Below are 72,089 nucleotides of genomic sequence, written 5' to 3'. Positions count from 1 at the left end.
AAAGTTACAACTGTTCACGACCTGTTTGTTTCCAACGCTTTTAACCTTTTAGCAATTACTGAAACCTGGCTATCTTCCTCTGACACTGCTTCCATAGCTGCTCTCACTCATGGTGGTCTTCACTTTAGCCACGGTGTTGTCATCTTACTCTCCCCCTCCTGCTCCTATCAGTACCTATCTGCATTTCCATTTCTCTCCTTTTCTTCCTTTGAAGTCCACTGCATCCGCCTGTTCTCCCCCCACTCTCTTAGAGTGGCAGTTATCTATCGCCCCCCTGGACCAACCTCCCAATTCCTTGACAACTTTGCTGCCTGGCTTCCTCACTTTCTCTCTACAAATACACCTACCCTAATTCTGGGGGACTTCAATATCCCTATTGACAACCCATCTGCCCATGCTGCCTCTAAACTTCTCTCACTCACTAACTCCTTTGGCCTCTCACAATCCACCCTATTCCCTACCCACCGTGATGGACACTCAATTGATCTGGTATTCTATCTCTGCTCTCTCTCTGATGTTGCCTGTCGACCATTTCCCATCTGAGACCACCATCTGCTCACCTTTAATCCCAATATAGATGCTAAACCTACTTCCCCCTCTCGCCCCTGCACCAGTAGAAATCTGCACACTGTGGACCCTCCCCAACTCTCCAATCTTATTCATATACGCCTCTCCCACACTTCCACGATATCTTGCCCTGACCTTGCTATAACCCACTATAACAATACTCTCTCCACTGCACTTGACACTCTCGCTCCGCCCCAACTTCGCAAAGCCCCACGTCGTCAGCTCCAGCCCTGGCACTCCCAACAAACACGCCACCTACAAAAATGCTCACGCACTGCTGAACGTGCCTGGAGGAAATCCCGCTCTGAACCTGATTTCCTGCACTATAAGTTCATTCTTTACTCTTACACCTCTGCCCTCTGCTTAGCTAAGCAAACATACTTCTCTTCTCTTATATTCACTCACTCTTCAAAGCCTAAAAGACTCTTCTCCATTTTCAACTCTCTCCTCTACCCACCTGCACCTGCCCCCTCATCTGCATTCAGTGCTCAAGACCTTGCTGACTATTTTTTCAATAAAACATTTGCCATCCGAAGAAACATCCCAACACAAACCTGCAATCTCCCAACTTCGCTCCCAGTCACCCCCTCTGCCACTCTCTGCACCCTCCTCCCAACCACTGAGAGTGAAGTGGCTTCCCTTTTGTCTTCCTCACACCTCACTACCTGTCCACTTGACCCTATTCCTTCACATCTAATTCCCCCTCTGTCTCCCACCCTCACTCAGGCTCTTACTCACATAATCAACCTATCCTCAAAAAATCCTCCCTTGACCTTAACTCCCGTGCAAACTACCGCCCCATATCACTGCTCCCGCTAGCTTCAAAATTCCTTGAAAAACTAGTTTTCGATCGCCTAACCCTATTCCTGTCCTCCAACTCATTGCTCAACCCCCTGCAGTCTGGCTTCCGTCCCCAACACTCAACTGAGACTGCCCTCACCAAGGTTACTAACGATCTCCTTTCTGCTAAAAACAAAGGCTACTACTCTATACTCATCTTACTTGACCTCTCTGCTGCCTTTGACACTGTTTACCATCCCCTACTCCTACGGACTTTCGGCTCTCTTGGGGTCTGTGACACTGCCCTCTCCTGGATTCACTCTTATCTCTCTAACAGATCCTTCTCCATCTCTTTTGCTGGTGACTCCTCCTCTCTTTTGCCTCTGTCTGTTGGAGTACCTCAAGGCTCTGTCCTGGGTCCTCTACTGTTCTCTATTTACACTTCTTCACTGGGTAAACTTATTAACAGCTATGGCTTCAGCTATCATCTCTATGCTGATGATACCCAGATCTACCTTTCCATCCCTGCACTCTCTCCTTCTGTCAATTCTCACATCAGCGACTGCTTATCTGGCATTTCCTCCTGGATGGCTTCTCACCACCTAAGAATAAACATGTCCAAGACGGAACTACTTTTTCCCCCCCCCTCTAACTCTACTCCAGTTTCTAATTTTTCTATCACTGTTGGTGGCACCACTATCTCCCCATCACCCAAGTCCGCTGTCTCGGAGTCACGCTTGACTCAAATCTGTCCTTCATTCCCCACATCCAATTGCTCTCTTCATCCTGACACAACCACCTACGCAATATTTTCAAAATGTGTCCGTTTCTAAGTGCTGAAACTACCAAACAGCTAATCCACTCCCTGGTAATTTCCCGACTTGACTACTGTAACAACTTACTAACTGGCCTCCCTCTCTCCCGCCTCTCTCCCCTCCAATCCATCCTAAATGCATCTGCCAGGCTAATCCACCTCTCTCGATGCTCTGTTTCTGCTGCACCTCTCTGTGAGTCCCTTCACTGGCTCCCCATTAACAACAGAGTTAAATTCAAAATTCTCACCCTGACCTACAAAGCCCTCACCAATGCTGCCCCACCATACCTGTCCTCACTTATCAACAAATATACTCCTGCCCGCCCCCTAAGATCCAACAATGACCTGCTTCTTGCGTCCTCTACCATTACCTCCTCTCATGCTAGACTACAGGACTTCTCTCGTGCGGCACCAACCCTCTGGAACGCACTTTCTCGTGCTGTCAGACTTGCCCCTAACCTCTCCTCCTTTAAACGTTCCCTAAAGACCTTTCTGTTCAGGGAAGCTTATCACCCGACTTATTAACAAACTAACTTCACTTAACTAACAGTTGCCCTCTATCTCCTCACTAATATCATTCTCACCTTTGCAGTCCCCACCCTCTGTTTCCCATCCTCCTACCCATCTAGATTGTAAGTTCCCACGGGAATAGGGCCCTCAATTCCCCCTGTATTTTGTCTGTAAAATTTTGTCTTATCGTATTGTTTCTCCATTGTACTGTTAAACTTGTACCCATGGGCAGCGCTGCGGAATCTGTTGGCGCTTTATAAATAAATATTAATAATAATAATGCCTCCTTTGGGTGTTTAACTCTGGTCTCCCCTGTTGTAACCCAGTGACTTTTCCCTGAGCCACCAGAGGACTTTAGTTGTGGATGCTTTCCTGTTGGTTTTCTGCTTTCTCTCTGATGCTCTCTGGCTCCACCTCCTGCTAGCTGTTGGTAATGCGCAATTAACATCAGACTATTCAAACCTGCCTGGCTAATCAGTCTTTGCCCTGGCATTATTGGCATTTGTTTGTGCCTCTGACCTGTATCCTATATCCTGCTGAGTTTTTGCTTTTCTGGCTCCTGGACCTGACAAGTCTTCTGACGATTTTCTTCTGGATTATCCCTGTGCTTGTTGTAAGATTGGACTGCTTCCTAGTTTCTTGACATCTGGCTTGAAAATGGACTTTGCTTTTGTCTTGTGCTATATAACTTTTGCCATTGTGTACCAACCTTTTTCTGTCCTAGGCCCATGTGCAGGCATTCCTCCAGTCCTTGGCTCCGGTGTGGGCCCTCCAGTCCCTAGTCCCTGTGCGGGCAATCCAGTCCTCAGCCTTGGTGTGAGCACTCCAGTTCTTGGCCCCGATGTGGCACTGTTCCTGGACCTGTGGCTCCTGCCAAGTCTCAGACCCTGTTCCAGTGTATGTTTACCTTCCAAGGTACAGAACCTGCTCCAGTGTATGCTCACCTTTAAAAGCACAGACCCTGTTCCAGCATATGCTCATCTGCCAAGGAACAGACCCTGTCCCAGTGTACGCTTACCTATCCTAGGCCCCAGTGCGGGCATTCCCCCCGTCCAAGGTCACGGTGCGGGCACTCCTGCTACACAACATCAAAGTCCTGTTACTCAACTTCCAAGTCATGTGACTCATTCTGAACAGCATCCAAGCCCTGTGTCTCCTGCTTCACAGAATCCAAGTCCTGTGTCTCCTGCCGTTGTCCAGATTAAGCTATAACTGGTCATTTCCCAGCCTCGGCTGTATACTGCTTTCCAGTAACACCTTCACTTGGTCTTGCCAGTATCCGGCTTGAACCAGTTCCTGAATTTTTCATCAGCCCATTATGGCTTAAAGTAATAAAGCTACACTAGCCCCATTCAATAAACAAGAGCCTGTAAACTAATATTCCTCTGAAAATGATCTTCACTCCCCAAACCCGACACCAAGAATGATATAAAAGATACTAATAACAATACAAGGCATATATAGAAAACTATAGTACTTTGCACCGCTAGCCTATGTAGAAAATATAACTATGAACATTATCTATTATCAATAAACAAAACTAAGGAAACACTCTGTAACCCTTGCAATTTAATGCCTCAGAACAATATGAACCTGTAATGTCATAGTCCATATAGACTGCCAGATTAACAAACAGTGCTTGATTACCGCATGTTCCAAGTGTCATGAAGGGCAATGCAAAACAATATGTGAAATGAATCCTATTCCCTTCTTCCAGTATGGGTATATTCAACTGATTCCGCTCATAAGCTTAAGCCCTATGGTACTATCCTGTGACTTCCAGCCTCGCTTGCACTAGAGCTCAACACAAATAGATGCAGTAGTGGGCCGCACCTCCATCCTGACCATCTTTGACCCAACTTGGCTTTCCCGTTTAACCCGGTCAGATCAGCTTCCAACACTGGGAGTCGCCAAGGCCCCATTCCAAGGAGCCAGTACCCTGAAGGTAGGCCCCAGACAAAACTGTGTTTGTTCTTCACCACAAATATAGGCATCAGGTAATTCTCTACCCTGCATCAGGGTCAGTTTCACTGGGCTCCGGCCACACTCAGGCTGTGCAGATGATGGCAAATTATCATTTGGCTGTACAAGCATTTCCATGTAGCTTTTCTGTCACTCAGATTTAGAGCTTCTGTCGGTCGCAACTAACAAGCCCTGTTCCAGTCGATAGGGATTCTTTCTGCAGGTTTGTTACAACTGCATCCTCTATTAAGTCAAACATAAGGGATTGCCATCTACATTTGCAGCCATTTCCAAATCATCTCTGCAGTACCCACAGGTCTAGTAAGAGATATTAGTCGATAAATTATCTTAAACATCTTATATTTGAACTCTTACAAGAGGTCTTGAATAACTAAGTAGAGTTTCTTAGCCTGTGTATCCATGATAAAGTAAGACAGTCCAACTGCGATTGTCAAACCCTGGTTTACGGGGGGGGTTTATGCCAAGGTCTTGAGTAAGGCCGAGGCCTCAGTGGTCTAGATCAGAGTCCCAATTCCATTAATACGCTGATATTTGTATCAATCTGTACAGCAATATGTAAAACAACAATATTTAGCAGGTAGGTCCACGGATCGTGTGACAGTCCAACAATAATCGTGGATTAGCTGTTTCATGAAAGGATTTTTTTTCTTTATTTAATTGATGTAAATGAAAATTGCTTTTTTATAGAGCCATAAATATTTTAAAAAACAGATTTTAGTAATAAGTAATGATTTACATGCACAGTTACAATAACTTTATTTTTGTATTATACGCCAGTTTTCTTGTAAAAACTAACAACAATTCTGATTTCCAGATAAAGATTCACAAAACATATGAATCTAGGAGGACTAAATTAAAATAAAGCTAAATAAAATGTGTATCCTAGTGTTTCTATTCACACAATCTGCCTGGTTGCTAGGCTACAGATTAGTATATATCATTTAAAACAAACACATTTTACTGGAATACTACTAATCTTCACAAGATTTCATTATAAAATGGTTTAAACTCTGCACCGTCAAGTACTAACATGCAAATAAACTCTATGCTTCATCTACAAGTGTATGTGTGTATACATTTTTTTTAACACTTACATAACACAAAACTCTAATCAAATAGTATAGTCAAATGTTGGACTTTAATTACGTACTAATGTCTTGTTTATGATCTATATAAGTTTGTTAGTTGTGTATATCATATCCCTTGCTCTGTTGCTAAAAAAAAGCCTTTTGAATATATAATCAATATACTGTGTACAAACAATGCCCCCCCACACACACACACACTTCACACCCCTCTCTGTTTTTATTCTGACAAAGACTTCTCTGATATTGACAGAGTTCTTTGTGCAACTGTGATTATGTCTATAGTACAGTCCTTTTTTTAAATTTGGATATATTTCTAGACATTTTAGTACTCATTCAAATTAAAATATATAATCTGTATAATAATAATGTTGAAAATTTGTTTTGCTGAAAGAAAATATCTCATATTGGCTGATTTTATAGTACAGCAGTCACTGATTAGCAAAGTTTATTTATGAGAGGTACACAATGGCTGCCTAGATGCATAGCCATATTTGTATCATAAAATATTTTTATTGCAGAAATAAATTGTAAAAGTTTAAACAAGACTGAACCAAATACACTAATGTTTATATGAGACAAAATATTCCCTTTAAAGAGACATATCATGTATTTCAGTACAAATTTAAAAAATAATATATCAAATAATACATTGAAAAATGTTTACTGGAACAGTTTTTTTCTGTAGATTTCTATATATATTGGGCCATCTGTGTACATGCATGCAGAAATAGATGACTCTTTTTTACTTCTTTATAGAAAAGTAAAGTACAAACATAATGTACAGGGAACTAACATTGCCAGAGTCATTTCCTAAGCCTAAATTCTGCACATATGTTTAATTTGTATGGTAACTGTGAATTCAGATTAAAACACATAAAAATACCTAAGTTTGATGGTTTAGTTTCTATAAAGTGCTTTGTTTTCTGTAAAGGGCACTGCCATGTTTGAACTACTTTTCTATTTATTCCTGTCCAAACAAGGTTGTATGAAAACTTTTTTAGATAATACTATATTCCACACAGCCTTGTTTAGACAGTCTATTTTAATGCCTGTTTTATATCTGTCCCTGATTATCTTCAGTAGAAGAGATCAAGGGAAACATAGTGACACCCATTAGTAACTTTATAGAAAATCTATGGAATTTAGAAAACCATCAATTTTGAAAAGGAGACAAAAATAAATAACAAAATATACAGCAAAGTTGATATTTTTCTAACAAACCATAACCAAACGTATATTACAATCTCATACTCACAGTTTAATATGCTTTTAAAATAGCCTATTTGTGGTTAGATAATATTTTTTAAACAGAATTTGTTATATGGGTATTTGTTAATGGGCGATGAGCAGCTTCTCTCTTTTCTATTCCCAAATAAATCGACTGCATTTATTTGAGAGTTTGACTAGTCTGGATTAAAAGCTATTTTTTTAACCAAATTGTAAGTATATTGCTCTACAATATTATTTTAAATAAACGTTGATATATTTGGCTTATTTTAGAATGTTTCAGTTGAATTCCATGTTGAATAAGCGATTTCACAAACTTGCTAATAGATTAAACTTGGGATACCTACATGCCCTTTTAAAATAGATCTCTTGAGAGACATAAAAGGCCTGAGCAATTCGTTGCAGACCTGCCTGGTAGCCAAGAGGTTACACGATGGGTTAGGACTGTCGGCAGCATCTGCTGCTAACCTACTGCTTTTGGCAGCCATGCTTTGCCCTATCCCCGCAACAACACTAGAGTGGCCGTGACGTCATCCGGTGCCGGCCCAGGGAGGCACAGAGCATCTTTTGCTCCTCCCACCCTGGGGAGCTGATGCTGATGGTGCTGATGCTGTTCGTGAGGTGGAAGGGGATCGTAGACAAACTTTTATTTTAGGGCAGTCCCAGCTGATAACAGTCGATGTCTCACTCCCTCCAAGTCCCCAGCACTAGAGCAGTTTAGCAAGACGCCCTCCATCCCTGCAGAAGATCCGTTGAGCAACCTCAGCTTCCCGCAGCAGAGGAGCCAGGGATCCCCCAGCTGCAGTTACTGTTGTCTGCAGGATCACCATACAGTGCAATGCAGGAGGATATGCTTGCTCTTGTGCTGAGTCACGGGTCCGGCTGGTGATTGAAGATTTTCTAGCACACCGCACTGAAGATTACGGGCTTGTGCAGCCTGTGCAGCTGTCACTATGATTGCTGCCGCTTTCCTAGTGTTGCTGAGACCTTACAGCATCCAGTGTGCTCTCTTCCTCTTTCTGCTGATGCTGGGTACCGTCGCCACGATCTCCTTCCTGTGCTGCTGGCACCGCAAGCTGCAGAAGGTCAGGCGCCCCATTAAGTCTGTGTTTGGGGGACGTGCAAGGAGCAGAGGTAGGACATGTAAGATGTCTCTTTATAATATTGCATTGCATTCATTGTATATGTTCCAGGGTCATTTATTATTCATTCATTCTAAGTGATTATACCTGGCTCCCCCAGAACACCTCACTCGTACAAATGTCACTGTCATACTATATTTACTTGGACTTCTCACTACAAGGGTAACTATAAAGTTGTTTGCTATTCTTCATGCATACTGTAGTGGAGCAGGCTGGCATACTGTGTATGTGGCAGTCCAGAGATATGATTCATCCCACAAACAATTTTAGGAGATTTCTCCTACTATGACTGCGGCAGTCTAGTCCCCACCCATCCTCCAGACTAGTCCTGAGCAAGTACAGTGGGTTACATGTTGGAATAAGGGGGATTGAATGTCAGAACTTTCATCTAAATTTTCTTTCATTATTTATGGTGCTTCTTCCTGTGTCCTTGACAGTTGAATTGATGGGATGGTTTTTAAGAGGATTGTTGTTTAATCCAAAGCCCTGGCAGTGATGTTCACTGAGTCTGTTTTTTTCTTCTTCTTTTTTTCCAGATGCTATCCTGAGATCCCATCACTTTCGCTCAGAGGTAATCTTATATGTTCACCCATTCAGGATGAACGTGTGTCTGTCTGAACATTCTGGGCCAGATTACAAGTGGCGTGCTATTTCACGCGATAATCCGGCAGGTTTTATTAATATTTCACATTCCAATGTTCATCACATACAGGAAAATGTTATTTTTATTTTAAATAGATATTTCCATATAAATCTATATATACCTATATCTAGATATCTATTCATATAGATATATACATATGTATTCTATGAAATTTTTATAATATTTTAGTACATCTATAGCTATTTACATTATTTATTAATATCTGTATTATTTTTCAATATTTTAAATTTAATAAATACATAACACACCTTAATATAACTCATGTCAGGTTACCGCACATGAAGAATTAGTGTACTCGTGTCGGGTTTATGTGCGCAAACCAGACAGGAGTACACTAATTCTTTATGGGGTAGATTACAAGTGGAGCTCTAAATTATCACGCACCCGCAAATGGGCATATTTGCCCGTTTGCAGGAGCGCAATAATTAAACAGCCATTACAAGTAGCTGGATGTTGTTACCACAAGCTCGCAGTAGCAAATAGCGCTCCGAAAATTAACCAGATATTTGATCTCCGGTTAATGTTCTAAAAGTGCCCCAAATGCCCTCAAAAAGAGGACATTATAGCTTTTTATTAAAGTTGGCGGGAATGGGGTGTTAGAAAATAAAGGCACTGAAAATTTCCTTTACATTGCGGTCTGTGTGTTCCCATAGATCTCAATGTAAATATATATATGTATATGCTTACATACATATATATTTATGTGTTAATATGTGTGTATGTATATATATATATATATATATATATTAACACATAAATATATATTCATATATTCATATACACATATATTTTTAAAATGCTGCCTCCTTTGCTGTGCGAGGTTCTGATGCTGTGTCTGATGGCATCAAAACGAGGCTCCCACAATACTATTATATTAAAGACATAAACCATTATTCATTTATTTTAACCCCTTGCCATTCAGAGAGGGTTAATGCACATAGTGCAATGTGTTGCAGTGCTTTCTGTCAGCTAAGGGGTTAATGTCTCATGTCCTTCTCATGTTTCAAGACCTGTAAGTTAATTTTTAGATCTATGATGATGAATATGATTACGATGATGATGATTACAATAACTATGATTATTATTCTGAAGAAACTTTGACACATGCCATGAAAAAGCTTACCTTGTTATATTGAAAAGCATAAATGACTTAATGGAACGATCTGTTTCCATTAAGCACTCAGATTAAATGAACAGTTAGCACGCTATTCCAGGCATTTATTTTCTTTGTTGTTACATTTCATTATTTTCACAAATTATCTTATTTAGTTGATTAAATCATTCACATTTACATTTTCCAGCAATTAAGGCATTAATGGTCAATGCTGCAAAAATATAGTGTCATAATCTTATGGCTCAGTAATTAAAATAAATAAATAAATATGCAAATGGTATATGCTTTTTAGATTTAAGAATTCATTCATAAAAATATTTGCTTTGTTCTTGTGGTATCCTTTGTTGTAGAGTAGGCTCATGAGCAAGATGCACTACTAGGAGCTAGATGAACACATCTGGTGAGCCAGTGACAAGAGATAATGTGTGCATCCACCAATCACCACCTAGCTCCTAGCAGTACATTGCTGCTCCTAAGTTTTCCTAGGTATGCGCTTCAACAAAGGATATTCAGTCATAAAGCATAAAATACTTCATACTGAAAGTTCCTTTATTTTTCTGCAGCGTTCACGGTGCTGAGCGTCCCAGGCAGTTCACGGCAGAACGTTATTTTATCACTGAGGTGCTCTTAGCCAATAGCGTTCTAGCTATCCGGCATAATGCCATCTGGCCTGCACGGCTATTGGCTAAGAGGTGTAAATGTCACCTCATTGAAAAAAAGCGTTGCGCCTCAGGTAACCTGAGGCGCTCAGCACAGCGAATGCTGCAGACAAATAAAGGAATTTTTAGCATGAAGTATTTTATACTTCATGACTAAAAGTCCCCTTTTTTTGTTGCACTGGTAAATCATAGCGTTTCAGAATCGCTAGGATTTACTATCACTTTAAGTTGCTTATCGGTTAAGTTGTTAAATAAGTACTTTACATCCATGAATCTAATGAATACTTTTATAGCAGTTTTGTTTGATCTGTGGAAGTATTTCATATTTTACAGACAGTTGTTTTAGTAAAGTTTTTCATTACTCATATTAAAAAACAAAAAGTGTTATCTATATGGTACACATTAACTAGCTCTGTCTTGCTGTGAAAAGCTTATAAATGGACTAAAGGCGGCCTGCAGGGGCTTAACAACAGGTAGATATTAAGAGTTTTAGATGTTATAAAGTATATAAATATAACAATATTGGTTATGCAAAGCTAGGGAATAGGTAGTAAAGGTGTTATCTATCTTTTTAAACAATAATGTTTTTGCAGTAGACTGTCCCTTTAAGGCAGGGGTGTCCAAACTTTGCTCTCCAGAGGTTTTGGAACTACATTTCCCATGATGCTCAGCTAGATAAAGTGCTGGCTGAGCATCATCGGAAATGTAGTTCCAAAACCTCTGGAGAGCAAAGTTTGGACACCCCTGCTTTAAGGTAACTGAATATCCAGCATACTCCAACTCCCTCATAAGATCTAGACATTAACTAACTTATGACTCATGTCAGTAAAAGAATGCGTTAGGAGTTTAACTGACTTTAGGAAGCCTAAGGATTATATCCAGCTATTCTGTTTTTTGCAAGGCAAAAGAGCCTGCATCCATGGCTGAGAACCATGGATAAAAGAATGCAGAAGAACTGCATATGCAGAAGGAGGTCCAGTTGAGGATTAGTGAGTATCCAATGGTACATAGGCTAACACGGCTGTAGTATATAAATGTGGTGCTGACATAACAGATGCCAGTTCCCTAGACATGTCTCATCATTGATCTTCTGACCCTTGTGTTTTATTATCTGCTTAGTGTCCTGGAGATCTAGCATTGAATACATTTTTTTGATGAGAATTTTGTTTGGGTTTATGTTTCCATATCCCACAACTATATGACATCAGATATCTTTTTGTAAATGAGCAATATTGACATTTATTTTAGGAACTGATGTTCTTCCCCTAGAGTGATGGTAGACAGGCAATTTGTAGAATGTTTGAGACACCTTTTGACTCATAGGAATAATGTGCTGAATAGAAATCAAAGGATTTGTTGTTCTATAATCTAAGCTGAGAATGGATAGTGTATTAGATAATCAGTACTGCTGCAGCTGCTGTAGATAATAAAGCATGTCTTACATTTATATAGCTAATAATCAGTGATTTCAAGCAAGCTCTGTTTGATAATTATATCTGGAAGGACTAGTCACTGCTCTTTTCTTTACCTCTGATCACCTAAATTTACCCAAGTTTGTGATAACTCTATTGTAGAGATGTGATATTGATCCATTAGCTGTCTTTTTTCAAATACAATACTGGAAAGAGATACAATACAGCAATATTGCTTTGTTTCAGTAATATTTATAAAATAGGAGCAATTTGTTCTTAGAAATGTTAACCCCTTCAGGGTACGTCACTGGTCTTTTTGTGGGGATTGTGCAAGACCAGGTAATTTCCTGTGACCAGCAGGAAGGAGGGAGGGTATAATAGTGCAGTCCTGCCACAATGTTACATTTTCCTTTGTGAGTCAGACAGAGCATACAATCTTAAATAATAATCTAATGAACTTCTGTTATCCAATTTGCTTTGTTCCCATGGTATTCTCTGTTGAGAAGATACCTAGGTAGGTATCTGGAGCATGGCAGGAAATAATGCGGCCATCTTGCTCTTGTAAGAACTGCAAAACTGCTGCAATATAGTGCTCCAGATAAGTCTACTCTCTTGCATGCCTGCCTCCTACATAGGGCCAGTGCTTGCATTTATCCCCTGCCATTACTGCTCCTTAACAAAATGTTCTCGTGATGTGTTAAGTAGCTATAGATAACTATTTTATGTATAATGATAGAGAAAACAGATATCCGTTATCACATCAAATTTATAACTGTTAATCTAATTTATGATAGTTATAATAGCTATAATGGCATGACATAGCATACCATAATGGTGGCTTTGCACAACATAGTAAATCATGGTGGCTCTGCGTAATAAATCAACCAATGGTGACATATAAAACACACAAACCTGGAATCACCTAGTATACAAAGCAGCGACTTCTTAAAGTGAATGTCAAGTTAACGTAATAAGGTAAAGGCAAACGATAGAAGTTACAAAATGAACGAGAGTTTCATTCATGAAATCTTTACTAAATACTTATCTTCAGAGATACTTCAATAGAAACGTTCTACGGATAAGAGCCGATCCTCCACCTGGCATAATCAGCAATTGATTGACAGATGACTCATCTGCAATCAACTAATCGTAGCCCCCCCCCCCCCGGGGTGTTCAGCCTCTTTACACAAACGTCACTGCCTGTGGGAAACAACGATTAGTTGATTGTAGATGAGTCATGGCAATTGAATATGGCGACTGGAACTTCAGTTAATATATGTAGAGCGTTTCTTTTGAAATATCTCTGAAGATAAGTATTTAGTAAAGATTTCATGAATGAAACTCTCATTCATTTTGTAACTTCTATCATTTGCCTTTACCTTATTACGTAACTTGACATTCACTTTAAATAAGTAGTTGCAGACTCACTCATGCTAGCCTGAGATACAAATTCTTAGAAGCTGTGAATGCATCTTGATACATTTTCCCGTTAGAATAACATTTTCAAGACCTACAACAGATCATATTAACTTGTAGTGGAGCACTGGCAAATTTTAGCCAGGGGACAAGTAACTGTATAACACACTTGTTTTGGACAAGTGTCACTGTATACTGATGATATATAGCGGATCATGTTAAATGCCGACAGCGTATCATTCTTATGAAATGCTTGTGCAATACCGCCTCCTGCATATTCGCAGCCAATCGGCCCGCTAGCAGGGGGTGTCAATCATCCCGATCCTATCTGATCAGGGTGATTGCAGTCTGCCACTTCGGGGGTAGATTGCAGCATCCGCTGCTTGATAAATCTACCCCTAAATATGATAATGCAAGGCACTAATAAACATGATGTACTGTATAATGATGATGGGGCCTATACACTGATGGTTAGCACTCTGTGTTGCATGATGTTGCCGAACATTTATACAATGGAAATTAACCCACTGCACTGTATAATTACGTAAGTATCTATACACCGAAATAGGACATGATATGCTGGATAATGATTATGGTCCTCTATACACTTTATTGTACAGGTATGCTTGTAGAGTAGACAGATAATAGACATTTGATACTGCTCAGACGTGACATTATATGTATATACAGTATATATATATATATATATATATATATATATAAACAATACAGTTTGATGATTGTCATTGCCTCTACAAGATCCCATCAGCCCTAATAATACCTATTAGGCTGCTAAAGTTTTGTAGAGAGTGCAGCGGCTGTGCAGCGAGATATTTCAGCCAGATGCTTCCAGCTGTTTTGGCTAACCTGTACTCTCTGCCTCACTATGTTTCAGGAGAGTCCCCTCCCATTCTAGCCATTATGACACCACATATAGCCCCTACTATCAAGCCCATGTGAGGCAGCAAAAAATTAAATATGTACATAAAAAAAATGTCAAGCACCAAATTTGCGCCCCCCCATAGGGGTGTCCTTGGGTGGTTGCCTAGTCTGCCTCTATTGTAGCATTGGCCCTACACTTACATCCCTGCTTTTCAATAAAAAATACCAAGCGAACTAAGAAAATTTGATAATAGAAGTAAAATAGAAAGTTGTTTAAAATTGCATGCTCTGTCTGAATCATGAAAGAAAATGTTTGTGTTTCATGTCCCTTTAAATATGCATATTCTAATATTGTATACATATATATATCTATACTATAATTGCATTTGTAACGCTACGGTCGCCGTCGTCAGTTGTGCATGTATCCAAGAGAACGTTGGCTACGTGCTCAGCCAAAAGAATGTTGGCTGCGCACACAGTCAAAAGAATCCACCTGGGTGCAGCGTAGCTAAACAAAGTATTAAGAAAAAAAAACCTAAGCATCCGCACGAAATATTAGCAAAAAAACACATAACCTCCCACACAAAATAACAAAAAAACCTAACCCCCCGCACAAAATAATAAAAAAAACCTAACTGCCTGCACAAAGTATTAAAAAAACAAAACACCCGCCCGTACGAAGTATTAACAAAATAAAAACCTAACTGCCCGTATGAAGTATTAAAAAAAAACACACAAAAAACCACCTAAGCGCCCTCAAGAAATATTAAAAAACACCTAACCCGCCAATCCCCACATTGCAAAATAATAAAGTAATTAACCCCTAATCTGCAAATTAAACAACGCAAATGTCAGAATTAAAATATTAACCCCTAAACCGCCAACCCCCATAGCAATAAACCTAATTAACCTATTAACCCCTAAACTGCCAACCCCCCACATTGCAATAAACCTAATTAACGCCTAAATCGTCAATTCCCCACATCGCAATAAACCTAATTAACCTATTAAATCCTAAACCGCCAACCCCCACAATGCAAATAACTAATTTAATTTACTATGCCCCCTAACCTAACACCCCCTAAATTTACCCCAATTACATAAAATAAAAAAATACTAAGTTACAATAAAAAAAAAAAACAACCCAAGATTAAGGGACAGTCTACACCAGAATTTTTATTGTTTAAAAAGATAGATAATCCCTTTATTATCCATTCCCTAGTTTTGCATAACCAACACAGTTATATAAATACACTTTTTACCTCTGTGATTACCTTGTATCTAAGTCTCTGCAAACTGCCCCCTTATTTCAGTTCTTTTGACAGACATCCATTTTAGATGGCTCACCTGAACTCCATGTGCATGAGCACAGTGTTATCTATATGACACACATGAACTAACACCATCTAATGATGAAAAACTGTCAAAATGCGAGAGAGAAGAGGGCCAGGGCTTAGAAAGCATATGAACCTCCTAGGTTTAGCTTTCAACTAAGAATAGCAAGAGAACAAAGCAACATTGGTGAGAAAAGTAAATTTGAAAATTGTTTGAAATTACATTCTCTATCTGAATCATAAAAGTTTTTTTTGGACTAGAAATATAAATCTAAAATTACAAAAAAACAACCCATAATCTAAACTAACCTAAAAAAACTTAAAGGGCCTTTTGCAGGGCATTGACCTAAGTTAAACAGCTCTTTTACCTAAAAGAAGGGCAATCGGCTCTTTTACAAATAGCTCTTTTGCGCCCAGAAAAACAAACAAACCCTAATCTAAAAAAAAAAAACACCCCAAAAAAAAACTAAAAGTCTAACCCCAAAATAGGTACTCACAGTACCTGAAGTCTGGTGGCAAAGGTCTTCTTCCAGGCGGTGAAGGTCTTCATCCAGTGCGGGGACATGTTCTGTTTTCATCCGGAGCAAGGTGGTGCGGAGAGGAAGTGATCGCGGAGCGGAGGTGACCGCGGAGCAGGACCGGCGATCGCAGAGCAGGACCGGCCGTCGCAGAGCAGAACTGGCATGGAGGTACCTCTTCATGTGGTCGCCACCGCACACTGAAGATTGAATGCAAGGTACCCCATTTATATTGGGGTACCTTGCATTCCTATTGGCTGAAATTTTAAAATCAGCCAATAGGATGAGAGCTACTGAAATCCTTTTTGCTGATTTCAACATTTCAGCCAATAGGAATGCAAGGTACCTAAATGGGGTACCTTGCATTCAATATTCAGTATGCGTCGGCGACCGCATGAAGAGGATCCTCAACGCCGATCCTGCTCTGTGATCGCTGGTCCTGCTCCACGGTCACCTCCGCTCTGCGATCATCTCCGCTCTGCGCCGCCTTGGCTCCGGATGAAGATAGAGGATGTACCCACGCTGGATGAAAACCTTTACCGCCTGGAAGAAGACCTTCGCCACCGGACTTCAGGTTTTTTATTTTGGGGGGTTGGTTGGGTGGGTGTGGGTTTTACTGTTAGGGGGTAATTGGTATTATTTTTAGGTAAAAGAGCTGTTTAACTTAGGACAATGCCCTACAAAAGGCCCTTTTAAGGGCTATTTGTAGTTTAGTTTAGATTAGGGGTTGTTTTTATTTGGGGGGTATTTTTATAGGGGTATTAGATTCATTTTTTAATTTTTGATAATTTTTTTTTTTTTTCAGTAATTTTAAATAGACTGCCCTCTGGGCAGGCTTATTGCCTAATATATATAGTTGTGCTCATAAGTTTACATACCCTGGCAGAATTTATGATTTCTTGGCCATTTTTCAGAGAATATGAATGATAACACAAAAACTTTTCTTTCACTCATGGTTAGTGTTTGGCTGAAGCCATTTATTATCAATCAACTGTGTTTACTCTTTTTAAATCATAATGACAACAGAAACTACCCAAATGACCTTGATCAAAAGTTTACATACCCTGGTGATTTTGGCCTGATAACATGCACACAAGTTGACACAAAGGGGTTTGAATGGCTATTAAAGGTAACCGTCCTCACCTGTGATCTGTTTGCTTGTAATTAGTGTGTGTGTATAAAAGGTCAATGAGTTTCTGGACTCCTGACAGACCCTTGCATCTTTGATCCAGTGCTGCACTGACGTTTCTGGATTCTGAGTCATGGGGAAAGCAAAAGAATTGTCAAAGGATCTGCGGGAAAAGGTAGTTGAACTGTATAAAACAGGAAAGGGATATGAAAAGATATCCAAGGAATTGAGAATGCAAATCAGCAGTGTTCAAACTCTAATCAAGAAGTAGAAAATGAGGGGTTCTGTTGAAACCAAACCACGGTCAGGTAGACCAACTAAAATTTCAGCCACAACTGCCAGAAAAATTGTTCGGGATGCAAAGACAAACCCACAAATAACTTCAGGTGAAATACAGGACTCTTTGAAAACATGTGGTGTGGCTGTTTCAAGATGCACAATAAGGAGGCACTTGAGAAGGACGGGCTGCATGGTCGAGTCGCCAGAAGAAAGCCATTACTAAGCAAATGCCACAAAGTATCCCGCTTACAATACGCCAAACAGCACAGAGACAAGCCTCAAACCTTCTGGCACAAAGTCATTTGGAGTGATGAGACCAAAATTGAGCTTTTTGGTCACAACCATAAACGCTACATTTGGAGAGGAGTCAACAAGGCCTATGATGAAAGGTACAGGCGGACAGACATCGCCGCAATTCAACCCGATCGAGTGCGATTGGGTTGATTGACACCCCCTGCTGGCGGCCAATTGGCCGCAATTCTGCAGGGGGTGGCATTGCACCAGCAGCAGCATCTTGTGAGTTGCTTGTGCAATGCTTAATACGGAGAGCGTATTGCTCTCCGTATTCAGCGAGGTCTGGCAGACCTGATCCGCACTGTCGGATCAGGTCCGCCAGACTTTGGTAAATATGGGCCTCAGAATCCAGAAGCGTCAGTGCAGCACTGGATGAAAGATGCAAGGGTCTGTCAGGAGTCCAAAAACTTGTTGACCTTTTATACACACACACTAATTACAAGCATACAGATCACAGGTGAGGATGGTTACCTTTAATAGCCATTCAAACCCATTTGTGTTAACTTGTGTGCATGTTATCAGGCCAAAATCACCAGGGTACATACCCCCAACTGTCCCGATTTTCGCGGGACTGTCCTGATTTTAGGGGTCTATCCCCCTGTCCCGGGTTGCTAGCCATCTGTCACAATTTGCCCCAGGCATTAAAAAAAATATATTTTTTTTTAAATTCTGTTGGGCCCATACTCAGAAGCAGCTGGCTTTGCTCTCACAGGGTTAGATACCTGTTAGATTCCCTGTGGAAAAGGAATGGTGTGTGGGTTAAGCAGGAGTAAGAAGGCTGTATACACCCTGACCACGGGTAATGGTGATCTCTCTAACCTACCTCTGGTAGTGATGATGTCTAACCCCTGATGATAATAGTAGCATGCCTTCAGTTTTATACAATGAGCAGTGCTAATACCAGGGTAACGAACAGTGGCAGCTGCAGACTGCCAGCTAATGTGCTTGCCAACCCCAGGACTCCATACAATGAATTACAGATACCCATATATGATGTAGTGTGTGTGTCTATCTGTATCCATAACTGTGTGTGTGTATCTGTATGTATAAGTGTGTATCTGCATGTATAAGTGTATGCTATGTAGTGTGTGTGTCTGCATGTATACGTGTATACTATATAGTGTCTGTGTATCTGCATGTATAAGTGTATGCTGCATGTATAAGTGTATACTATGTAATGTGTGTGTGTGTGTATCTGCATGTATAAGTGTATACTATGTAGTGTCTGTGTATCTGCCTGTATAAGTGTATGCTATGTAGTGTGTGTGTATCTACATGTATAAGTGTATGTTATGTAGTGTGTGTGTATCTGCATGTATAAGTGTATGCTATGTAGTGTGTGTGTATCTGCATGTATACGTGTGTGCTATGTAGTGTGTGTGTATCTGCATGTATAAGTGTATACTATGTAGTGTGTGTGTATCTGCATGTATAAGTGTATGCTATGTAGTGTGTGTGTGTATCTGCATGTGTAAGTGAATGCTATGTAGTGTGCTACTGTGCATTTTTGCTGACTTTAAAGGCCAGAATCTAGAATATTAATGGTGAATGCAGAGAGCAGTTTTAAAGAATTTATTATTAAATGTCCAATTAAGATAAAAATATTTATCAATGTCTTTGCAAATGCTAATTAAATACATAGCTCACATAGCCATACCAGTGATTTGAGCTTGTGTTTGATTTGCTGCCTAAGTATATTAAAATATATGACTTTATTTAGACTTTTATATATATATTACTGTGGTCTTATGATTTTTTAAGCCCAGCCCACCACATTTCAAATTTGCCGGGGGGGGGGGGGGTGTCCCTCTTTTGAATTTTGAAATGTTGGTATGAGGGTATGTAAACTTTTGATCCGTGTCCTTTGGGTAGTTTCTGTTGTCATTATGATTTAAAAAGAGTAAACACAGTTGATTGATAATAAATGGCTTCAGCCAAACACTAACCATGAGTGAAAGAAATGTTTTTTGTGTTATCATTCATATTCTCTGAAAAATGGCCAAGAAATCATAAATTCTGCCAGGGTATGTAAACTTATGAGCACAACTATATATATATATATATATATATATATATATATATATATATATATGTATATATATATATATATATATATATATATATAAACAAGTTAACGTCCAGCACCAATTCTGTCCTCGATAAGGGTGCAAGCAGCCGCTGTCTCACCTTGACAGGTATTAGTATGCAAAATAGAAATGGCTGCAGCACTCCAAGTTGTTTTTTATAACATTTTTATTACAAGCAGTGAAATACAGGCGACGTTTCGGGCCTCTGCCCTTTCTCAAGAAAATACCAGAGGCAACGCAAGTCGGCCACCGAAAGGACGTCGGGTGAAACGATCAAGATTCACATAAAGAAATGAGAACAACTTGAAAAAAGAGATGTGCTGAATAACATAATAAAAAAATAGGTTGTTTGTAAAAATGTAAGGATCTTATTTTGAATGCTGTTGTTATGGTTTACATATAGTAAATAATATTAGAGTGTATGCATTCCCCTGTTTAACATCCATCAGAGATAAAACATATCTTGCAAGATTAGAATTTAGTTGTTAGTTTGATTACTGTTTTTAATAAAATAAATTTTTTTTTAATAGTATAAATAAATGGTAATGAAAAATCACTAACATGAAATTATCTCACATAATTCACAGATAAGATAATGAATTGTTAAGGTCACTTTATATTTTCCTCACAGTAACACTAAATATTTAATAATAAGAAGGTGTTTAAAGAATTACATAAATTGAAAATCACAAGGTTTTTTGTATATAAAAAATGCATAGTTATGATTATAAAACAAAATCACTGTTTATTGATTATTTTTATTCTGTTGTAAGAATATGTATTATCACAATTGTAATTATTTACACCTGTGTTGTGTCACATGGACTGCCTATAAAAGGTGGAGTTGGATTATGTACTAATCACTTGGCTTGAGAAAGGGCAGAGGCCCGAAACGTCGCCTGTATTTCACTGCTTGTAATAAAAATGTTATAAAAAACAACTTGGAGTGCTGCAGCCATTTCTATTTTGCATATATATATATATATATACATACTGTATATATAGTATTATTATGGACTCTGTCCTAAGTGTTGAAAAGCTTTAGAGCAGTTATAGAAAAATGAGGATTGTTATGATTGTTATGCATAGTTACAGTCATAAACTTAGCTATATTTCCACTTTGTCAAGTTTTATAAACTCTTTGTCAACGGATATACAAATCTCCACACAAGACACTTTATTTTTTTTGTATTTAAAAGAAAGATTAGCACAGCACGTTATGATGATAGTGTAGTCCTCTGGAGTAAGTCTCTGAGAGCAGCATGGTAGAGAAGAAGTTCTGTCAGTGTGCTAGTAATGCAATCAAAGACACCATTACTATGGGTTTTGTGTACATAAATTCTGTAATAATTTTTTTTTAAACAGAGAAGAACTGAACCTACTTAATTTTAAAATGTGGTAATGTGGTTCAATGGTTCAATATTTGTACAATTTCAGTAAGCCTACATTCATGTTATTATCTTGCTGGAAAACTCCTGGAAGTCTGTTATTCATTAAAGGTACATAAACAGCATAAATAGACATCACTAAACTTTTGAGAGCGTACTTAGGCCCCGATATTCAAAGCATTGTTAGACCGTCGACAAACTGCCTTACTGGCCTTGTCGGCCTTGCAGTCTGACGGTCTGTTGAGATATCCAAAGAAAAGGGGTGTGTCTAAGCAAAACCGGCAATCAGAGATGTCTCTTCTTTGTCTTTGACAAAGCTGAGGCGAAATGCGCATCAGGCGGACGTAACCTGATGTGTGCTGCCTGGAGTATGTGTTGAAAATTGTTCCACATACATCTATTTGCTATATACTGTTAAATTATACTTAGTATGTGTTGAAAAAAGTTCTACAAATGTTTAACTGTTGAAAGTTGATAATATTTGTAATATACATATTGGAGGGGAGTGTGAGAGTTATCTCTAATAATACGGTTTTGTGAGGGTGTCCCTTATTTGTATAGTAAGCATACTGAATCAGATTCCCCAATAGTTGTTCCTTATATTTACTACCTTATTCAGTGTATAACCTAATATTGGTACAACTCAGCACACACAGGTTTTTCACTCTTGTTTCTTTTAATTTTATGTTTGTTTTGTATATATAAGATATTACAGACTATATTATAAGATAACTAAATAAAATTTATTTTTTAAGTCTTAGTTGTGACTTTAACTACCTACATACCTTTTTGAAGTGAGTGCTTCATATGGTGCTTCTGTCTCTCTGTTTTTACTCTTCCATATAAGTCAATGGGAGCATGACGTCACCACACACATCGCCTACATCACCGCTTGTCGGCATATTGCTGCAGCTGGGGCCCTATTTAAAGTGGGCCTAAACGGTGCAGTCAGTGCGCTCACTGAAACTAAAAATAGTTTCTGTGTAGGCAAACTCCAAATATTGCTGGGGGACCAGTGTTCCCTCTAAGTACAGTTTTGTGTGCAGCCCAGCAGTGAAACAGTTAACAAGAGAACCATACCTTGCCATCTGCATTGTGCAGTGTTTGCTAATTGCAGGGTGTGGTTACTTAATTAACTGTTTCACTGCTGGGCCGCACACAAAACTGGCCTTAGAGGGAACACTGTGGGGGACCTAAGTTTAATTACACCTACTACTTCAAGTTACGTAGTCTCAACAGCTGATAGCTGGCGAGACAAACATGGCATCTACCCTCCTCGCAAACCTGCATTTCGCTGATTCAAACATATCGATCTTGTGTCGATAAGTCTGAATCAAGGCTTCTCCCATTAGCACACCCCACTAACTCCCCCTGCTCCGCCTCACTACCCACCACTGACCACCTACATCACAGCTAACCTACACTCCCCCTGCACCACCCAACTAACTCCCCCTGACCGCCTACACCTATGTCATGCCTAACCTACACATCCCCAAAATGCCCAGCTAAGTCCCTAATACTGCCTACACTTACTCAATATCTAACCTAAACTCACCTGAAATGTGCCAGCTCCCACATACTGCCTACTGTCAAAAAAATACCTCACTATAATAAGCTATACTAAATAGTGAACCTCCCCATCATAACTATGAAGTTGTGTCACTAAAATTATAATCAATGTTTAAATAATGTGTCACAGAGATGCGCTCAAACCCTGGTGGCCGACCGCCTGAGGGCCGGAAAAACCTCACCCGCCTAGCTGGGTTCCTTGGATTCTTTTTCCTGTAACTCAGCGCCTGGCCGGAATTCAGCCCCGGTCCACTGCTTCTTAAAAGGGGGAGCGCATGCCCGTTATGTAGAAATATAATTTAATGCTACTGACTAATATAACATAAATACATATTAAAATATAGATCTATGTGATCACTAATAAACACAAAGAGCTAACATAAATACATTTTACTGTATATGCAATACAAAGCATTATGCAATATACCTGCATAACAGTTTAACCCCTTAGTGACCAGACCACTTTTCAATTTTCTGACCTTTTGGGACCAGGGCTATTTTTACATTTCTGCGGTGTTTGTGTTTAGCTGTAATTTTTCTCTTACTCATTTACTGTACCCATACATATTATATACACTTTTTCTAACTTTAACCCCCAAAATCTGTTACACATCTACAATCACCAAAAAAAAACATGTTAAATAGTTTCTAAATTTTGTCCTGAGTATAGAAATACCCAATGTTTACATGTTCTTTGCTTTTTTTGCAGGTCATAGGGCAATAAGTACAAGTAGCACTTTGCTATTTTCAAACCATTTTTTTTTTCAAAATTAGCAATAGTTTCAATGGAACACGGATATCTGTCAGGAATCCCTGAATATCCCTTGACATGCATATATTTTTTTTTAGTAGACAACGCAAAGTATTAATCTAGGACCATTTTGTTATATAATTTATGCCACCATTTCACCGCCAAATGCGATCAAATAAAAAAAAAAAAACGTTCACTTTTTCACAAACTTTAGGTTTCTCACTGAAATTATTTACAAACAGCCTGTGCAATTATGGCACAAATGGTCTTCTCTGGGATCCCCTTTGTTCAGAAATAGCAGACATACTGTATATAGCTTTGGCATTGCTTTTTGGTAATTAGAAGGCCGGTAAATCCCGCTGCGCACCACCCAGCAGTGAAGGAGTTAATTAGGGAGCTTGTAGGGTTAATTTTAGCTTTAGTGTAGTGTAGTAGACAACCCAAAGTATTGATCTAGGCCCATTGTGGTATATTTCATGCCAATGTTTCACCGCCAATTGCGATCAAATATAAAAAAATTGTTCAGTTTTTCACAAACTTTAGGTTTCACACTGAAATTATTTACAAACAGATTGTGCAATTATGGCACAAATGGTTGTAAATGCTTCTCTGGGATCCCCTTTGTTAAGAAATAGCAGACACATATGGCTTTGGCATTGCTTTTTGGTAATTAGAAGGCCGCTAAATGCCGCTGCACACCACACTTGTATTATGCCCAACAGTGAAGGAGTTAATTAGGTAGCTTGTAGGGAGCTTGTAGGATTAATTTTAGCTTTAGTGTAGAGATCAGCCTCCCACCTGACACAAAGTAAATTAGGGGTGTAGTTTAGAGGGGCGGTTACGTAGAGTAGGTTCGGTTAGTTTGGGTTTGGTGTATGTGGGGGTATAGGGGTAAATAGTTTAGATACTTGGGGTGGGTATGTGGCCGTATAGGAATTAATAGAATAGTACTTGCGGTGTGTATGTGGCAGTTTAGAGTTTAATAGTTTAGATACTTGCGGTGGGTGGTTACTAGAATAGTACTTGCAGTGGGTATGTGGCAGTTTAGGGGTTAATAGTTTAGATACTTGAAGGGGTATATGGTGGTATAGGGGTTAATAAAATAGTATTTGTGGTTGGTATGTGGCAGTTTAGGGGTTAATAGGATAGATTCTTGCGGTGGACCAGACTGGGAACAAAATAGGCCCGGGCATTTAAAGGTGGAGCAGCCCACATCAGTTAGACTTCGGTCAGCTAGGTATCCATAATAGACCAGAACTCTCATTCGGCAGCACCTCTGCTTAAAGTGAAGGTCAACATTGATGAATGAAAGCCCGGTTTTTAAAAATACTATTAAAAACAGGGGCACTTTCATTTATCAAAGTTTATAAAGCAGCCGTTTTGTTTAAAAACTTACCTCTCTCCTCTTCACACCCGGAGCAGCTTCCCCCGCCCGCAGATTCTCTCATCATACGTCAGCAATGACGAATCCGGCTTCCTCCAATAAGGACTCCCCCCCCTCCGAGCAAACATTGACTGAGGCTATGCCATGATTGGAGGAAGCCGGAGTCTTCATAGCTGACGTATGAAGAGAGGTTTTGCGGGCAGGGGAAGCTGCTCTGGCTGTGAAGAGGAGAGAGGTAAGTTTTTAAACAAAACGGCTGCTTCGTAAACTTTGATGAATGAAAGTGCCCCTGTTTTTAATAGTATTTTTAAAAACCGGGCTTTCATTCATCAAAGTTGACCTTCTCTTTAACAGCCTTTTGCCGATGCGGCTATGTCGAGAGCTTGGAATATTTTGACAGGCTCTCTTAACATAGTGGCGGATCCCTTGGAATATTTCGCCACCTCATAGTTCTTGCATTTCCAGTGATCTCAGGTGCTTCCCATAGCCTCAAAAATATCCTGTCATTAATTATGGCCATATTGTCTTCTAATAGGTAAGGAGAGTCTGAAGTTAATATGGAGCCAACACTGCCATAATTCATGGGATCTTTTTGTAGGTGATGGAAAGTTCTGGAGGCAGCTGTGCCTTCAACGGTTTAAACAAGCACTGTGAAGGTGTAAAAAAAACACTCAACTTTATTGCTTAGTGATTATTTAAAGGGACAGTCTACAATAGATTTTTTATTGTTTTAAAAGATACATAATCCCTTTATTACCCATTCTCCAGTAATGCATAACCAACACAGTTATACTAATATACTTTTTACCTCTGTGATTACCTTGTATCTAAGCCTCTTCTGACAGCCCCCTGATCACATGACTGTAGCTATTTATTAATCTATTGACTTACATTTAGTACTGTGTTGTGCGAAATATTAACTCCCCAGGCATGGACACAGTGTTATCTATATGGCCCACATGAACTATCAGTCTCTTGTTGTGAAAAGCAATGTGACAAGAGGTGGCCTTCAAAGTCTTAGAAATTAGCGAGTCTACCTAGGTTTAGTTTCAACTAAGAATACCAAGAGAACAAAGCAAATTTGATGCTAAAAGTGTATTGGAAAGTTGATTAAAATTACAAGTCCTATTTGAAGAATGAAAGTTTAATTTTGACTAGACTGTCCCTTTAAGTCTTCACCCCCTGGTTATCTAAGCACACCTAATATCCAGAAGAGACCAATACAATGCATGATGCCATAGGAAACTTACATTTAATGCAATACCCAGGCATATGATATGTACCATAAACAAATATTACATTCTTAGTTAATGTGAATAATTTATTATGTATATTTCCTACATGAGAACTCATGGCTTTTTTAATTGGGAGATATCTATTTCAAGTTTGCTTGGAAAGCAAGAACTTCACAAATATCAGCCTTTTTATGTATATCAGGCTTTTCCAACCTATTGCCTGCAGGTCCAGGAAACGTCCCTCATCTGCTCTTTTATCTTAACTTTAAAGCTCCACATAAAAAATTGTGTCTGAATTATAGAGAAATTTTGCAACAATTTTACTAGGAATGGCTTCCATCTAGTCAGTTCTTTGCAAATTATTATTGCATGATGATAAACTGGAGTTCTTGGCTGTGATTCCACACTAACTACTGTTCCACCTCTTCCCATTGGTATATGTTTCCTGGTCTGTGTTTACTTGTCGGTTTGTAGCACTTGTGTAAGCATATGCAATATCATGCATTACTATATAACACTACCCATACTAGGTTTGATTACAATAGAAATATGCATGTGCTCTTTGGCTCCAGGGAGTGAAAATAATTTTAAAAGGTTGGACTTTCTTTTACTAAGCACCTCCCATCATGATTTGTGTTCCTATACCGTTTGCCATTGTTATGTAATTACACAACTGTACACCATTTAATTACAATACATCATACTGATAACAAAAAAACGTATATTTATGGTAAAAAAGAATCCAAAGAATACTTATTTGTTCAGTGGTTACCACAAATGTTTATAAGAATGATGTGTCCAGTAGGGCAGTATAATACATTTTCTGGACACCAGGCTGGAAGTCACATTGATAGTCTTGAGGTACAATTCTAGTCTTCCCAAGGTACAATTCTAGTTTTCCCATATACAGTGCAATAACTGTTGACCCATAATGTTATTGAACTCATGTTTGTTTATTTATTTATCTGTTTGTTTCTTTGTTTATTTGTCCATTTATTTTAATATCTCTCCGGTACCTACAAATGGGTTTACTGTCTAGAGTGATCCAGAAGATTAAGCCAAATTCAGGAGTTAATATTGTGCATACTTTACATTAGCTTAGATTCATAGATGGTTGTGAATCTAGACCATATTAGGCAACATGTTAACCTCACTATTAAAGCTAGGGTGATGCGTGCTGTATGCAAGTCCTGCCATGTTCTGGATTTAAACGATTATCTGTGTGTTGTCTTAAGTGGACATGAAAGTCAAAATTACACTTTCATGATTAAGATGGAGCATGTAATTTAAAGAGACTTTTCAATTTATTTACATTATCAAATGTATTCATTATCTTGATATCCTTTATTGGATAGAAATGTACTACTTGGAACTAGCTGTTGATTGATGGCTACACCTATATGTCTCTTGTCATTGGCTCACCAGTTGTGCTCAGCTAGCTCCCAGGCTCTTTTGCAAACTTACTTGGTCATTAAAAAAGGAGATTTCTGCAGAAATATGTGCAGCTATTCGTGTTTTTTTTATTAAACACTTAAATCATTATTTTCTTGGACTGTGACCATTTCCTCTGTGTGGATGTTTTTTTATATGAAGATTTAATAAACACTGCTGAATTTGATGGATCTCGTTGGTATCCTCCATGCAGTGTTTCACACTCTTTCTCCAGATCCTGGGGAGAGAAGCGCTGCCATTCTAGTTCTGCTACTCTGAAGCGGACTTTAAAGGGGCATGAAACCCCCCCCAATATATTAATGATTCAGATAGAACATGTAATTGTAAACAACTTTCCAGTTTGCTTCTATTATCTAAATTGCTTTGTTCTGTTTGTATCCTTTGTTGAAAACATATGTAGGTATGCTCTTCAACAAAGGATACCAAGAAGATGAAGCAAATTTGATAATAGAAGTAATAGAATTAGAAAGTTGTTTAACAATGTACACTATCGGCTAGATTACGAGTTTTTGTCGGTAAGGCTTGCGGTGCTAACGCGCAGTTTATGCTCACCGCTCACCTACAAACAACGCTGGTATTACAGGTTTTTTCAAACCCGGCGTTAGCCGCAAAAAAGTGTGCGGAGAGCAAAACTTAGCTCCACATCTCACCTCAATACCAGCACTGCTTACGGTAGCGGTGAGCTGGCTAAACGTGCTCGTGCACAATTTCCCCATAGGAAACAATGGGGCAGATTCGGGTGAAAAAAAAACTAACACCTGCAAAAAAGCAGCGTTCAGCTCCTAACGCAGCCCCATTGATTCCTATGGGAAAATAAAAGTTATGTCTACACCTAACACCCTAACATGAACCCCGAGTCTAAACACCCCTGATCTTACACTTATTATCCCCTAATCTGCCGCCCCCGACATCGCCGACACCTGCATTATATTATTAACCCCTAATCTGCTGCTCCGGACACCGCCGCCACCTACATTATACTTATTAAACCCTAATCTGCTGCCCCAACATCGCCGCCACCTACATAATATTTATTAACCCCTAATCTGCCGCCCCCAATGTCGCCGCAACCTAACTACATTTATTAACCCCATATCTGCCGCCCACAACGTCACCGCCACTATAATAAATATATTAACCCCTAAACCTAAGTCTAACCCTAACACCCCCTAACTTAAATATAATTTTAAAAAGTCTAAATAAAATTACTATTATTAACTTAATAATTCCTATTTAAAACTAAATACCTATAAAATAAACTCTAAGCTAGCTACAATATAACTAATAGTTACATTGTAGCTATCTCAGGGTTTATTTTTATTTTACAGGCAACTTTGTATTTATTTTAACTAGGTACAATAGTTATTAAATAGTTATTAACTATTTAATAACTACCTAGCTAAAATAAGTACAAATTTACCTGTAAAATAAAACCTAACCTAAATTACAACTACACCTAGCACTACACTATAATTAAATTAATTACCTAAATTAACTACAATTAATTACAATTAAATTAAATAAACTAAAGTACGAACCCCCCCCCCCCACTAAATTACAGAAAATAATAAAATAATTACAATTTTTTTAAACTAATTACACCTAATCTAATCCCCCTAATAAAATACAAAAGCCCCCCAAAATAATAAAAAGCCCTACCCTATACTAAATTATAAATAGCCCTTAAAAGGGCCTTTTGTGGGGCATTGCCCCAAAGTAATCAGCTCTTTTACCTGTAAATAAAAATACAATACCCCCCAACATTAAAACCCACCATACCCCCCAACATTAAAACCCACCACCCACACACCCAACCCTACTATAAAACCCACCCAATCCCCCTTAATAAAACCTAACACTAACCCCTTGAAGATCACCCTACCTTGAGACGTCTTCACCCAACCGGGCAGAAGTGGTCCTCCAGACGGTCTGAAGTCTTCATCCTATCCGGGCAGAAGAGGTCCTCCAGACGGCCAGAAGTATTCATCCAGGCAGCATCTTCTATCTTCCTCCATCAGGAGCAGAGCGGGTCCATCTTCAAGACATCTGATGCGGAGCATCCTCTTCTTTCCGATGACTAACACTAAATGACGGTACCTTTAAGTGATGTCATCCAAGATGGCGACCCTTCAATTCCGATTGTCTGATAGAATTCTATCAGCCAATCGGAATTAAGGTAGAAAAAATCCTATTGGCTGATCCAATCAGCCAATAGGATTGAGGTCGCATTCTATTGGCTGTTCCAATCAGCCAATAGAATGCGAGCTCAATCCTATTGGCTGATTGGATCAGCCAATAGGATTGAACTTCAATCCTATTGGCTGATTGCATCATCCAATAGGATTTTTTTTACCTTAATTCCGATTGGCTGATAGATCTCTATCAGCCAACCGGAATTGAAGGGACGCCATCTTGGATGACGTCACTTAAAGGTACCGTCATTTAGTGTTAGTCGTTGGAAAGAAGAGGAGGCTCCGCGTCGGATGTCTTGAAGATGGACCCACTCCACTCCAGATGGATGAAGATAGTAGATCATATATACAGGTGGCCCTCGTTTTACAACGGTTCAATTTACACCGTTTCAGAATAACAACCTTTTTTTCCAGTCATGTGACTACTATTGAAAAGCATTGAGAAGCAGTGCATTTATTAAAATAGCCAGTAGGTGGAGCTGTCCGCCAAGCAAGCTGAAATTATTCAGTTTAACCAGACCTGAGCTATCAAGCAGATTTCAAAGGAACAAGATCTTCCTGTCTATAAATCAGTCCAGATTGGAATGCATAGAAAGAACTGTTTGCAGAAAAATGCAAGTGAAGTCTCTGTTGTGTGATTATTATATTAGGTTTATAATGCTGTTTAGCAAATGTTTTGGTTCATTTAACTTAGTTAAATTATATATTCTGTGTTGTGTGGTTATTTTATTAGGTTTATAATGCTGTTTAGCATTTAAAGTCTTCATTTCAAAGCTTTAAAAATAATGCATTAGGTGTTACTTATGACAATTTTGAGAGGGGCCTGGTACCTATCTCCCTCACTTCCCATTGACTTACATTATAAACTGGGTTTCAATTTACAACGGTTTCAATTTACAACCATTCCTTCTGGAACCTAACCCCGGCGTAAACTGAGGGCTACCTGTATTTAAATATCTTTTTAAAAATAAAAAGAACATATTCTGCCATGTGCATAACATAGGATTTTGAAATATGCAATATAATCTTTTTATGTTGTGCTTTTAAATAACCACAATTGTGTTTTTTCCCCCATCTTTTTTGGCTCCATGGAAATCTATGGGGAATGCGATTTTGCATTTCTGACATCTCAAAGCCTATTTGTAACTGCAACATTACAAAACGAGAGAGCGCAAACATTTTACTTTCAACTTGTAATATGAGTGCAATTCTACAAGCTCAAAAGAATTACTTCTAGCGGTTTTAACGCTCAAATGCGAGCGCAAACTACAGCTCCACTCGTAATCTGGCCCATACTCTGCCTTGTGAAATGGTTACATATTATCCCAGTCTGTTTTTATTGCAGAAGAGAAAGCACAATGTTGTAATGATTTCTATGCTGTAATTCTCCCTTTGCCTAAGCATCTGATTTCTGAAGGCAAATTTGTCATTAACATTATTTACATTACTTTAAAAGTGCAACCATTTACACTGCAATGCAACATCAGCTATATTCCTGTCTAATTATTCAACATGACCATATATTTTTTTTATCAAGATAATATCTTTATGTTTCTAACAACTATATAGTAAATAGAGATTTCCCTTATTAAACTGCTGTCATTAATAAATAGTTCCAGATCTAGAAGTTGTCCTAGTTGGCTCATATAGGAGTTTAGCATGAAAATAAATATCCTTATACAACTCAGCTGTGTTTCCTCTGGTTTAAAGTGATAGTAAAGTCAAAATTAAACTTGCATGAATCATATAGAGCATGTCATTTCAAGACACTTAAATTCACTTCTATTTTCAATGTGCTTTGTTCTCTTGGTATTCCTTGTTGAAAAAGAATACACACATATCCTACACTAGTGGGAGCTGCTGCTAATTGGTGCCTGCATCACATTTGTCTGACTGCTTGGCTGATTAAATGTGTTCATCTACCTGCCATTAGGGAATTGCTGTTCCTTCAGCAAAGGATAACAAGAGAAAGAAGCAAATTTTATGGAAGTAAATTGGAAAGTTGTTTAAAATGGTATGTTCTATTCAAATCATGAAAAAAATTAGGGGATTTCTGTCCCTTTAACAGAATATTTTGAGTTACAATGTAACCTTGTAAGGATGTGTATCTGCAGAAACAGAAACAATGGAGCGCAAAAAAGAGAAAAAACAGGACGATCTAAGTGTAGATGATAAAAACTCTTGTTCCACTTTATTATAACACTCATATAGGTGTGCACTTACAGGAGATACCATCAAACATATGAGGTATGTGTCGACATAATACAACAATCCACAGCGTGGTAACAGTTTCCAAGCGTATGTATATTGTAGACAAAGTCTTTATCCCCTTTCAGCAATACACCTTACGTAGGATAAAAACTCTGCTTATCCAGCAATAAAGGAGGTGTCAAATAGGGCAGTGGTAGTGCAACAATAAAGCCGGCTATGCTCCCACCACTCCCCACCGTTCACCTGTTTCCTCACGTAACAATGGGCGTGACCTTACGTGTTTCACTGGGCTCCTCCCACCTTTGTCAGACTCAGGGAGGAAGGAATGCAGGGTGGGCCGGCCTGGCGTGCCTGCGGCTTACGTGACATCACACATAACCCACGTGACATATTGTGGAGGGAGCCTCAGCCTGGGAGTCTGGGACGCTACCAGCCAGGCTGGGGAGCGTGAGCATCAGCGACAAGCCTATTTGAGCTTCAGACAGTAGTTGGAGGAGGCAGCCTGGAGTCCACGTGCAGTCACGTGTAGGTAGGGACAGGGACAGTCACAGACTAAAGTAGACCTCAGGCTGAGGCTTTGACCATGACCAGATGATGATGGACGGTCACAGGAGGACACACACACACACACAGAGGCAGCCAGCCACTCCAGTCAGAGAAGTGATAATAGATTCGGAGTCAGTACTGTCAGTCTGTCTCAGACTCTCTGTGAAGTTCTCAGTGTTACTGTCAGACAGTGAGTGAATAATAGAACTACCACCACCAGCTTGTGCAGTCAGACGGTGCAGCATAATTATAAACGTATGTAAAATTTTAATTATTAAAATTAAATTACCCTTAAAAATAATTTTAATAATAGTATTAACTGCTCAACTGTAATGTACTTAGTTTTGGTATTAATGGCATTTATTATAATACTACTACACCATCATTGCTGTGTGTGTATATATGAGTCATTGATTTTGTTTTTAGCTCCCATGATTTCATAACCCCCCCACTATATATATATTTAAAGACTAACACCTAGATTTAGAGTTCTGCATTAGCCGTCAAAAGCAGCGTTAAGGGGTCCTAACGCTGCTTTTGGCCGCCCGCTGGTATTTAGAGTCAGGCAGGAAAGGGTCTAACGCTCACTTTCTCACCACGACTCCAGGCTACCGCAGATCCCCTTACGCCAATTGCGTATCCTATCTTTTCAATGGGATCTGCCGGTATTTGGAGTTTTGGGAGAAGTGAGCGGTAGACCCTCTACCGACAAGACTCCTACCGCCAAAAAAAGACAGTAGTTAAGAGCTTTATGGGCTAACGCGTGAATATAAAGCTCTTAACTACTGTGCTGCAAAGTACACTAACACCAATAAACTACCTATGTACCCCTAAACCGAAGCCCCCCCCACATCGCCGCCACTATAATAAATTTTTTTAACCCCTAATCTGCCGACCGGACACCGCCGCCACCTACATTATACCTATAAACCCATAATCTGCTGCCCCTAACATCGCCGACCCCTATATTATATTTATTAACCCCTAATCTGCCCCCCCCAACGTCGCCGCTACCTTACCTACACTTATTAACCCCTAATCTGCTGACCGGACCTCGCAGCCACTATAATAAATGTATTAACCCCTAAACCGCCGCACTCCCATCTCGCAAACACTATAATAAATGTTATTAACCCCTAATCTGCCCTCCCTAACATCGCCACCACCTACCTACAATTATTAACCCCTAATCTCCCCCCCGCACCGTCGCCGCTACTATAATAAAGTTATTAACCCCTAAACCTAACTCTAAACCCTAACCCTAACACCCCCCTAACATAAATATAATTTAAATGAAACAAAATAATATTCCTAAAATTAACTAAATTAATCCTATTTAAAACTAAATACCTACCTATCAAATAAACCCTAATATAGCTACAATATAACCAATAATTACATTGTAGCTATTTTAGGATTTATATTTATTTTACAGGCAACTTTGTATTTATTTTAACTAGGTACAATAGCTATTAAATAGTTATTAACTATTTAATAGCTACCTAGTTAAAATAAGTACAAAATTACATGTAAAATAAATCCTAACCTAAGTTACAAATACACCTAACACTACACTATCATTAAATTAATTAAATAAATTACCTACAATTAGCTAAATTAAAAAACAATAAAATAAACTATTCTATAATACAAAAACAAACAAACAAACACTAAATTACAAAAAATAAAAAATAATTACAAGAAGTTTAAACTAATTACACCTAATCTAAGCCCCCTAATAAAATCAAAAATCCCTCCAAAATAAAAAAATGCCCTACCCTATTCTAAACTACCAAACTAATTAGCTCTATTACCAGCCCTTAAAAGGGGTTTTTGCGGGGCATTTCCCCAAAGTAATCAGCTCTTTTACCTGAAAATAATTGTTTTTTTTGTATTATAGAATAGTTTATTTTATTGTTTTTTAATTTAGCTAATTTTAGGTAATTTATTTAATTAATTTAATGATAGTGTAGTGTTAGGTGTATTTGTAACTTAGGTTAGGATTTATTTTACAGGTAATTTTGTACTTATTTTAACTAGGTAGCTATTAAATAGTTATTAACTATTTAATAACTATTGTACCTAGTTAAAATAAATACAAAGTTGTCTGTAAAATAAATATAAATCCTAAAATAAATACAATTTGTTTGGGGATCCGAAATAAACAAGATAATATCATCTGCGTATAGTTATAAGTGCAGTGATTCTGTTCCAATTTTAAGGTCCTCCATCTCATTGCGAATCAGAAATGCCAAGGGCTCAATAGCTAAGTCAAATAAAAGGGGCGAGAGAGGGCAACCCTGTCTTGTACCTCTTTGTAGATTAAAACTTGGAAACAACTCCCCATTGACCTATACCGCTGCATGGGGTTCTGTGTAAATACATTTTATGACTTTCCTCACCTTACCAACTGTACCAAATTGATTTAGGGTCATAAAAAGATGCTCCGAAAGAATTTTGTCAAAAGCTTTTTTTCTGCATCGACCACTAGCAGCAAGCATGCCATCGGCCAAAAACAGTGTAGTCCTTTCTAGTTTCCAAAAAATTTGATAAACCTGACATTAAGCACATGAGGACCTTACCTTAATGAATCTAATCTGATCCTCATGTACCAGACTAGGCATTACTGTGCCATAGAATACTTGTTTATTTAATGGGGGAGGTAATAAATTGGGGTTACTAGCCATTTGTGATGATATAGAGAGAGTGTTTGTCTTTTAGAAAACAGTATACATGAGTGTCGGACATGGGTCTTTGTGTAGTGGTAAGGTCTTACTGTTTTAGATGAGCCATAGGATAGTCAGCATTGTCAAGTCTGTCAAATATCCAGGGAGAGAGAGTCTAACCAGTTTCTGCATCTTTGAAGGAAAACAATGAAACCTAATAAACACAAATATACAATAAAAAGAGAAAACCAACAACAGCTATAATACTCAAACATTTAGGAGATCGAGAAAACCAAACATATCCTCATTTACCAAAGCCACCACCACCTCTAAAAATGATAAAGGATACAGAGGCAAAATCGCTCTCTTCTAATATTTCACTAGGAGTGAAATGACCAGTATATTTCAAGACATGATTAAAACTCCAAACATGTCCTCATTTAGCTTATCTTGAAGCAAGGTTTGCATCATTTTTCTTGTCAGGAAGTACATCCAGATTTTCTGCAAATGTCCAGGTGTATCAAAAAATGTTGGTCCTTGTGATGTCTGTAGCTTTAGCGAGCCGGATATAATAGGGCCAGTGTTCTTACTCTATCTATTGGTTGTTTACAGTAGGGGGAAATTCCTTCCTACGTTTGGAGACCTCAAATGAATAGTCTTGAAATATGAAGAAAAAAAAATCCATCTATCACAGGGGAACCCAGTTGTCTAAATGCTTGCAATAACTTGATTTTGTTCTTAAAGTTCAAGTATTTGATTGAGATGTGGAGTTGTTGGTAACGGTGCGTGGCTGTCCCACTCTATGCACCCTCTCTGCTGTACAGGGAATGTCTGTGTCTGAGAGTTTAAGCAGGCCAGGTAAGATCTTTTCAGCAATTAGGGATGCACTTGTCACTGATTCAAGCAGACTGAGTATACACAGGTTATTTCTGTGGGATCTATTTTCTAAATCATCCAATCCTGTCATCAGTAAGGTGTTTTGTTTCTGTAAGTTAAATTCAGTAGTTAGTGTATCAACTCCTGCCTGTAGTTGCTCTTTTTTTAATAAAAGCAATGCTGAGAGCTGTGAAACTATGGGATGAGTGTCAGTAGCAATACCGGCAGAATCATTCATCTCATATATTATAGGAGCTGGGTGTATTTCTGCCTGATGGCGCATTTTCTTTTCTGCAGCTTTGCCCTTTGATGCCATTGCTTTAGTGGATTTGTGGTAACAGGAGTAGTACTTCTGCATACAATATATATGGTTGAGCTAATTGAGTGTCTAAACCTGATGCTGGAAGATACTGTATTTAAGCTTAATCACTGATAGCTCAATAACACTGAAATGATCCCAGTCAAATTTCTCACTATAAGAGCAATATGATGCAGAGACGAGAACTAGCACAGAATGCCAATTAACCAAGAGAGAGACACAACAAGTAGTGACACCGCATCTGTCTATTCCTATGTCAAGATGGTGTATATTTTGTGAGTACTGGAAACAGTGTTCTGAGCTTCAGAGTCAGGTAGGCAGTGAGGGTTAGGCTGCACATTTAGACTTGTCCAACACATAGTTAAAATTTGTAGCATTTATATATGGGTGAACTGCAACTTGTGTCCCATCAAGCAGACTTTACAGCCCCAATGAAAACAGTTCAACTTGTTAAGTGGGGAACACAATGTTATAGATTGTGATGGAAAAAGATAAAGTGTGTCACATCTATTAATATGGCAGAGGCCTCAGCTTTACAAACTAATTATGCTCACGAATCTGTGGGTATTCTGTCTCATAGACCTCCATGTCGATGTTTCTGATCTGGACAAGCGCTATGAGGAAGTCTGTTGTGGCTTTTCCAATTTCCCAGTGCCACTTTAATTCTCTGGGGTCTCATCTAATGGCGGCTGTATAAGAGCCTTACTGAGAGGATATCCCGGGCTTCAGTGGGGGAGCCGATGTCACTGCTCCTCAACCCCGGAAGTACCGGACATGTCTGTGACAATACATGTCAAGGTTATGGGATTTGGGCTTAGAAGTTGCCACAGGGTGCTGATTTAAATAGCAGAGCAGTGGAGCTCTTCTTCCCTGCAGCCGCCATGTAAGCCCGCCCACTGGAAGTCGGTATGATTATTATTATTGTTACAACTAAACTGTATTACGGCTGTGACACACTGAGAGCAGTGCGGCGCACAGCGTGATGATGCGGCTATGCAAGCTCAATGTGTCCTGCCTTTTCATCTCTGCGCACTTAGCCCCTTCAGGTCGCGTAGCTGAACGCTCAGAGTTGAAATATTTGAACTTCAGAAGCTATGCGACACAGCGCAAAGTAGCTGCTTCGCCTCGCGCCGCATCGCTTGCAGTGTGTCACAGCCTTTATGATCAGATGTAGAATATGCTGCAGATGTATAACCACTGCTTATGTTTTACAAAACATTTTACTTTTTTATTTTTTATTTTTTACACACTCCTGGAGACTATCTCAGAGCATAGGAAGCTTATAATACCAGAGGTGCCTAAATGGTCAGATCTGGTTATTCTATTGTGGACCTTTAATTATGCTATTGATGACAAGTCTCTTATGGGCTCAGACTGAAAGACTGCTACTGAAGGTAATGGTATCTACTTTCTTGTGGATACTGATATGTACTTTTTAGCCTTTTTCACATTTTTATAGGATTAAACAAAGCTGTTTTGATATTTTTAAACTAAGATCTTTTAATTATCATTTATTTTTCTCATGTTTTTACTTTGTAGTGTTTTAAACACCACTCAGCAAGTAGAAATCTATAATGTGCTGATGAGGACTAACTAGACTTAACAACTGTCAATATGATTTTTTCATGCTGTACTCCTCTACCCCTGCTATACCTCAAAGGGACAGTCTAGTCAAAATTAATTTTTCATGATTCAGATAGAAGTAATTTTAAACAACTTTCCAATTTACTTTTATCATCAAACTTGTTTTATTTTCTTGGTATTCTTTGTTGAAAGCTAAACCTAGGTAGGCTCATGATAATTTCTAAGCCCTTGAAGGCCACCTCTTATCTTATTGCATTTTGACAGTTATTTTACAGCTAGACAGTGCTAGTTCAGGTGTGCCGTATAGATAAACAATGTGCTCACTTCCATTAAGTTACCTAGGAGCCAGCACTGATTGACTAAAATGCATGTCTGTCAAAAGAACTGAAATAAGGGGGCAGCTTGCAGAGGCTTAGATGTAAGGTAATTACAGAGTTAAAAAGTATATTAATATCACAGTGTTGGCTATGCAAAACTGGGGAATGGGTAATAAAGGGATTATCTATCTTTTTAAACAATACAAATTCTGGAGTACTCTGTCCCTTTAAAGCAGACAAACGTAGTGCTGCGCTGTCATGTGGGAGTCATGTATAAAATGGATATTGGAAGCATAAAGGTAGGGCCTTCTGAAGCTTATCTGCATATCTAATCCCCTGATCCTGTTAGCTAATGTTTTCTATTGAAAAATGTGCATATTTGCTCTACTGTGATCTATAATTTGATACTGAATGCTTAAACATAATCTTGTGTGAAATAAATTATTCTTAAGTATTTATTTTTTAAATATTTATAATTTATTGTTATACAAATAAAATATGATTGTTGGTTATTTTAGTTTTGTTTGTATTTCCTATTTGAGGTTATTCCTGTTTATATCAGCTCCTCTAGATTTTACATTTGCATCCTTATTTCTTTCATGTGTTTGTGTAGGAGGACAGGCAGACAGACAGACAGGATGGCAGACAAACTGACAGACAGTAAGACAGAAATAGATAAAGAGATAGATAGAGAGATAGATAGATAGGGATACAATTTTAAGAAATTACTCAAAGAATGATCCTAATTAGGTTAGCAGATTCTAGGTTACCAATTTATGCTTTAACTTCAACCCAGGAGGTATTTATAGAATTAGCATAAACTATATTTAGCATAGTAATTAAAATTGAATAGGATAAGGAATTATGCTATGATAATGAGTTGTTTCTTTTACAAATTGTGCTTAAATAGCAGAACAGTATTATATAAATCCACCCAATTTATTTTGTTATATTTATTGTATATGATGACGATGAGTATTATAAATAATAATAAATAATAATTGGCCAGATTATGAGTTTTGCGTTATGGCTCATAACGCTGCTTTTTCACTACCACTGCTATTACGAGTCTTGTAGGTATAACTGTACCGCACACCTTTTTGGCCGTAATGCAACGTAACTACCGCACCTTTCAAAAAGTCCTTTTTCAAAGGGACTTCCATAGCGCCGGTATTACGAGTTTTGCCTGGGAGGCCAAAAAGTGAGCGGTACAGCCTATACCGACAAGATTTGATCCGCCATCTAAAGTCAGTAGTTATGGGTTTTGCGCTACAAAGCTGTAGCATAAAATTCATAACTAAAGTGTTACAAAGTAACTAGCCATAGAACAAGCTATTATGCTATTGTTCGTTCCCAGGTTGAGCGCTTCTCTCTTTTTATTTATGCAACTTATGACTCTTAGGGAAGTCTCCCCAAGTGTGATGCGGGAATCCAGATGTGGACCCATTGCTCAGTGTGCCTAGAGGGATATGGCTGCACCTCACTAACGAGGCCCACACTAGACCAAACACAATAGACCAAAATGTACGTCTGGGGTTTTTCCGTTTCTCTCGTTCAGAGAGGGATTGCCTGGTATTTCAGTTCTGGACAGCACTGTTAAGTCAGGATCAGACTGATATGCAACAGGAAAGTTCTTCTCAGTGAAATGCACATATTGAGCAAAAAGAGGCTGCTTCTAGGGTGGTAACTAGCCTTAGAACAAGCTATTATGCTATTGTTCGTTCCCAGGTTGAGCGCTTCTCTCTTTTTATTTATGCAAATTATGACTCTTAGGGAAGTCTCCCTAAGTGTGATGTGGGAATCCAAACGTGGACCCATTGCTCAGTGTGCCTAGAGGGATATGGCTACACCTCACTGACGAGGCCCACACTAGGCCGAAACATACTTCTGGGGTTTTGCTGTTTCTCTCGTTCAGAGAGGGAATGCCTGGTATTTCTGTTCTGGACTGTACTGTAAAGTCAGGATCAGAATGATATGCTACAGGAAAGTTCTTCTCTGTGAAAGGCACATATTAAGCAAAAAGAGCTATTATGCTTTTGTTCTTTCCCAGGCTGAGCGCTTCTCTCTTTTTATTTATGCAAAGTACACTAACACCCATAAACTACCTTTTAACCCCTAAACCGAGGCCCTCCCGCATTGCAAACACTATAATAAAAATATTAACCCCTAATCTGCCGCTCCGGACATCGCCACCACTATAATAAACATATTAACCCCTAAACCGGCGTACTCCCGCATCGCAAACACTAGTTAAATATTATTAACCCCTAATCTGCTGCCCCCAACGTCACCGCCGCCACTATACTAAAGCTATTAACCCCTAAACCTAACTCTAAGTCTAACCCTAGCACCCCTAACTTAAATATAATTAAAATAAATAAAAATAAAAATTACTATAATTAACTAAATAATTCCTATTTAGAACTAAATACTTACCTATAAAATAAACCCTAAGCTAGCTACAATATAACTAATAGTTACATTGTAGCTATCTTAGGTTTTATTTTTATTTCAAAGCTAAGTTTGTATTTATTTTAACTAGGTAGATTAGTTAGTAGTTATTAACTATTTACTAACTGCCTAGTTAAAATAAATACAAATTTACCTGTAAAATAAAACCTAACCTGTCTTTAACACCTAACATTACACTACAATTAAATAAATTACATTAATTAAATACAATTAACTAAATTACAAAAAAATTAAACACTAAATTACAAAAAAGAAAAAAGAAATGATCAAATATTTAAACTAATTACACATAATCTAATAGCCCTATCAAAATAAAAAGCCCCCCAAATAAAAAAAAAAAACCCTAGCCTAAACTAAACTGCCAAGGGCCTTTTGCGGGGCATTGCCCCAAAGAAATCAGCTCTTTTACCTGTGCCCCCCCAACAGTAAAATCCACCACCCACACAACCAACACCCCCCAAATAAAATCCTATCTAAAAAAACCTAAGCTCCCCATTGCCCTGAAAAGGGCATTTGGGTGGGCATTGCCCTTAAAAGGGCATTTAGCTCTTTTTCTGTGCCCAAACCCTTAATCTAAAAATAAAACCCACCCAATAAACCCTTAATAAAATCTAACACTAACCCCCGAAGATCCACTTACAGTTTTTGAAGACCGGACATCCATCCTCATCAAGACGGGAGAAGTCTTCATCCAAGCGGCAAGAAGTCCTCAACGGAGCCGGGAGAAGTCTTCATCCAAGCGGCAAGAAGTCGTCCTCCAGGTGGGCAGAAGTCTTCATCCAGACGGCATCTTCTATCTTCATCCTTCCGACACGGAGCAGCTCCATCTTCAAGATATCCAGGGTGGAGCATCCTCTTCTTTCGATGGATCTTGAAGAATGAAGGTTCCTTAAATGACATGATCCAAGATGGCGTCCCTTGAATTCCGAACGGAATTAAAGATGAAAAAATCCTAGTGGCTGATTGGATCAGCCAATAGAATGCAAGCTCAATCCTATTGGCTGAATGGATCAGCTAATAGGATTGAAGCTCAATTATTTTGGCTGATTGCATCAGCCAATATGATTTTTTCACCTTTAATTCCGATTGGCTGATAGAATTCTATCAGCCAATCGGAATTCAAGGGACGCCATCTTGGATCATGTCATTTAAAGGAACCTTCATTCTTCAAGATCCATCGAAAGAAGAGGATTCTCCGCGCCGGATGTCTTGAAGATGGAGCCGCTCCACATTGGAAGGATGAAGATAGAAGATGCCGTCTGGATGAAGACTTCTGCCCACCTGGAGGATGACTTCTTGCCGCTTGGATGAAGACTTCTCCCGGCTTCGTTGAGGATGGATGTCCGGTCTTCAAAAACTGTAAGTAGATCTTCGGGGGTTAGTGTTAGGTTTTTTTAAGGGTTTATTGGGTGGGTTTTATTTTCAGATTAGGGTTTGGGCACAGTAAAAGAGCTAAATACCCTTTTAAGGGCAATGCCCATCCAAATGCCCTTTTCACGGCAATGGGGAGCTTAGATAGGATTTTATTTGGGGGGTGTTGGTTGTGTGGGTGGTGGGTTTTACTGTTGGGGGGGTTGTTTGTATTTTTTATTTTACAGGTAAAAGAGCTTTGGGGCAATGCCCTGCAAAAGGCCCTTTTAAGGGCTATTGGCAGTTAAGTATAGGCTACAGGTTTTTTTTATTTTGGGGGGCTTTTTTATTTTGATAGGGTTATTAGATTAGGTGTAATTAGTTTAAATTATTTCAGATGATTTTAAACTTAGTAAACAATGTAATGCAGCGAGTAAGGCTAGCAGAATGCTTGGATGTATTGGTAGAGGTATTTGCAGCAGAAATAGTAAGGTTCTTATGCCACTTTATAGATCATTAGTTAGGCCTCATCTTGAGTATTGTGTTCAGTTCTGGAGGCCATATCTTCAGAAGGATATTAATAAACTTGAATCTGTGCAAAGGAGGGCTACCAAAATGGTACATGGTCTAAAAAAATAAAACTTACCAGGATAGGCTCAATGACCTAAATATGTATAGCTTAGAGGAGAGAAGGGAACGAGGTGATATGATAGCAACTTTCAAGTACATTAAAGGGTTTAGTAAAACTGAGGCTGTGGGTATTTTACATAAAATGGAAAATTCAAGAACAAGGGGTCATGATCTCAAGCTAAAGGGTAGTAGATTCAGGAGTAATTTGAGGAAGCACTTCTTTACAGAAAGAGTGATTGATTTATGGAATAAACTTCCTCAAGAGGTAGTAGCAACAAACACTGTGGGGGACTTTAAAAATGCATGGGACAAGCATAAGGCTATTCTATGTTCTATGTTTCTATATTTCTATGTTTAAATATTTGATAATTTCTTTTTTGTAATTTAGTTAATTGTATTTAATTAATATAATTTATTTAATAGTAGTGTAATGTTAGGTGTTAGTGTAAGACAGGTTAGGTTTTATTTTACAGGTAAATTTGTATTTATTTTAACTAGGTAGTTAGTAAATAGTTAATAACTATTTACTAACTAATCTACCTAGTTAAAATAAATACAAACTTAGCTGTGAAATAAAAATAAAACCTAAGATAGCTACAATGTAACTATTAGTTATATTGTAGCTATCTTAGGGTTTATTTTATAGGTATTTAGTTTTAAATAGAAATTATTTAGTTAATTATAGTAATTCTTATTTTGATTTATTTTAATTATATTAAAGTTAGGGGTGTTAGGGTTAGGGTTAGGCTTAGGGTTAGGTTTAGGGGTTAATATATTTATTTAGTTTTAATGATCTGGGGGGCCAGAGGTTTAGGGGTTAATAACTTTAGTATAGTGGCAGGGACGTTGGGGGTGGCAGATTAGGGGTTAATAAGTGTACGTAGGTGGCGGCGATGTCTGGGGTGGCAGATTAGGGGTTAATAACTGTAATGTAGGTGTCGGCAATGTTGGGGGCGGCAGATTAGAGGTGTTTAGACGTGGGGTTTATGTTAGGGTGTTAGGTGTAAACATAAATTTTATTTCCCCATAGGAATCAATGGGGCTGCGTTACAGAGCTTTACGCTCCTTTATTGCAGGTGTTAGGCTTTTTTATAGCCGGCTCTCATCATTGATGGCTATGGGGAAATCGTGCACGAGCATGTAAAACCAGCTCAAAGCAGCGCTGGTATTTGTGTGCGGTATGGAACTCAACGCAACCATATTGCCCGCTAACGCAGGTTTTTTAAAAATCTGTAATAGCAGCGCTATTAAAGGTGAGCGGTGGAAATAACTTGCAAGTTGTTACCGAGCCGCTCATAACACAAAACTCGTAATCTAGCCGAATAATAGTTATGTGGTGAAAAGCTCCAGTAACCCTGTCAAAATGGGCTGAATAATTTAGTATAAACATGTAAGCAATGATCATGTAGCATGATGCATAAGATTTCATGCACAGTTTATATAAAAACACAAACTGATTGTAAGTCAATAGCGTGTAAGTGATGCACTGACATTAAATGATAATTTCCTGTATTGTCAGTGTAACTGTGGTTTTTTATGCATGTATAATTGTAATCAATAAAACTAAAAAAGGTACAACGTTTGCACCTTTCTGAACCACCTGCATGTGCTGCACAATGTACACTTGTGAGATTGCATATGAACATTTCAGTTTAAAACGAGATGACAGGTGCATGAGGATGACTACAACTTATATTCTTTGGGTAAGACTTGTGATTTGGAAATGCTGAAATAACCAAGACCCAAGGAGCGCCTATAATACAAGGCTAAGGATATATACTTGTAAAAGATATTTACATTTATTTACCAACAATTGGAACAAATTGAAAAAATGTATTAAAAATTAAAAACATGGATCCATGTGACATATACCTTGGTGGGTACCGATACAAAAATAATGATTATCTTAAATCTTAAAATTCCTTAACATATCTTAAAATACCTTATAACAATATCTTAAGTACCTTATAACAATACATATCAAGTCCAAACAATATATTAGTCTTGTATGTTCAGATGAAGAGCTAATAGTCCAATTGAAACTATTCAATTGGACTATTAGCTTTTCATCTGAACATACAGGACTAATATATTGTCTGGACTTGATATGTATTGTTATAAGGTACTTAAGATATTGTTATAAGGTATTTTAAGATTTAAGATAATCATTATTTTTGTATCGGTACCCACCAAGGTATATGTCACATGGATCCATGTTTTTAATTTTTACTTAAAGTTTTCAATTTGTTCCAATTGTTGGTAAATAAATGTAAATATCGGGGGCGTGTCCAAGCCGCAGCCATGTCCAGACGTGCTTCTTAACAGCTCCAGTTTTACTTGGAACTTTTGGACATTTATTCTACACCTACAGAAACATAATACTAATAAATTAGCTCTATTCTGGCTGGAGAAGAGGACTGATCCTAAATGATCCTATTTTTACTTCATCTTCACAACGCAGATGATCACAAACAGCGGAGACCTCTGGCTGCGGCTCATCTCACTTTTCTACCATCTCTCCCCTCCGGCCTCATGCTGAGCGGGATAGCACGGTTGTTTCCAAACTTAGCCTTTCTTGTTTTCTCCAGGTGAAGGGTAGGAGTGGACAACCCTATTTACTAACCTTGGCAAACAACCAAAATGTACTCCCCCATGATGGAACCTATGATGACAGCCTTACTACAGCTATTTGAACGCAAGATGGACGGACATTACTCCTCCCTCATGGCGGCCATGCGATCTGAGAGAGATGAGGATAGTGAAAACTCGCATTCCTGTCTAGACCTACTTGCCATACAGAACGAAATTATGGAGGTTTGCAACAGTGACTGCCTTTTATGCCCTGATGTGGACGATCGCATATCTAGTTCCTGCGGGGAGACTGTTGAGACGACACCTAGCCTTTCACTGTCAGACACCATGCCTCCTACATACTTACGCTCTGGCACAACACCTAGCGCTCCCAAGCTGATACCGGACCCGCTGGAGATGCGGCCGGTCGAAAGAGGGTTCCGGTTAGGCCTCTATCTAAAGCATCTAGGCAGGTGTTTGCTGGGCGACACTATGAACTTACCAACGAGCAGGCTACCCAGTTCTCAAAATAACTTTCTGTCAGCTATGTGGCTCTATAGCAGGAACAGTTCCCATTTTGAAAGCAGATTCCGGTGGCCTAGTTACCCACGGTCCTTTCTTCACAGGCCGATAGGCATTGGGTGAAGACTGTGCGGTTACTTTTGGCGGCAAGGACTTACACTGGCAGCCAAGAACCCACTCCATGTTAAATATTATTATTTTATTTTTTTCTTTTATCCACATTTCCCGCAGTCTCGTAGAGGTTGATACTTGTGTTGGGGCTTGTTTAGTTCTTTTAAGATGTTCTCTGTATTTAGCACTCAGTTACACGGTAAAACTGCTACCCCCTTTGTTTTATTATGTTTACAGCTGAAATGAACCATTGATTTAATCATTTAAGACCATTTCTCTCTAACTTTATCTATTGCATGTTTAAGATAGGCTAAGCCCCCCCCTTTTTTTTTTCTTTATTATTCACCTCACATATAAGTTTCAGATGAGGTGTTTTAGATACCTACAACTGGACTATACTTGAGTGATTAACATTACACTATGATATATGTATTAAGTTTGGAATATTATATGTATAAGCCTCAGATTAAGTATGGTGCAGACTGCCCTATTTACTTCCTGCCTTCAAATCCCACATATACTTATTTGCGTGTCTTCTTACCTATGACCCATACAGTAATTTTTAACAACTGCCATATCTTTATGTTTACTGTGTTGTAAAGCTTTTTTCGTAGTTTTGAGAACACACACTGATCCCTCTTATAATCTACATATGCAAAAGCGCATACAACTCTAGATTAGTAATATTCAGGAGATTCCCGCCAGCTATTCATTTCTATGAAGCTAGACCTAATACCGTAGTACATTATGATTGGCCATCCTTAACTGTTCTATCCTATATAGCTAAACATCACTTATAGTCCCATCTGTCTTCTTATGCCTCCTAGGTCCCACTCCTTCCCTTAAACATAGAGGAGCTATCCTCTTAATTTCACCAGTTATTACACTGCCTCCCTCCCCTCTCCTACCCTACATGACTTAGTATCTGCTACAGCTCCCATCGGTTACTATACTCTTGATGAATAGCGCCCTTGCCCATTATATAGTCATCTTCATATACTCCGCTTGGGCCATTTGTCTGGCAGATTTCATTTACATATCTCTCCCCACTAATTACCCTTGGATGCAACCCCTATCCTTAATAACATATCCTTAAAAGTCCGGCTTATATAATAGGAATATTCCCCCCCACCCCTCTCCGAGCGGCTTTTGCCCGCTGTAACCCCTTACTCTCTTTAACATGCGCACTAGCTAAGCTTGATGTAAACACGAGCCTTAGCTACCATATTCTAATCTATATCAAAAACTGAGGTCACTCTTACTTCAACTCTATTTTATGAAACATGTTTTTCATAGTCACCTTGTTAAAACATGATCACAGAACATAACTTATCAGCCAGATCTACCTTAGTCTGGAGATTGAATTCTAAACCTTCATATGACTATATGCCAATATGCTATCTATGTTATTGATCTTTATTGTTTGCTAATGGAAATGTAATTTCTTGTTTTGTTTTATTGCACCACTGACCTTTTGGAATTGAGTTGTTGTTTCCTCAACTTATGTATACTTTTGAAACCTCAATAAAAAAAATAAAAAAATAAAAATAAAAAAATAAATGTAAATATCTTTTACAATTATATATCCTTAGCCTTGTATTATAGGCGCTCCTTGGGTCTTGGTTATTTCTACTTTCTATGTTTAGGATCAGCTAGGTACCCTCATTCCAAGGAGCTAAAAGGAATTTTATTTGGTGAAGCGCTGTGAGATATATTGGAGATTTGGAAATGCTGGCAGGAAGTTACAGACAACTTTTCATCAAACATAGATATAGGTTTCCAGATGAACTATAAGATGCTCTTATAAGGAGGATAATTAAGTCTATGTTCCACTTGTAACCTTAAAGTGATGGTAAATGCATCAGTTGTGCAAGACAAATTCCTTTTGCTCTGACCTTAACTAGCACATCGATGTGATTATATAAATAAAAAAACTTTTTTTCACTTTTCGATTCCGTTTTTATTACCCTCTCCATACAGTCTTATAATCAGCCTCTCTATAATTTTCTCACGGGGCAGCTTTGATTGACAACGCTTTTAGCCAATCATCAGCTCACCATGCGCCCCATGTGAAATATGAAGTGCACGCTCCCGTCCTCTACACTAACTCGCTGCTACTTACTGCGCATGCGCAATTATTACGCTAACTGCGCATTTCTATATGAGAATACTCACTCAGCTCTAATAGTCTAATATAGAAATGCGCAGTTAGCGTAATAATTGCGCATGCGCAGTAAGTAGCAGCGAGTTAGTGTAGAGGACGGGAGCGTGCACTTCATATTTCACATGGGGCGCATGGTGAGCTGATGATTGGCTAAAAGCGTTGTCAATCAAAGCTGCCCCGTGAGAAAATTATAGAGAGGCTGATTATAAGACTGTACGGAGAGGGTAATAAAAACGGAATCGAACAGTGAAAAAAAGTTTTTTTATTTATATAATCACATCGATGTGCTAGTTAAGGTCAGAGCAAAAGGAATTTGTCTTGCACAACTGATGCATTTACCATCACTTTAATAAAGGGACAGCAAATTAAAAATGAATCTTTCATGAATTTTTCCAATTTACTTCTGTTATTAACTTTGTTTTACTCTCTTATTATCCTTTGTTGAAGGCATAACTAGGTAGGCTCAGGAGCACTACTGAGAGCTAGTTGATGATTGGTGGCTGCACATATATGCCTCTTGTCATAAGCTCACAAGATATGTTGAGCTAGCTCTCAGCAGTACATTACTTCTCCTTAGCCTAATTTTCACCAAAGGATGCTAGGAGAACAAAGCAATTCGATATGCTGTGTGTGTGCCTAAATGGTTATTACACTAGATAGAAATTAAACCATTTATCATATATCTTGGCTTTTCATGTTATCTATTAAAAAAAGAAAATAAATACATTTGCCTACAGCTGTGTCCTTTTTATCAGCCAGCTACTTAAAGGGTCATTAAAGACCTGAAGGTATTAATATAAATTGTATAATTACATATAGTAAAATAACTTTGCAAAATACTTTCATTATTTATTTTGTTCTCCTTTCCTGTAATATAATTGCAACTCATGTTAAACATAGAAGTGCAGACACTGTTATATTCTACACTGTCATTGGTTGCACACTCTTTTATAATAATTCCTATTTGGCTTCAGCAGAAAAGGTAACCTAAGTTACAATATGGCGGCGTACACTGCTTTATGGACATTAACTTTAACCTTATTTATTTCAATATTTGAACAACTAATATTTTTTAAAAATACATGTGCAAATTATTCTAAATACACCATTCAAGCAATGAGTTATTAAGTGTTAGTGTCCCTTTAAGTGGTTGTTGGGACATATTATACTTCCCCCCCCAAAAAAAGTTGTATCCTTAAAGGGACACTAAACCCAATTTTTTTCTTTCATGATCCAGATAGAGCAGCAATTTTAATCAACTTTCTAATTTACTCCTATTATCATTTTTTCTTTGTTCTCTTGCTATCTTTATTTAAAAAGCAGGAATTTAAAGTTTAGGAGCCAGCCCATTTTAGGTTCAGCACCCTGGATAGCGCTTGCTTATTGTTTGCTACATTTAGCAAACCAATAAGCAAGCATAACCCAGGTTATGTTCTCCTAGAAACAAGTTACCATTTAAAATAGCAACACACAATTGGCTAGTCATGTATTCACAGTCTGTTGCAAAGACAAAGAAGTAATTATAAGGGTAGTCTGCTGCACTGCCCTTATCTCATCTACAAATCTGTAGGGAATTATCTTGACAAAAGCTACCTTTTCTTTTGTTTGTCTTTTTATGTTATTATTTATAAAGTTGGTTTGTCATAGTTTCATTGACTGTACTATGTTCTCACTTCTCTTCTGCATAATCCTTGGCATTCCTTATTAACAATACCTTCTATTGTAGTTTTGCTTCCTTGCCTGATGTTTACAGTAATTCTTAGTTATTTTTAGCCTTACAATAATACATTAGCTGTGCTTTTCTATTATGTATTCTTTGTGTAACTACATCATGTGCTTGATGAACTTGCAACAAAAATGCAACAATTTTCAAACTTAAATTCAAACAAAATTACTTGCTTAAAATACTTTTTGTCACATTCAATATGTGGAAATTGCATACATGACTTTCAGTCTGCTTGTTATAGTGCATTGATATATGTCAAAATATATTTTAATATTATAATTTTCTGTTGCAACTATGGCCAGTCTCCCAGCCTGGCATTATTGTTCAGTGCCTGTTCACATTTCTAAGCAAAACAGTCAAATAAAAAAAGCAATGATAGATATACTTGCTATCAATCTATTGCAAATCTTGCTATGTTTCTTGACCTGTGTCCTGTTCACGAATGTCCAGTAAATTTCACTACGCTATTATTCATTCCCTGGTTGAGCTCTTCTCTCTTTTTGTATATGCAAATTATGACCCTTGGGGAAGTCTCCCGAAGGTTGATGCAGGAAACCATTACTCAATGTGCCTATAGGGAAGAGGGATATGGCTGCACCTCACTGATGAGGCCCACACTAGGCTGAAACGTATGTCTGAGGTTTTGCCATTTCTCTTTTTTATAGAGGGATTGCTTGGTATTTCTGGACTGTACTGTTTAGTCAGGATCAGACTGATATACTTCTCGTGGTGAAAAACTTTCAAAATGCGTTCATATAAGAGGCGACCTTCAAGGTCTAAGAAATTAGCATATGAGCCTACTAAGGGTGAGCTTTCAACTAAGAATACCAAAGAGAACAAAGCAAAATTGGTGATAAAAGTAAATTGGAAAGTTGTTTAAAATCACATGCCCTAACTGAATCATGAAAGTTTATTTTGGACTTGACTGTCCCTTTAAAAACAAAATCTGCAACCCCTTTGGTTTCATATTATATATTCACAATATCAGGTAAATAATTTGACTCTCAGAGGCCGAATTATCAAGCCGTCAACTGTGGTGCATTCGCCGGCACCAATACGCTCGCCTAACATCGCCGCCGTGGACCTGAGTACGATTGCCATATTTATTAAAAAAGCCTGCAAAAAGCCACGCACCAAGTACAGGGTGATGAGCAGCGCACTGTTGTTAACTAACAGTCATCGATCTCGCTGCTATTCCGCTTTTTCTAACTTTGACCCCCAAAATCTGTTACACATCTACAACCACCAAAAAACACCCATGCTAAATATTTTCTAAATTTTGTCCTGAGTTTAGAAATACCCAATATTTACATGTTCTTTGCTTTTTTTACAAGTTATAGGGCCATAAATACAAGTAGCACTTTGCTATTTCCAAACCATTTTATTCAAGATTAGCGCTAGTTACATTGGGACACTGATATCTTTCAGGAATCCCTGAATATCCCTTGACATGTATATATTTTTTTTTAGAAGACATCCCAAAGTATTGATCTAGGCCAATTTTGGTATATTTCATGCCACCATTTCACCGCCAAATGCGATCAAATACAAAAAATCGTTCACTTTTTCACAAACTTTCGGTTTCTCAATGAAATTATTTACAAACAGCTTGTGCAATTATGGCATAAATGGTTGTAAATTTTTCTCTGTGATCCCCTTTGTTCAGAAATAGCAGACACATATGGCTTTGGCGTTGCTTTTTGGTACTTAGGCCGCTAAATGTGCATCACACGTATTATGGCTAGCAGTGAAGGGGTTAATTAGGTAGCTTGTAGGGAGCTTGCAGGGTTAATTTTAGCTTTAGTGTAGAGCTTAGCCTCCCACCTGAAACATCAGACCCCCTGATCCCTCCCAAACAGCTCTCTTCCCTCCCCCACCCCACAATTGTCCCCGCCATCTTAAGTACTGGCAGAAACTCTGCCAGTACTAAAATAAAAGCTATATTTGGGCTTTTTTTTGTAAAAGAAAAGGCATATTTACATATGCTGCTCTGTAGGACCCCCCTTTAGCCCCCAACCTGACTGATCCCCCACCAAACAGCTCTCTAACTCTCCCCCTCTGTCTTAATGGCCGCCATCTTGGGTACTGGCAGCTGTCTGCCAGTACCCAGTTTAGAATAAAATTGCTTATATTTTTTCATTTTTTCCCCTTATCTGTAGTGTAGCTCCCTGCCCCACCAAAGACCAACCCCCCACCCCCTCCTAGATACATTCGATTTATATATTTTTTAAATTCAAATACCCCTTTCTCAAACTTTTCAAACTTTGATTTTCTGTAGTGTAGCGTTCCCACCCGCTCCCGCCCCGTGCACGCGCCCGCCTGCCACCCCCCCCGTGCACGCGCGCGCGCCCCCATCGGCCCTGCCCCCGATCCCGCCCCCCTCTACATTACCCGGCCCATCGATGGCCGCCCACCCGCCTCCCAAGTCGGCTCCCACCCACCAACGATACCGGCCATCGATGTCCGGTGCAGAGAGGGCCACGGAGTGGCTCTCTCTGCATCGGATGGCCATCTAGAGTTATTGCAGGATGCCTCCATATCGAGGCATCACTGCAATAACCGGAAAGCAGCTGGAAGCGAGCAGGATCGCTTCCAGCTGCTTTCCACACCGAGGACGTGCAGGGTACGTTCTCAGGCGTTAACTGCCTTTTTTTTGAGGACGTACCCTGCACGTCCTCGGTCGTTAAGGGGTTAAACTATTAATTAACCTACCCTAACTATTATACTAAAATTACATTAAACTAAAAATTAAATTAACTATATTACATATTTAAAAACCTAACCCTACTCAAATTATTTAATTCTACTATTAAAAATTACTAAATTACAAAAAAATAACAACTAAGTTACAAAAAATAAAAAAACAGTATCAAAAATAAAAAAGAATTACACCTAATCTAAGAGCCCTATCAAAATAAAAAAGACCCCCCCAAAAAAAACAAAAACCCTAGCCTAAACTAAACTACCAATAGCCCTTAAAAGGACCTTTTGCTGGCATTGCCCCAAAGAAATCAGCTCTTTTACCTGTAAAAATAAAATACAAACACCCACAACAGTAAAACCCACCACCCACACAACCAAACCTCATCTAAAAAACCTAAGCTCCCCATTGCCCTGAAAAGGGCATTTGTATGTGCATTGCCCTTAAATGGGCATTTAGCTCTTTTACTGCCCAAAGTCCCTAACCTAAAATTAAAACCCACCCAATAAACCCTTAAAAAACCTAACACTAACCACCGACCATCCACTTACAGTTTTCGAAGACCGGACATCCATCCTCATCCAAGTGGCAGAAGTCCTCCACGAAGCCGGCAGAAATCTTCATCCAAGCGGGCCGAAGTCTTCATCCAGACGGCATCTTCTATCTTCATCCATCCGGCACGGAGCGGCTCCATCTTCAAGACATTCGGTGCGGAACATCCTCTTCTTCCGATGGTCAACGACAAATGAAGTTTCCCTTTAAGGTACGTCATCCAAGATGGCGTCCCTTACATTCCAATTGGCTGATAGAATTCTTAGATGACGTACCTTAATAGGGAAACTTCTTTCGTCGTTGACCATCGGAAGAAGAGGATGCTCCGCGCCAGATGTCTTGAAGATGGAGCCACTTCGCGCCAGATGGATGAAGATAGAAGATGCCGTCTGGATGAAGACTTCTGCCCGCTTGGATGAGGATGGATGTCCGGTCTTCGAAAACTGTAAGTGGATCGTCGGTGGTTAGTGTTAGGTTTTTTAAGGGTTTATTGGGTGGGTTTTAATTTTAGGTTAGGAACTTTGGGCAGTAAAAGAGCTAAATGCCCTTTTAAGGGCAATGCCCATACAAATGCCCTTTTCAGGGCAATGGGGAGCTTAGGTTTTTTAGATAGGGTTTTTATTTGGGGGGTTTGGTTGTGTGGGTGGTGGGTTTTACTGTTGGGGGGTGTATGTATTTTATTTTTACAGGTAAAAGAGCTGATTTCTTTGGGGCAATGCCCCTCAAAAGGACCTTTTAAGGGCCATTGGTAGTTTAGTGTAGGCTAGGTTTTTTTTATTTTGGGGGGTCTTTTATTTTGATAGTGCTCTTAGATTAGTTGTAATTCTTTTTTATTTTTGATACTGTGGTTTTTTATTTTTTGTAACTTAGTTGTTATTTTTTGGTAATTTAGTAATTTTTAATTGTAGATTTAAATAACTTGAGTAGGGTTAGGTTTTTAAATATGTAATATAGTTAATTTAATTGTTAGTTTAATGTAATTTTAGTATAATAGTTAGGGTAGGTTAATTAATAGTTTAATATAGTTTATTTTAATTCTAAAGGTAAGTTTTAATTTATTATATGATAGGGTTGAGTTAATATTTAATGTAAAGTTAGCGGGTTGTTAGGTTTAGGGGTTAATAGCTTAATTTAGTTTATGGCGATATGGGGGGCTGTCGGTTTAGGGGTTAATATGTTTAGTTAGCGGTAGTGATGTGGGAGGCCAGGGGTTAATAATTTTATTACAGTTGCGGCGAGGTCCGGGAGCGGCGGGATAGGGGTTAATAACATTATGTAGGTGGCCGTGATGTCAGGGCGGCAGATTAAGGGTGTTTAGACTCGGGGGTTTTGTTAGGGTGTTAGGTTTAAACTTTACTGGTTTTCTAACATAGAAATCAATGGGATATCTGGCAGCAGCGAACATAAGCTTTCGCTGCTTTCAGACTCCCATTGATTCCTATGGAATCCGCGGCCTCCAGGGTGGCGGATTGATAACCAGGTACGCTGGGCCGGAATAGTGGCGAGCGTACCTGTTAGAAATTTTATAACTTGCAAAAGTTGTCAGATAGTGCCGAATTTGTATTCGGAACATCTGTAATGACATAAGCATTGATCTGTGTCGGATTGAGACCGGCGGATCATATGTTACGTCACAAATTTCAACTTTTGCTGGTCTGTAGGCTTTGATAACTAGGTCGAATCAGGCTTGCCACAATTACGCTGCGGAATTCCAGCGTATTTGCGGTTGACGGCTTGATAAATATCCCTCTCATACTTGGTTCTATAATATAGTAGTTTGTGTAACTAGTTCCCCTTATCTAAGGTTACTTTGTTATTGAAGGTTCATTAAACAATTGTTTCCTGTTGGGGGGTACTTGAGGACCGCTGTTGAGAAACGCTGCACCACCAGTTTTTAAGTACAGAAAAAAACTGTTGCTATTTTCTTCTCAGTCTAGTGGTTATCCTATGGTATATAAGCTCTTGTGTATATGATTATTACTTGTACCTTCACAGTCCAGTGATTAACAAATCTAAGCTTATATATGCAGGGCCTATGAATACCCAAAAACTCTCTTCGCCCACCGGGCAAGTAAATGACAAAACTTACCAGCCCGCAAGAAACTTTAGTCGCCCAAGCGTATCTGCATGTAGTGTGTATACAGTATATCTTATGTAAAAAGGCAATATAAATAGTGTTATTGTAATCCCACAAAGCATTGCAGACAGAGGTCCCAATTTGAATGCCTTGCAAGCTGCTTAATATTTGGGACTTAATAAAAAGGCTTTAACTTTAGAAAATATTTTTCTATCACTAGGTAGAAAAAAACAGGGATATTATCTTTGAAAAAAGTCAAGATGTACATACAGTATTACAAAGATATTATTGAGCTTTTTTTTTTTTACTTCAGCATATGTGGGGGGTTATGATTGACTAACTATATTTAATGCTGCCACCCTTCACCCTATAGCGCTGGGAGCGGTACTGGATTTAGCTGGACAATGAACAGTGACATAACGAGCATTTTAAAAATACTCCCCCCCCCCTTCTGCCCAGCTGCCTTTCCACTACTTGCGCGACTGTCAGTGCCGCGCAAGCATGTTTGACTGGGTGCATGGAGAATGGTATGTTCTCTACTAATTGGTAAAGTCAGTTTTTGGAGCATTAATAGCATCCAGAAAAATTGTGCACTGCTCTATATTGTTATGGTAGGCAGCTTGCTCGTGTACATTGTGCTGAAGTACTGCAGAGGACCCTGGAGTACGTCAGCATAATGTACGTGAGCAAGCTGCCTACCATAACTATATAGTCACTTTAACCCATACTTCATTCATACACAGAGAAGAAACACTCACCGCTCTAGCAGGATGTCTTCCCGCGCAGACAACTTTAGGGGTGGGAAGTAGCAACTGACAAGGAAGAGACCAAGAGCCATGGAGATAAGGGGAGGTCTTTGAATGCATTTAACAGAAAGAACCTCCCCTTTCTATCCTCCTTTCCCGTGTGCGCATATGTGAAATGCAATTTAACATTTTTTATTATTGCTTCTTTTATCCTGATTAAAATGTCAGGTCGCCGCTCGGGCTGGTTACTTAAAAATTTTACTTGCCCGCAACAAATTTAGGTCGCCATTGGCGACCGGACCGGTCTATTCATATGCCCTGATATGTATGTAAGCCTAATCCTAAAAACCTATAGTTAAGTTACAGAGTAAAGAAAGAGGCTGAATATATATATATATACAGTATATATATACCTATAATATTTGGTAGTATTCTGGCGATTTACGATAGAATGATTACCCCGACTTCAGAGCTCTGGTTAACTGTTTCACAAAACTAAAAAGTTGCACAAAACACATCAAAAATACACTACAAAGTACACTTACACTCATAACACCATCTAATAAAAAATATTTTAAAAAATATTACACACAAAAGTTATAAAGGCTCAAAGATAGAAGATCCAGGGGATAGAAAAAAAAAGGCAGGCAAAGGGCTTTAACATTGAGATACATACATATACATCTCTAAATATGTATATGTATGTATTTACATGTCTATATTTTTGTACATATCTATTTAAATGTGGTTATCTGTATTTACATACGTACATATATACATATATAAACACAAAAATACATATGTATACATAAAGACATACAGCTCATCAGCTAGTTCTATGGCGATTTACCACCTAGAAGCAGTCTCATTTAGTGTGCTTTTCACAGAGGAAAACTTTCCTTAAGTATATCAGTCTGATCCCGCCAAGTAAGGTCAATCCAGCCTTGAAATACCAGGCCATACTCCTCTGAACAAGGAACATGACAACCCAGACAATCGTTTCGGCCTCCTATGGGCCTTGTCAGTGAGGTGCAGCCACATTCCTCTAAGCACACTGGACAAGGAGTCCACGTCTGGTTTCCCTAATCACCCATAGGGAGACTTCCCCAGGGTCATATTAATTTCCATACGAAGAAAGAAGCGCTCTACCAGTAATGAACAACAGTTCATCAGCTAGTTCTATGGCGATTTACCACCCGGAAGCAGCCTCTTTTAGACCAGTGTGCTTTTCACAGAGGAAAACTTTCCTGAAGTACATCAGTTTGATCCCGCCAAGTAAGGTCAGTCCAGCCCCGAAATACCAGGCAATTCTCCTCTGAACAAAGAACATGACAACTCAAGACGATCGTTTCAGCCTTGTCAGTGAGGTGCAGCCACATTCCTCTAAGCACATTGAGCAAGGAGTCCACGTCTGGTTTCCCCCATCAACCATAGGGAGACTTCCCCAGGGTCATATTAATTTGCATACAAAGAGATAAGCGCTCTACCAGGAATGAACAACAGCTTATTAGCTAGTTCTATGATGATTTACCACGCAGGAGCAGCCTCTTTTATTTGAGCGATTCTCTCTTTATATATGCAAATTATGACACTTAGGGAAGTCTCCCTAAGTTTGATGCGGGAATCCAGATGTGGACCTGTTGCTCAGTGTGCCTAGAGGGATATGGCTGCACCTCACTGACGAGGCCCACAATAGGCTGAAACATATGTCAGGATCAGACTGATATGCTTCATGAAAGTTTTTATCATGATCCAGTCTAGAATTGAACCTGGGACCTGTTTCTATTTCTGCTGCTGTTCTTTCCCAGTCTTACCTCTTTGCCACCAGATGGTTTGATCACAGGCTAAGAATATTGGGTTTTTCTGTTTGCTGCAACTTTGGCTCTCTGGCTCCACCTGCTTACCAGCTGAAACAAATCATATAATCAGCAGCCTGCTATATTTGGGAGGTTTGCTTGCAGTTCTGGGCTTGACATTGAGTGTTATACTCTGACAGACCCTCTGGTCCTGTTTCCTGAGTGAAATACAGATTTGTTGGATTTCCTGGTGCCTGATTTCTGCTTCATTTTGTGACTACTCTTCTGGATATTCCCTTGGCACTGTGTTTCATTTTTGGACTGTTTTCCTGGCAACTGATCTTGGCTAATTCTCTATTTCCTAAGGACTGACTCAGGTACTTTTGCTTGCTTGTTACCTGATACTACAGAGTTCCAGTCTACAGCATATGCAAGTATCCTGTCTGTTATTACAAAGATCTGCATTCCTGCCTGTTACTACAGAGTTCCAGTCTACCGCATTTGCAAGTATCCTGCCTGTTATTACAAAGATCTGCATTCCTGCCTGTTATTACACAGTTTCCAATCTAAAGCATATACATGTATCCTGCCTGTTATTACAAAGATCTGCATTCCTGCCTGTTATTACACAATTCCAGTCTACAGCCTATAGTTCCAGTTTACAGCATATACAAGTATCCTGCCTGTTATTACAAAGAGCTGCATTCCTGCCTGTTATTACACAGTTTCCAGTCTACAGCTTATGCAAGTATCCTGACTGTTATTACAAAGATTTGCATTCCTGCCTGTTACTACAGAGTTCCAGTCTACACCATATGGTTCCAGTCTACAGCCTATAGCTCCAGTTTACAGCATATGCAAGTATTATGCCTGTTATTACAAAGACCTGCATTCCTGCCTGATACTACAGAGTTCCAGTCTATAGCCTATAGACTTTGCATTATCTAATCTCTGCTTTGCTAATTATCCTATCAATAAAACCATCACCTTTATTTCCTAAAACCTTTACCTGTTTAATTATGCCAAAAAGAAAAGACTCACGCAGACAAAACACAACTTTAACCCCAGAACCTGACACCTCTGCACAACAGCTCCCAACTCCTGAACCTGCTCCCTTGCAGAGTATGACAGTTTTTCTCTGTGAAAGGCAAATGTTGAGCAAAAAGAGGCTGCTTCTTGGGTGGTAACTAGCCATAGAACAAGCTATTATGCTATTGTTCGTTCCCAGGTTGAGGGCTTCCCTCTTTTTATTTACAGGTATATATAGAAGTGCATTGGAGCCATTTGCCGTAAAGTAGATGAAAACATGTAAAAGCAAATGTATGCAGTATTCATATTTAATAACGTTTTTACCTATTTACGGTATTTACTGTAAATAGTATACATTCCAATGTTCTGCACATAGCAGAATATGTTCTAAGTATTTCTAAATATATATATACATTTACACAATGCTACAACATTTTGGATCCCTATCAGGTTACAAAATTAATGATGACAAGTGTGAAGCCTTCGGCATCAAATTACCGCACCATACTAAAAAATTGCTAGAGCTAAATTTTTCGTTTAAATGGCCTAAAAAGTCCATTAAGTATTTAGGAATTAATCTCTCCAATAACATACATTCCCTATATCAGATAAACTATTTTCCCATGTTCAAATATATTAGAGGTCTATTAGCGAAATGGATGACACTCAAAATATCCCTATATGGGAGAATTATATCCACTAAAATGTCCTTACTCCCCAAACTGCTATATGTGTTTTGATCCTTACCTATAACACTTCCACTCTCAGAGTTATATAAACTCCAAAAAGACATTCTCAATTTTATATGGCAGGGAAAAAGAGCTAGAATCAACAAAAAACTCATGTGCACCAATAGAAAAGAGGGGGGGGGGGGGGGTCTACCAAATCTGATCCCATATTATTACTCGGCCCGCATATCCCAATCTCTACAGTGGTTCCAACCTAACAACATTTCACAATGGGTACAAATTGAATCCAGAGTTATGGATACAGGTACCATTATTCAACTTACTGTGGACCCCAGACCCCAGACAATGTCACAACCCACAAAAAATGTGACTACATTACAATCCAACATACTTTACACATGTGGAAATGGCTAAATTCTAAATTTCCCCTACTCAACAAGAGATCTACCATAACTCCCCTGGTAACCCAAACCTCTTCCATTGACAAAAGCATACAACAGAAATGGCTCAATAAGGGGCTTTACAGAATAGCAGATGTTTATAAAGAGGGCAAAATTATGTCCTACGAACAATACCAAGCCTTAGATTATGAAGATAAGAACATTTGGTACCACTACTTACAATTAGCACAGCATGTCATGGGTAATGAGACGGTCCCTACACACACCACATTAGAAAAGCTTTGTCTCTTTGATCACCATATTAGAGGAGGAATATCAATTGGACAGAGAATCTTACTGGTGAGCTATCTTTCTCACAGAATGCGACACTTAAGGAAAATTTCATTAAGGTAGCCTTCAGATGGTATTTATATCCGACTAGATCAGGAGGTGGAGGGGAGCCATTGGCCAAACTCTGCTATAGAGGATGCGGAGAGTCAGGGACATACTCACACATGTGGTGGGAATGCAGATATATTAGGGAAATATGGAAACATACCTCTATCCTAATAAGTGAAGTTTTCCAAAAGAAAATTACACTAACAATGGAACAGGCACTGCTGCACTTCCCGATTCTGGGACTCACTAAACATAACAATAAACTAGTTATGTGGATCTGCACTATAGTTAGATTGGGTATAGCCCAATTTTGGAAAGGAATTCCTTCTAGTTTTGAATTAATAAAGCAAAAGATGATATACCACTTCGACAAGGCAAGTGCAGCAGCCGAATCTCTAAATAACAGGGAAGCTTTCTTGCTACAATGGGAACCATATATTCATTATCATGAAGCTTCCAGGAGGGGGGGACTAGGCTAAGTGTTGGGAATACGAAATGAGAGCTAAGTCCAACTTAATTAAAGATCAGAGGAAATTCTGAAGTGCTCAACGTTGACTGCTAAAGCGAATATCTTGTAATTGTAAACTGACATGTGACTATGTAATGTTGGAATGTTTGATCATTGAATATTTTATTTGTAAAATCTTAAATAAAAAAAAATTCAAAATATATATATATATATATATATATACACTTAAAATAATTATATATATATATATATATATATATATATATATAAAAATTTATAGGGCTAGATTACAAGTGAGGTGCAAACGGTTTTGGGCTAGTGCAATCACATTTTTGCAAGCCATTTTCAATGCGCTGATATTACAAGTTGAGTGCAATCGCCTTTTACACTTTAATCCTTACCCCAATCTCAGAGCTGTGGTTAAAGGGACAGTCTAGTCAAAATTAAACTTTCATTATTAAGATAGGGCATCCAATTTTAGACAACTTTCCAATTTACTTTTATCATCAAATTTTCTTTGTTTTCTTGGTATTCTTAGTTCAAAGCTAAACTTAGGTTGGCTCATATGCTAATTTCTAAGCCCTTGAAGGCCGACTCTAATCTCAATTAATTTGACAGTTTTTCACAGAGGGCGTTATTTCATGTGTTCCATATAGATAACATTGTGCTCATGCCCGTAGTTACTTATGAGAGGGCACTGATAGGCTAAAATGCAAGTCTGTCAAAAGAACTGAAATAATGGGACAGTCTGCAGAGGCTTAGATACAAGGTAATCACACAGATACAAAATGTATCAATATAATTGTGTTGGTTATGCAAAACTGAGGAATGGGTAATAAAGGGATTATCTATCTTTTTAAAAAATAAAAATTCTGGTGTAGACTGTCCCTTTAACTGTTTCCGAAACTAAAAAGTTGCAGAAAACACATCAAAAATACATTACAAAGTACAGTTACACTCATAAACAAACTATTAACCCCTAAACCGCAGCAGCTTAAATGGAGCCCTATGAATACATAAATAAAAAAGAGCTTTAGATCCCTTTAAGGAAGCACACAAGGGGAGGGCTTCCTCACTCTATTCTACTGCTCATGTGTGAACAATAATACACTTTCATACACTATATACATGTTCAGGCTTGTGATTGGTTAGCAAGGACCTTTTTGTTCTGGGAGATAGGGAATTTAGTGAAAAAAAGAAAGAATACAAGTATACTCACTTGACAGAACAATGCTTTATATTTTAGTGCTGTTTTAGCTTGTAGGCAAGAAGAAACTTTATAGCCAATGAAGGTGAATAAATCAAAATTGAGACATTATTGTTGCCTGACCTAGTAATATAAAAATCACATTACAGTGTTTCTAAATGATAAATTCTTTTTCTGTTCAACATGTTCTAAATTATCTGCATTTTTTAAATTTAAAGCTGTTCAGACTTTGGAGTAGATTTAACAAGGGCCGAATGGCCCTTGTTTCCGTGCCAGCCTTCAGGCTTGCCGGAAACAACAGTTATGAAGCAGCAGTCTAAAGACCGCTGCTCTATAACTTGTCCGCTGCCTCTGAGGCTGCAGTCTTCAATCCGCCTGATCCTATACGATCGGACTGATTGACCCCCCCTGCTGGCGGCGTATTGGCCACAAATTTGCAGGGGGCGGCATTGCACAAGCAGTTCTGGTGATCTGCTTGTGCAATGATACATTGTCGGCATTCAGCAATGTCTGTCGGACATAATACACTACAGCGTATCATGTCGGACAGTCGTTGGTAAATCTACACCTTTGTCTGTTCCAAAATGTAAACGTGATATAAATGCTTAGTTAAAGGAAGGAAAAAAACTAACATTGGGGTCCTTCTTTTCTGAGCATTCCTTTGGTTAACTTTTGCTATTTCTACATTAAAATGTGCAAAATCTAACTTATCAATCATTTTTTTATAAATAGGATGAAGTCTTATTGGCATTATGAAAGGATATTAAAGTGGCATAAAAACCAAAAATTTTCTTTTATGATTTAGATAGAACATACAATTTTAAACAACTTTCCAATTTGCTCCAATTAGCAAATTTCCTTTGTTCTCTTGTTATCTTCTGTTGAAAACCAGGAATGTAAGTGCAGGAGTGTGCACATGTCTGCAGTACTTCTGCATATGGCAGTAGTTTTACAACAATGTTATACATTATCAAGAGCACTAGATCGCAGCACTATTTCCTGTCATGTAGCGCTCCATATACATGCATGCTACCTATCTAGATATCTCTTCAACAAAGACTAACAATAGAACAAAGCACATTTGATAATAGAAGTAAATGAGGAACCTTTTTTAAATCAAATTCTGTATCTGAATCATGAAAGAAAAAGTTTGGGTTTCATATCCCTTTAATGGAGCAGCATTCTTTTACTAGCTGAACCGTTACAGAGCTCCAGTGTTTCCACTTTTTGCAGGATTGTGACTGATTGAAAACCTGATGCTTTCCCCCATTTATGTCTCTGTTTATATTTAATAAACATGGGGCAGGCTAAATCCTGCCCAGAAATCCCCAAGAATTGTTAATGTTTAATGTCGATCATAATCTATCTAGGGCACTTTTCGTGGTCACAGTAGCATGTTTTTAGCTATTTTCTGCAGCCGTGATCACATTTTCAACTCACTGATAAAAGTCCTATTTTTAACATTGCACCGAAAAATGTATTACAGTCCATTTTCTCAAGTCTTTTGAACAGGTTTTCAAGACCATTTTACCTTTATCTTATTAGTCACTAAAAAACACAAAATGGTATTTTGGACATCTTTCCAATTGGTGTATTTGCCTACATGATATTGGTTCATTAAAGCTCTATTCATCGTTATTATATAGTGCATTTGCAGTGGGCAGGGCACACATGTTACATATCCCGTTAACTGTAAGTGATATCCTGTACAGTTTAAGGGATATTTGGGAAAAGTAAGATCAGGGCCCTAACATCTAGAAATGGTGTGTAGCAATCGCTTTCTGTTAATGTTTGTTTCCAAGTCACACTCACACTGTTGTGATTTTCTCTATCAGTCTTCATAACTGGGCTTCCAAACGAGATTGCACATTCATGAATGGGAGTTAATTAGGAACTTAGTTTGATCAATCCCCTTTTAAAAGCATCTTCTCTTTTTTCCTTTGCTGTCGCCAATTAGGATCAATATACATGCTACAAAACTGATCAAACAATCACTGTGTAGAGTGTAAAAGGGTTAGCCTTCTGAAACCTAAAGTTTGCACTTACAGTTGTTACAGGAATTAAAAAAAAAAACTTACAATCTTTACAGTTTTATAATCTTTAAGTGTTTTATGTCCCTTTAACAGGCTAAGGGGTACATTTACTATATGTCAAGCGGACATGATGGCGTGCCTTAAACGATGGGACTCCGAAGTAGCATATGCTGCTTCATAAATGGAGCCCTAAATGTGCACTGTCAGACACAAAAACATCATTATTGTAGCTTATTTTAGCTGGACCAAGTAACCATTTTGAATAAATTGTTAACTGGACTGTAATAAGGGAAACAAATCATGTTGCTTTTAATCACATATTGTATATGAACTAACAGACATTGCACAAAAGACATTTGGTTATTTTTAGCAATGAAACATGTAATTGTGGTTTGTGTAAACATCACTGCTTACATGCTGAACAAAGGAATGAAACTTTGAACTCACGTTGTTATATGAATGCCTAAGAGTGTTGAAATTTTAAATAAATAAGGGCAAATGCTAAAGCAAATGACCACTAGGGGGCGCTCTCTAGAAATAGAAACAAAATACAATGTGACAAAGTGAAAAATATAAAATATAACAATCAAAATCAAATACAAAAAAAAGTTCAATAAACCACAGAAATAAAAATGAAAATCAAGCACGTGGCTGCTCTCTGTCGGAGGATGGTGTGGATCCTGATGGTGAAGACAATCTATAAAAAGAAAAACACAGAGGTGTTGAATGGCCTAGTTCAGTCTGGCAACATGGAGTATATATAGCAAAATGGCTACTCACATACACAAAGCACCCATATAGCGCTAGTTAGGCAGGCTGGTATTTCCCAGTTGTCCAGCCAACTGATATCCAGGCAAACTGCTTCTGAAGTCTTGCCATTTACAGAAGTCAAACTGTGCTGGGCTATTGTGGCTTTTGTGTTTTAAACATACAGGAGTTGTTCGCTTGAGGACCAACTTCAGAAGCAGTTTGCCTGGATATCAGTTAGCTGGACAACTGGGAAGTATCAGCCTGCCTAACTAGCGCTATATGGGTGCTTTGTGTATGCGAGTATATACTCCTTGTTGCCAGACTGTACTAGGCCATTCGGCACCTCTGTGTTTTTTCTTTTTAATGTTGAAATTGTGCTCACTTGAATGAAGTTACTTATTATCATGTACCCTCAATCCATTTAAAATTGTACTGGATCACTCAGGACATCCCCAATCGCAGAGTGTCTCAGGAAATTAATCCACTGAGAAGCTGATCTGTTTGGGTTAATCTTATGTGTAGATTCTCATGAGTTCATGTTATGAGCCATGAGCTATTGTGAGATCCTTCTGTTTCTTATTCGATATTGTTAAAGTGATGGTAAATTTGACATATTTAAAATCAGATCCGATGCTCCGGCCGCCCACTTCAATATTCATATTTTTTGTGAGCTACAGTTTGAACTGTTCTCCAATCGGTGCTCTAGCTGAATGGTACTTTTTTTTTTTTTTAGGTTGAGCCCCGATTGGAGACAGCTTCAAACCCTTAGCTCAGAAAAAATATATGAGTTTTGAAGTAGGCGGCCGGAACGGCTATATTCAAAAGTAAGTTACAGTGCATCTTATTAGAAGTGATCAATTAAAGTCCATCCAAAATATCACTTAGATTCCGGACCTGATTTTAAAACATGTAGGGACATAAAACACAAAACTATATTCATGTATATTAATGTGTTCCAAAGGACATGATTTACCTACTGCATAGTATTAAATGTATGGGAAATTGTTGCTTCTTTTTTTTGGAATAGCTGTTTTTTCTCATTATCACCTAGGACATGGTGGGGTTGAATAAAAACAAGCGGCTATTTCACATACAAAATCTCTCTCCCTCATACCACCCAATAGTAGAGCTACTGCCTCCTATTTACAAAGCTTTTCTACAAAGAAAACATTAGTTATTCATATTTTCAATATAGTTGGTAATACAACAGGCAAAAGTAGCTATTTCAAATAACATATAAAAGTAAAGTCTCTGCAAACAATTAAATACACTCCAGCAGGTAAAATGGACCTGGACCATTAGGAAATCAATTGTCCTTTAATTATTATTATCATTTATTTCTATATTACTGCAAAATTCTGTAGCTGTATTTCAGGTTTTGATAGAAAGATTTTTGCAATATATATTAGTATGACTGTTCCAGCCATAGCTTTTACTTTGTATGTAGCAAGTGTACCTGCATTGAGTCAGAGAGCATAGATTTTGTCCGCAATTACTAATTTTGCATGAGTGTTGACAAATACACCACAACACTCAGGGGCTGATTTATTAAGATGCGGGCGGACATGATCCGCTGTAGTGGATCATGTCCGCCTGACATCGCTAAATGCAGACAGCATATGCTGTCGGCATTTAACATTGCACAAGCATTTCTAGTGAAATGTTTGTACAATGCCGCCCCCTGCAGATTTGCGGCCAATCTGCCGCTAACAGGGGGTGTCAATCATCCGATTGTATCTGATCGGGATGATTGCTGCCTCAGAGGTGGCGGATAAGTTAAGATCTTAATTTATGTTTCCGGCGAGCCTCATGGCTCACGTGGAAACTGCTGCATTTGCAGCATGTTAAATTGCCCCCCCCATTGTTTGAATGAGCATGCGTTAGGCATGTGTCTATATGCTCCATACCAAGTAAAAGCTATCACTGAAACATAACATTTACAACAGGCATATTTAAATATAAAATCACCAAATAGAGTCCATCAGAGATGGTCCCTCAGGACAAAGGCACCCTCTAAAGGCTTCCGTCTATGGTTAAGGAGAGATACACCAGGATCAGTTCTTCTTGGAACAAAGTGGAGAAACTGCAAATATGAAAAAAAACAGAAAAAGGCGCTTCAACGGTGCAGAAGATCACAACAATTGTTGGAAATTATATCAATACATCACTCTACAGAATGATACTCACAAAAGCAGCGCACTATGTGGCAGTTAGGGTTGCCACCTTTGCCATGTTTTCCTGGACACTTATGAGTTACACATGCTGCAGGGTAAGCAGGGCGGAACATGAATAGTGCTGTCTAGGACCACTATTCATGTGCTGTCCAGGGATGTAATTCATGTTCCCCTCTGCACACCCTGCAGCATGTGTAACTCATAAGTGTCCAGGAAAACATGGCCGAGGTGGCAACCCTAGTGGCAGTGCAAGTCAGGCAGGCTGGATAGATCAGAGCCCACCAGCTGGCTCACTCCAAATCGTGGATATACCAATGGTTGAAAAGTGGCGCACTATATTGCAGTGCAAGTCAAACAAGCTGGGTTAATATGAGCCCACCAGTTAGCTCACTCAGGTAAACAGGTACCGGATCCACAGTTAAAATAAAAGTAAAAAAACACTCACAGTTTTAGATAAAAACCAAAATAACCTCTATACATAGAGGACTATTTATTGAAAAAAATGTATACAGTATTTAAAACTTAAATATAATCTGCAACCCGTTTCAAAGTGCTTATGGCACTCTTTCCTAAGGCAGTGAATGAAATAAATGAACATCACATCATATATATAGCATTTAACAAACATACAATGTTTAAAAATTATCCAATGACATAGAAGAATCATGTGCATATGACCGTAATAATATATTGGCTACTGCTGTGTGAGCAGAGGAAAACAGGTGATTAATCTCCTCTGAGGCTCACTATCCATTAACCCCCTGTTATCCTTATCGGGGTTTATTATATAGTGCATATATATTAATTAATAGAGATGCTTGCCATGAAACTATATCTCCCAAATACATAAGCATGACAGCAAAATAGTGCAGTGTTACAATACAATCAGGTTGATTGACACCTCCCTGCTGGCGGCCGATTGGCCGCGAGTCAGCAGGGGGCATCGTTGCACCAGCATAAATACTGGATGCTCTAAGTGCATTCCCATGTATAACTCTAAGAGGCCCATTTATCAAGCTCCGTATGGAGCTTGAAGGGCCGTGTTTCTGGCGAGTCTTCAGACTCCCCAGAAACACAAGTTATGGAGCAGCGGTCTAAGGACTGCTGCTCCATAACCCTGTCCGCATGCTATGATGAGGTGGACAGGAATCACCACAATTCAACCCGATCGAATACAATCGGGTTGATTGACACCTCAGCAGGGGGCGTCGTTGCACCAGCAGCTCTTGTGAGCTGCTGGTGCAATTCTAAATACGGAGGACCTGATCCGCACTGTGGGATCAGGTCCGCAAGACCTTTCATAAATAGGCCTCTAAATGTATAAAAAAAAGAGGATCTATTGGAAAGTAGCCAAATCAATATTTTCATTCAGCCCCTCAGGAAAGAGGGTTCTTAATTTCCAGATCCAGAAAGTTTCTCTCTGGCGTAACCTATTAAATCTGTTATAATATATAGTTTTTGGAATATATTGAATAGGAGTTATCCAATAGGTGTCCTCCCTCCCCTCATGTATATGGGTAATATGATTGGATACACTCTGTTTAATATACTTATTTTTAATATTCCTGAGGTGCTCACCCCAACGTGTTCTCAAACACCTACTAGCACACCCACAATATTGCTTGCCACATGCGCAGTTAATAAGATAAATAACTAGCCAAACTGGATCTGTTTTCTTTAGAAAAAGGCGCTCGAGAGGTGACATGATTACTTTATATAAATATATTCAAGACCCATATACAGAGAAGGCAGAAGCTCTGTTTATTCCAAGAAAATTGTATCTGACAAGAGGTCACAATTTAAGGTTGGAGGAAAGGAGATTTAATCTCCTGCAACGGAAACGTTTTTTCACTGTAAGAGCAATAAAATTGTGGAACTCATTACCAAAGGAGGTAGTGAATGCCAATACCCTTGATACATTTAAAAATAGTCTGGATACATTTCGGTATATAAACAAAATTCATGGATATGATTGCTAGTATTAAATGGGTCACCTTTTAGTGGGGTTATTTAAGCTTAACTGGAGCTTTTTGTAAGTATTTTAGATTTGTATAGGTTGAACTCGATGGACTTCGATCTTTTTTCAACCTTTTCTACTATGTTATCTATGTTATAAATGCTTTCACATGTTATTCTAGTTCTAATAGGAAACACTTCTCCTGTAACGTTGGATTTAAAACTAGTATCCTTATGGCTAATATATTTGCATGTTAAACATTTATTTTTATATTTAGGGACCCCTTTTTTGAGATTTAGAAAACCTAAAGACTCCATAGACTTTTTGGGATTCCTCAAAACATTTTTTGTGGCAACCACCTTACTTGGAGCTAGGGAATTTTGTAGGGTAGGAGCCCTTCTGAATATACAAAGCGGTTTTTCACCCACTATTTCTTTCAATATTGTGTCATTTTGTAAAATAGGCCAATATTTCTCTATTGTGCATTTACTTTCTCTGTAGTTACTGTTGAATTGTGTTATAAATTTTGGTGCATTGTCATATTTATTCTTTGTCCTGACCTTAGGCTGTAACAGTTTACCCCTATCTCTAGCTGCGGCCTTTATGTACCCCTGAGCTAGTATTCACAAATTATATCCTTTTTCTTTGAACCTGTTCATTAAGAGGTCCACTTCCTCTCTAAAATCATGATCCTTATTGCAATTTCTACGTAGTCTACAGAATTGGCTATATGGAATATTATTCAATCACCTAGGATGATGGTTACTCCTATCAATGTAGCTATTACAATCTACCTTCTTAAAGAAGGTTTTGGAGTATACACTTCCATCTTTATCCCACCCTAGGGTGACATCCAAAAACTCCATAGAAATAGTGGCTGAAAAAACGCTTTGTGTATTCAGAAGGGCTCCTACCCTACAAAATTCCCTAGCACCAAGTAAGGTAGTTGCCACAAAAAAGTTTTGAGAATCCCAAAAAGTCTAAGGAGTGTTTAGGTTTTCTAAATCTCAAAAAAGGAGTCTTCAAATGTGCTAAAAATAGATGTTTAACATGCAAATATATTAGCCATAAGGATACTAGTTTTAAATCCAACGTTACAGGAGAAGTGTTTCCTATTAGAACTAGAATAACATGTGAAAGCATTTATGTTATTTATCTTATTACCTGCGTATGTGGCAAGCAATATTGTGGGCGTACTAGTAGGCGTTTGAGAACACGTTGGGGTGAGCACCTCAGGGATATTAAAAATAAGTATATTAAACAGAGTGTATCCAGTCATAGTACCCATATACATGAGGGGAGGGAGGACACCTATTGGATAACTCATATTCAATATATTCCAAAAACTATATATTATAACAGATTTAATAGGTTACGCCAGAGAGAAACTTTCTGGATCTGGAAATTAAGAACCCTCTTTCCTGAGGGGCTGAATGAAAATATTGATTTGGCTGCTTTCCAATAGATCCTCTTTTTTTATACATTTAGAGTTATACATGGGAATGCACTTAGAGCATCCAGTATTTATGCACATTTATGGCCATTTAAATATTAAGAAATATTTTAATATGAGATTTTAGTATTCTAAGAACCACTGCCACACTACTCTGAATGCATCCGATCCTAGCTAATTTCAGAAACTAAGCAGTGTTAGGCTTGGCCAGTACCTGGATGGGAGGCATTGTCAATTCTCCAAATGTGTACATACATTCTATATGCATGCACATATCCTATATAGTATGTATTTATATTTTAGGAGCTCTGTGTTTTTAGAAGGCTTTTGCATTAAACATATTGTTTAGGCACATTATCTATTACATATCTGCAGGGCCGGTGCTAGACTATTTTGCGCCCTAGGCAAGACCAGCTACTTGCGCCCCCCCCCCCCAAAAAAAATGTCTGAAGTAAATCATTTTTATGTTGAATTAATCATTTTATAGTGGAATCTAGACCCCCTCAAACACACACTCACATACAGACAGATTCACTCAAACACAGACAGACAGATTCACTCAAATACAGACACAGATTTATAGATACACACAGACTCTCTCACACACACAGATACACACAGACCACCTCAAACAAACACTCACATACAGACAGATTCACTCACACACACAGACTCACATACAGATAGATTCACTCAAACACACACAGGCAGACAGATTCGCTCAAATACACTCACAGATTTATAGATACACACAGACTCTCACACACACAGATACAGACAGACCACCTCAAACACACACTCACATACAAACAGATTCACTCAAATACACACACAGATTTATAGATACACACAGACTCACACACACAGATACAGACAGACCACCTCAAACACACACTCACATACAGACAGATTCACTCAAACACACACACACACACTCATATACAGACAAATTCACTCAAACACACACAAAAGTAAAAGACAACTTGATATAGATTCACAATAATAAACAGTAACTGCATTTATAGATGTGCAAAGTTTTTTACTAGCTCTAACAATAAGCAAAGTATTTAAACATGAAGCATTCCCCACGCACATACATGGCCTGGAAAATATTGCTCCAAATTTAATCTACAAGTGGAGCCTCCCTATAGGCCACATACGCTGTGTGACACACATCCTATGGTCCGTGTGCATCTGTAAACACAGTACACAGCAGGCACTCATGTATGCACACAATTTGGGATTATAGATTACATACATACATACCTCTCCTAAACACACACAATACACAACAGGCACTCATGTATACACACAATATGAGATTATATAGAATATAGAATATTATTATATTTATACAACTAGGTTATAATGTGAAATTAATTAACTAGGACTGGTCCTAGTTTGACTTAGTTTGGGGAAAATGCTCTAACACTAACTTTTATATTTTCTATATCAGGCTTTTGAATCTTGATGCCTGATTGCCTGTGACACACATACCATGTGCATGCCTGACTCATGATGGCTAATTGGCTACATATATTAAAGGATCCATGATCCATTTATCCTAAAACAAAATGTATAGACTGAGGCTGAGCAAAAAGAAAACTAAATTACATCACTGGTGAAAGTGATGTTTTTGCTCACCAGACACACCAAGTTGCCACCGGCAGTCCGTCACCAGCCTAGCCTCACTGCTGCTGCTTCAGCCTTCTTGCCTGCCTCCCTGCCTCAGCTCGCTGCTT

The sequence above is a fragment of the Bombina bombina genome, chromosome 4 (assembly GCF_027579735.1).
Source record: "Bombina bombina isolate aBomBom1 chromosome 4, aBomBom1.pri, whole genome shotgun sequence".
NCBI lineage: Eukaryota > Metazoa > Chordata > Amphibia > Anura > Bombinatoridae > Bombina > Bombina bombina.
This window is presented reverse-complemented; position numbering follows the sequence as displayed.